The sequence below is a fragment of the Pleurodeles waltl genome, chromosome 11, assembly GCF_031143425.1.
Source record: "Pleurodeles waltl isolate 20211129_DDA chromosome 11, aPleWal1.hap1.20221129, whole genome shotgun sequence".
NCBI classification, from domain to species: Eukaryota; Metazoa; Chordata; class Amphibia; order Caudata; family Salamandridae; genus Pleurodeles; species Pleurodeles waltl.
Window position 1 is genome coordinate 837,737,429 of NC_090450.1, and position 72,089 is coordinate 837,809,517.

Below are 72,089 nucleotides of genomic sequence, written 5' to 3' on the forward strand. Positions count from 1 at the left end.
ACACATACCTAGGCCTACACTCTACACACATACAGGCCATCTTTTGTGTATGAATGGTGTTCTGTGTAAACTGTGGGTACGTACCTCTGAGTTGTTTGACTCTGTGCTCGCTGTTGTCCTTCATAGGCACCGTCCGCTGGGACATGTGAGGAGATGGCGGCATCCTCCGGTGTACCGACCGTTGGTGGACCTGTCGACAATGGAGGAGTGACTTGTGATTCTCACATACAGGCTTGACCGTGCCACAATCCAGGAACTGTGTACACAGTTGGAGCCAGACCTGATGTCAGAAATCCGCCATCGCACAGGAATACCCCCTCAAGAGCAGGTGCTGTCAGTGCTCCATTTCCTTGCAAGTGGGTCTTTTCAAACAACAGTGGCCATAGCATCAGGGATGACCCAGCCTATGTTTTCCAACGCATTGTCAAGAGTGTTGTCTGCCCTTCTGAAACACATGCGGAGCTACATCGTTTTTCCTCAGGTGGAGGATTTGCCTACCGTGAAAGGTGGTTTCTATGCCCTGGGACACATCCCCAACATCATAGGTGCCATTGATGGGACCCATGTGGCTTTGGTCCGCCCCCCACAGGAGTGAACAGGTGTACAGAAACCGGAAGAGTTATCATTCCATGAATGTACAGATGGTATGTTTGGCAGACCAGTACATCTCCCATGTGAATGCCATGTTCCCTGGCTCAGTGCATGACATCTACATCCTGCGGAATAGCAGCATCCCTTATGTGATGGGTCAACTCCAGAGGCACCGTGTGTGGCTATTAGGTGAGCACCTGGAAGCAAGTGAGTGGGAATGGTTGTCTGGGTCTGGGGATATCCCTCCAGGTTAGTGTGTGTCTAACAGTTGTCCCTCGCCATTTGCAGGTGACTCTGGTTACCCCAACCTGTCATGGCTACTGACCCCAGTGAGGAATCCCAGGACAAGGGGCAGAGGAATGCTACAATGAGGCCAATGGGCGAACTAGGAGGGTGATCGAGCGGACCTTCGGCCTCCTCAAGGCCAGGTTCTGGTGCCTCCATATGACAGGTGGATCCCTATTCTACTTACCAAAGAAGGTGTGCCAGATCATCGTGGCCTGCTGTATGCTTCACAACTTGGCTTTGCGACGACAGGTGCCTTTTCTGCAGGAGGATGGTCCAGATGGCGGTGTTGTGGCAGCTGTGGAGCCTGTGGACAGTGAAGACGAGGAAGCAGAGGAAGAAGACATGAACAACAGGGACTCAGTGATCCAGCAATATTTCCAATGAGATACAGGTAAGAGTACAGACCTGCCTACTACATGTACTTTAACATTACTACCTCTCTACTGTCTGTCGTTTTCACTCAGTGTATGGTCACTGAGTTGTCACTTTCCCTTACGATTTTACAGATGTGGGTCCCACTGTGTGACATCTGCTTAGATTCCTCATGGACTAGAGCTGTGTGACATAGGTATGTTGACATTACTATTGAAAGATCATTTTGTCACTGTAATTGTTCATACACTATTTCGAAATCACAGACAGACTCCAGATTGTTTTGTGCTTTGTGTGTTTATTTAAGTGCTCAATATTGAAGGGGGTAGTGAAATGGTGAGGGGTGATGGCGGAGGAATGTCCATGGCAGAGTCCAGTCTATTAGTCTCACAGGTGCATTGCCCATATGGGTATAGGAAGTGGAGCTGGGGCAGTTTAAGTATGGACAGGGTGACAAAGTGGGACAGTAGGATGACAATCAGGGTGGTCTCATTTCTTGGCGGGGGTCTTGGCATCGTGCTCTGTCTTGTTCCTGGATCTCAGGGACCGTTTGCGGGGTGGTTCTCCCTCTGCAGGGGGTGGGGTGCTGGTGTGGTGGTCCTGTGGTGGGGCGTCCTGTCCACTAGCGCCGTCGGAGGTGGTGGGCAGTTCATCATCCATGCTAGTGTCAGGGGCCCCTTGTAGTGCCACAGTGTCCCTCCTGGTGTTGAGTACTTTCTTCAGCACCCCTATGATGGTGCCCAGGGTGGAGCTGATGGTTCTGAGTTCCTCCCTGAAGCCCATATACTGTTCCTCCTGCAGGCGCTGGGTCTCCTGAAACTTGGCCAGTACCGTTGCCATCGTCTCCTGGGAGTGGTGGTAGGCTCCCATGATGGAGGATAGGGCCTCGTGGAGAGTGGGTTCCCATGGCCTGTCCGCCCCCTGTCACACAGCAGGCCTCCCAGTTCCCCTGTGTTCCTGGGCCTCCGTCCCCTGGACCGTGTGCCCCCTGCCACTGCCCTCAGATCCCTGTTGTTGTTTGGGTGGTGGGTTATCCTGGGTTCCCTGTAGTGGTGGACACACAGCTGATTGACGTGTCCTGGGGACAGAGGTATGGGCCCGCTGGGTGGGTGCTGTGCTGGTGTTTCCAGAGGGGAGAAGCTCTGTGGTGGCCTGTGACTGGGTGAGGGGAACCGACTGTCCTGAGGTCCCCGATGGGCCGTGCTGGTCATCTAGATCCAGTTGGACAGAGCTGCTGTCATCACTGTGGGACTCTTCTGTTGGTGGTGTGGATATGTGTGGACCCTCCTGTCCGGTGACGTTGGGTAGGGGTCCTGCAGGGGTATAAAAGGATGGTTATTACATCTGTGTGTGGCATGGTGTGCAATGGGTGGGTGACCGTGTACCCCGGTGCTTGCATTCCTGTGTGGGACCTTGTGTGATGATGGTTTAGGGGGTTGTATGGGTATGTGTAGTGGGCATGCTTTAGTGATGGGTGTCCATGCTTTGTTGTTGCATGCAGGGCTTGGTGTTGGGATGGGTGGTTTGTGATGTTGGGACATATGTGAGGAGTTGGGGTGCTGGGGGTGAGGGTGGGGGTATGTGCTGGCATGCAGGTAGGGTGGGGGATGGAATAATTAAGATTTGTCTTACCAGAGTCCATTCCTCCACCTACTTCTGCGAGGACCTCAGGATGCAGAATCACCAAGACCTGCTCCTCCCATGTTGTTAGTTGTGGGGGAGGAGGTGGGGGTCCGCCGCCAGTCCGCTGAACCACCTGGTGGTGACTTGAGACCACGGAACGCACCTTCCCCTGTAGGTCTTTCCACCTCTTCCTGATGTCCTACCGATTTCTTGGGTGCTGTCCCACTGCATTGACCCTGTCCACTATTATTCACCATAGCTCCATCTTCCTTGCTATTGAGGTGTGCTGCACCTGTGATCCAAATAGCAGTGGCTCTACCCGGACGATTTCCTCCACCATGACCCTGAGCTCCTCCTCCGAGAACCTGGGGTGTCTTTGCCGTGCCATGGGGTGGTGTAGGTGATGTGTGGGTGGAGTGTGTGGTGATAAGTGTGCTGATATGTAGTGGTGTGTTTTGTGAGGTGCGTGGAAGTTCTGTGGGTGATGGTGTTGTGTGCATGTGGATGCTGTTGTTCTTGCTGGTGCTGTCTCTCTCTGGCCTTCTTTCGGAATTTTTGGTAGCAGGGGTTTGTGGGTGATGTGGGTGTGTGTTTTATATTGTATTGGGTGTGTGGGAGTGGTGTGTGTATGTGTATCAGGTGTGTGTATTTCGAATTGTCCAATGTGGCTGTGTTTTGTATGTGTGTGTGTATTTTGAGCGTGGCAGTGTGTATCTCCAATGGAATACTGCGGTTGAAAGACCACTGCGAGAATTCGTATGTCATGATAGTGTGGGCGTATTTCTGTTGGCGTGACGGTGGAGGATTTGTTTTCACCAGTTTATCACTGACCTTTGGTTTGGCGGACTTGTGTGGGTATCTGAATTTTGGCGGATTTCTAAATGTGGGTCATAATAGCTGTGGCGGAATTCCGCAGCCGCGGTGGTGTGTTGGTGGTCTTCTGCACGGCGGTAAGCGGCTTTTACCGCCAATGTTGTAATGAGGGCCATAATGTCCCTGACAAATGAAATAGCAACGTATTTAACATATTTAACATTTAATATTTAATATTTAACATATCGTATTTAACAGCACAGCAAAGCACAACAAGAGGTGTACCAAATTAAGAGATCTGTGCATTGATGTTGTGCAATGTGTCACAATGCAAATGCAGCAAGTACTTCACATGGGCCAGGCCGACTAATCTTTATCATCTGAGTCAACTTCAAGGCACCCAACATCAGTGATATGTAGATGTAATTGTCAGGATGGTATGCAGTTGCTAATCATAAGGGGTCAGTGTTGTTTGGGACACATGCATGCTTGAAAGAGATGACTGTCATCTACACTGTGACCATCACATCTACCTACATATATGTTCTTCCCCTACCCCTGTGCCTCAGGGGGGATGGGCATGCAATACATCATCACAACTGTTAAGGACAACAACAAAGCCATGTCCACTTGTACATGGATTTAGTGAGTGGAACACATGTGAGGAGGGCTGCCACCTAGGAATGAGGTATCCATAGGTCAATCACATCTACATTCATGTTTCCATTTGTGGACAACCATCAACACCTGATCTGCCAACACAATTCTAAAATCACCCAAATTGATGACAGCACAAGTCTGGCCTGGACCTGCATGCATGCCTATTACATACCACATAAGTGTCACGTAAATGGAGTACAACTCATGGGCCTAGATGCTGGGGGACAGTTACACATACAGTTCAACATGTACATTACAATAAAAGGATGTGCAATTTTGTGGGGAAAACTGATGCATAACTGTCTTGTGAAAATGAGGGTATACCTTGGTGACAATATTCTGACACTGGAGCACTTCCAAGTCACATGTGGGGCTACATGTGGCTACTAATCACCTTGTTCACTATTGCGCAGCAGAAGACTCCCAAGATATGACTCTCTGCCTGTGAATGTCGAACCCTTGCATGGAACACTATGTCAACATCCAGTAAAGTAATATATCAGATCACATGCAAGCTCATCATATCTTTCAATGAGTACAGCACACAAGAGTCACTCACACAACAGCTGCAATCACTACACGGGACAGACATTATCACACTTACCTGATACGTCTGGGTCCTCAAATCGAGCCACTTCCCCAATGGTGTAAGGGGCCGGTCCACCTGTAAGACATGGAAAGGAAATATATGCTCAATGTCAGATCACTGTACAAATGTGTGGACAAAATATCACAGTGTGTAACATTTTATGTGAGTGAGCTGTTGATCCTGCATGTAGACACTCCAACAGACATGCCACTGCAAACTCACATTGACACTGACACTTCAGTGAGTGATAGACACACATATGCACACATGTACTGGGCCTAACAATCATGTGGTCCTAAACCTGACTACAAACATTTGTGGCTAGTCCATTTCAGATGGTACTCCATGTCATGATTTGTAATTGGGTGACAATTTCAATGGCACTTCCCTGGTGCACTGCAATACAAGTGACTCAGGTATTGTGGCTTGTGCATCAAGGGACACTGAGTTACGGTGTGATGGACATGTGGCTCAATTTTCAGTCAGCAATCATCGTGCATTCAGTGGTCCATAACAGATGTAGCATAGTTGTATGTAGGTAACAAATGCCCTATTGGCAGTGTCCCATAAGCTGTATGTGCCCACTTTGCCAACATGATGGCAGGGATCATGTGTGTGTAATGATGACAATGTAGCGCTAAACATGGATAACCTACTTTGCTGTCCCAATATAGTGAAATGTGATATGCTGACAGTGTCTTAGCTGATCATCATTGACAGAATGCATGGGCACAGGTGTTGTCATTGCACCTGAAATGTGTTACTCAGGGCCACATGTACCAAGATCAGGTTTTGTGAGTCACACATTGCGAGACTTAGCGAATCTAGGATGATCTGGGGTACAACACTGTCAAATACATTGTTTGCAATTCACAAATGGGGTAGCAAATGACCTACCTCGTGAATTTTGATTAGGTAGGTCTCATTTAGCAAAACCCGTGGGAATGGCAGCACTCACAGGGATGCTGGCCTGCTGGGCTCAGCAGACCACCATGTCTGTGACTGCTTTCAAATAGGGATGTATATTTTCGTTAAAATGCAGCCTTATTTCATCAGAGGTTAACAGAAAGCATTTAAAAAACAATATTATGACTCCAATTTCTTTTTTGGGAAGCAGTCAGTGGTCCGTGGGACATTTTCCTAGTCAGAAAAAACTTTTGGCCATGCATTCTCAAAGGGAAAGGGATCCCATGGGGACACCTCCCATTTTGCTAATTGGTTAGCACCAACTTGAAATGGATGGTAACTGCAATTGTTTGGTGCCAGCATTTGCAGTCAAGAAAGAATCAATCAGCGGACTGCAACTCGATAATGGGAAAGGAACGCCCCTTCCTAAATGCCACTAGCAAGCCCTGTTTTGTAATTGGGCAATGTGATAGCAGAATGGCAAAATTGGGGGTGTGCATTTGAATGAACATTTTTCCTGACGTAAACACAATAAATCTGAAAACTAGGCCATTTGTGAGAATTAAAAATAGCTTAGTACATGTGGCCCTAAGTAATAGTTGGACATGACTCCACAAAGCTCAGGACTGCATTGTTAACATGTATAGACATGTGGAATACATCTCAGTACTGGGACACTATCAGTTTGTTCTACTTGCATTCAACACAGCCACAAACATTGCATGCAGCACGTCAAGACATCCGCTACTGTCACTCAGGAGCATTCTACTGTACACATTTTTCAATGTGATACTCACCAACAGGGCCACCAATCACCACACCCAGGTGGTCCAGCAGGTCCTGTTCTCGGGGCACCAGGTCAGCCCAGCGATGCTTCAGCTGGTGCTCACTCCTTGTTGTGTTGAATACATGTTTGAGGTGGTAGAGCACCTTGCCCCAATGCAGCCGCCTTTCCTCTGTGTGATACTCATGTATCACACGCCCACCCATCTCCAGCATCATCGGCAGAAAGTGGCACACAAAGGCTCCAAGCTCCTCCTCACTCATGTGAGTCAGCCTCGCCCGTCCCGACATGTTAGTGCACATCAATTTAAACAGAAAAAGGGAAAAAGGAAGGAAAATAAATCTGAAAAAAGGAAACTTACTACCCAAAATACGAACCCCAACTAACTTAACTAATGTAACCCCCAACAGACACCCGACAGTACAAATACATTCCAAGAAACACTAAACTACACAAAAGCACTTAAACAGGTACAATATACAAATAGAATACACAAAAAGACAGAAGAGAGACACCACAAGATACAAGAAACAAAATCCAGACACAACAAACACCAAGACACAGCCACACAGTAAAGAAAATCAGACTGTAAAGTGAAAGTACACCCACACTACCATATCTGTAAACAGGATTTCCTATTATATCACTTCCTGTCCCCTTTGCGGCCCGTTTTCCAGCTTGGGTGTATTTTTTTTACGCATACGATGCGTGCAGGGATATTTTTTACGCATAACCTACATGTGCGGCAAAATACCACACATTACCAGGAATCTTCTATATTAATGGATATCTGCATGCATGTGGTGGAATTAAGGCTAAGGGCCCATGTATGTTTAGTTAGCGTTTGCTCTGTTTTTCGATGCATTTGGGTCAAATTTTTTTACTCAAACTGTGTTTGTGTGATTTTCAATTATTCAACATGCATGCACCCAGTATCAAGATGGAGATAGGATGGTATGGCCTGGAGTGTGTGGTATAGTAGTTGCCACATGTGGTAGAACATGCAACTTCGGCCCAGATGTGTACTATCTTTGCGCCGCATTTCCTTCATTTTCTGACACAAAAGCGGCGCAAACATACAAAATACAATTGTGTTTTGTAAGTTTGCGCCACTTTTGCGTCAATAAATGACGGCAATGTGGAGCTACGAAAGTATGAATCGTGGCCTGCGTGTTTTGTGCGTGAATGAACTGTAACAACAATATGTGTGCTTCTGAAGGAACGGCATGCAATACATTTGACGTAATGCTCATGTATGAATGTGTTACAAATGGATATCTACATCAGATGTCAATCGGTGATGTACAACAGTCATGCTATGTGTTTGTAACATGTGTTGACTCTTTTGATGTGTATAGTTTTGTGACTTTAGGGACATTACATTTCACACGACAAACAAAACTCACGGATGATTGAGTATGGCTGATGAGTGCTATGTCGGATATGTTACCCCTCATATGTCATTAATTGTTGGCTACGAATTCATGGTGACTTGTGTGTGAACAACCCATATGTCGGCCATTTGTACATGTTTGGTACGTACAGTGTTTGCAACACTGTGCCTTAATTCCACCCATAAAAATGTTATGTACACGTCAGTTTGACTCATGAAAATGACCTATGATGTTCATGTTGCTGTCGTGGACCTGCTGCCCTGGCTGCATGTGTTCACATATTTTCAGATGTGCATTCCACAGTGGTGTCCTGCTCAAGTCTGTGGGCATGTGGAGCCTGTGTCAGGATTGGGCTCCATGGTGTTACGGTTTCGTGCAGGTCTAGTCAGGAGTCTGTTGGGGCAACCCTTGAGTTCACAGAGTATCTTGCAAGGAAGAAGTGTACCAAAGCAGAAGAGCATCTAAAGGCATGCAAGGGGCTAGGGCAGCTATGGTAAGACAGATAAAACAGAAGAGTGAATACAGAGCAACCTTAGTGTGGACAAATATGGAACGGGTCAGTATTGGACAAACAAGCAGGGCTTATCACTAAGATTGTACACAGGGTAGGGCTCAGAACTTCCCACAGCAACAGGGAACGTCAGTGCCTCTGTGCGAATTAATCTCACAGCTAGTCACCATGCAAGCCCCAAAGAATGGTGACAGCAAAAGTGAATCTGTGTCTGGACCTTTAGGGCACAAACAAGGATTGTACTTACATACACAAGACTAGCCCTTGTTGATCCGGCTGGAGACACAGTAACAATTCCTGGAATACAGCCATAGCACACTGTCACTGTTAGGCTCTCATCACTACATGCAACACTAGAAAAAGGATGGGGGCTTGACTACCCTCCTGGAAAAAAGGTGCCAGAACAAATACAAAGGTAACACTTCCAGACAGTTGAGGACTGATAGGGCACTTACCAGACACAATACCCCAAGAGGAAACAGAAAGCAAGGGAACCAACTAGTAGGCAAAGCCAGGCAAAGGGAACAGGCTCTGGTTGACGCAAAGGCTGGAACAGCTCTGGGTAACAGAAAGCAGGCTCTGGCAGAAACAAACATGAACAAGGCTGAGAAACAGGGAGCAGAGTCTGAGTGGAACAAGCGGGAACAGCACTAGGTAAACAGAGAGCAAGTTCAGGCGTAATCAGGACTGTAACACAATTCAACAAGGGGTCTGGAACACAAGGGACTCTTACTTCAATGCACGACGAGGAGCTTCAGGGAATGGTAGCTTCTAAGCTGTTCCCGACAGCAACTAGGCAAGGGCAGAGTCACATGGCTGGGCTGCACAAGAGAGGTCACAGGTGTGTGCAGCTTCAGTCTCTCACAAGTCCTGGAGGAGAGAATCCAGTTTGAAGGGACAACCAGACTTTTCCCATAGGAACCAATGGACAGAATTACACAGGTCTTACCGACTACCAGGGAGTGCATTATGGGACCTGAAGTCCATGCAGGCTAATGTAGTACTTCTATAGCATGCAATATGGAAAAGGGAAGCAAACAGGAGTCAGAATGGGAGTCTCTGTGAGTGTTAATGATGACTCCCAAGGTACAGATAGTCCATTTACAGAGCCCCCTAGAGATAGGAGGGCAGAGACTTAACACATGGCAGTGGCAGGACTTATTTTCAGGGATGGACTGTGCAGGGCATGTGTTGTTGTGTTATACCTGGGACAATCATGCTATTGATTTTCATAAATGATGCACCTCTTGTCACCCAAGCTCCTTGCAGAGATAGCAAATGTCACACTTATTAATGTCAGGGGTCTGTTCGTACATTCCTGTTACCACTGATATTTCACATCCATTGCCTCATGTATGGTGCACTTATTTATCTTATGAGATGTCGTAGTTGTGTGTCATGTGCTACAATAGACCATGTTGGCAAAGTGGATGTGTGTCATATGCTGTGGTCCTATGATTTTGTCCTTCATATGTGAAATTCAAAAGATGATTTTTTTTATGTGTGTGATGTTTGCTGCTCAATCATACGCATCATATGTGATGTTGTATCAGTAGTAGTCAGATTTGTCTTTGTGACATGCTCCCTGAGGTAATACTCACATTCCTAAAGAACATGTGATGGAGAAATAAGTAACAAGAGCATGATTGTGTGATAAAGTGAGGTGTTTAATTACATATCCTAACAAGGTGTTTATAGTGACTATTGGTGAAATTTTTTGGGAACAATCTTCTGTCTGCTGCACATTCCTGCAGCTGTGTTTTGATGCCCCCCCCTCATTTTCCCTGGCACCATCCTCCTCCTCCTCAGGCAGTTTTTGTTTGTGTTCATATAGGGGGATGTTCCTCCTCACACAAATGTTGCGCAGGATAGCACATATAAGTATTATTTTACACACAATGTGTGAGGGCATATGGGAGGCTGCCTCCTGTGATGTCCAGGCACCTGAATCTGGACTTCAGGATGCCAAAGGTCCTTTCTACAAGGGTGTGTGTCCTCCGATGTGCCTCGTTATAGGTGCTTGGGTTGGGGAATGGGGTCATGATCCATTGCTGGATCTCGTAACCTTGATCAGCTGGAAGAAAAAATGTGTGAGTATTTTGTTAGTGCTTGCAACAGGAATGTCATGTAGCATGACAGTTCATATCTTGTGTCCACTGTGACTCATGTGTTTGTATTATTATGTGAGATCCTGGGCTTCTGTGAGGTTTTTGCTGCAGTGGGTTGTTTGACTTGACAGCTTGTGTTTGGCTCATTGACCTAGTATCTATAATTTTGTTTCCGAACTGATGGTCAGTATGTATGTACAATGCATTGTGTAGTGTCCCACATGTTGTAGTGTGCTTTCACTAGAGTGGACATGATACTTCCACACACACAATAGATTCCGATGTGGTGGTTATATGGTTGCACTCCATGCCCTAGACATCCCATCCAATTAGACATATGTCATTGCATTTGAAATGCATACAGAGAGGCCCTTTGATTTGGCTTGGTGACAATGCACAACACATCTCCATAAGTTGGCAGCACTGAGGTGTTCATTATTGACAATGCAAAATTGTCCCATGTGTGACTTGGTTCTAGACAAACCTTTGTATTTCCCTTTGCCAGTTGCTCATGTGCAAGCGTGCACCTACACTACCAAACTTGCTCCAGGTAACCTGGCTAACTGCCTTGTGGAGGTGGATATATCTGTGCAGGAAGGGCCATCTCCCTGTACATCTGTTATTTTGATGGACATTTGGCTCTTTCAGTGTGTGCAGCAGTGTGCAGTTTGCATTAGTGGCACATCAATGTGTGTTCATAGCACAGTCCACTTCCTTATTGCTACCTGGTAACAGCACCCCGTGAGTGATGTATGATGTTGGGACTGCCTCAGTATTTCCGTGTCACCTACATGTGAGTCTGCATCATTATGCTATGTGTCTCATGGTGTTAGACCTGCAGCAACACACATTGCACACCCCTTCCACGCTACATATTCCTTGGGAGGGTGTGGGATTGACTATGTGGCCTAATGTTATAGTAAATGGTTCATCTTCCAAGTTGTACCTCCAGTGCAGGCCATGTCATTGTCACTGTGTGCTTTGATATTTGTCCCTTGTAGCTCTAAAGTGGCATCTAATGTTATTGGAAGCCGTGATTTGTCCATAGGTGTGTATCCCATTGTGTCAGGGTGTCCAACATAACTACCTGTATCACACCTCAGTGTCTTCCTGCCCACTTGTCAATGTAGTGGTGTATGTGTTGCGGGCCCTACAGGGTTGCTGTGCTGTGTGTATATTGCTAGGTTTATGGACTTATGGACAAGAAGGCCATTGCCATATCATCCGTCCTGGAAGTGCTGATTGATGGTGCTGTGGCGAAAGATGAAGGAATCATGTACACTCCTAGGATACTTGGCCAAAATGTTGGCAAACAATCCCTGGTGGTCAACTATGGCCTGCACATTTATAGAGTGGGGGTGCTTTCTGTTCCGGAATAGATGCCCTGTTGCTGCAGGTGGTACAATCCGGACATGGGTGCAGACTATTGCACCACGCACATGCGGGAAGCCATGTATTTGATAAAACCCCTGTTTGATCTCCTGCTGCTTTTGCTGGGTGTTGGGGAAGCTGATGTGGCGGGGTGTGACTGAGATGATGGCATCTAGGTCCATGGTAAGGAAGGCAGAGAATGAGAGCTGTGATACCCCAGGGACCAGGGCACCCGTTGTTTGGAAGGATCCACTTGCCAACATATGCAGGACAGCTAGCAGCTTGGTCGCCAGTAGTATATTGGGTGGTGTCTGCAGGCTGTCTGTTATATGTGGCTCAATTAGGCGCAGCAGCTGCTGGGTGGTTTGCCAGTTTAGATTATACCCCCGGATGATGTCCTGTTCCCTGAGGCCCTGGAGGGGTGCCCTGGTCCTGAAGACCCTCTCATGCCTTCTGCGTTGCCTTTGGGGGCCAGGTTGGGGTGGTGGTTGCTGCTGTTGGTCCTGTGCTCTGCGTCATCTTGCATGCTGCATCAGTAGCAAGGCCATGTTGTCCTTATTGAGAAATGATGTTGCATGTGTGTGTTTTCCTTAAGTAGTGGTGTGTTTGCCTCATTTTAACGCCTGCCCGGACCCAGGCATTCAAATTTGACGCAAATCAGGCTTAGCAACATTTTTCAGGTCCACCTCCCACCTGTGCATCATATTTGTCCCATTGGATAAATATGGTACTAAGGTGTTTAAGTCATTTTTTCTATGGGAACACCTACCTTGCATCTCATTGATGCAAGGTGGTTTCATGCATCCTTGAAATGACGCAAACTCCAATATTTTGACGCTCGATGGCTCTAGCGTCAAAATATAAATATGAAGTTAAGTTTGCACTGGATTTGCGTAAAAAACATGGCGCAAATCCAGCGCAAACAGAGTATAAATATGGGCCTCAGATGGGGACACCAAGGCACATATCGACTGCTCCAAGATGCACTTTAAGTCTAGTAACTCCTATTTCTCAGACGTCATCAGCCTCAGTGGCCCCAGAAAAGAATAAAAGCCAGGTTATTGTTATGGGATTGTTTAGGCAGGTGGGGCCCTATGACTGCAACCACCTAACTGCCCGTTTGTACAATGGGAAGCTGACTAAAATGTGAGCACTAGACCTCCTCCCTTTTTCTTTTGTGGAAGGGGTTGTAGTTTTAGGTTTTGTGTGGCCATCTGCCTAAAATGGAAGGTTCCAAGTCAGACCTATTTTGTCATAGTTGCTATTCTAGTGCTCCATCACAATGTGCTTAAATTGTTTGGACAAGCTTTATAGCACTTTAGTGCACACTGGATCTCTTTTGCGGGGCGTTGGGCAACAGATACTGGTCTCAGTGCTGAAAATACTTTTAAAAGCATTTGACGGCATGTAACAGGCGCCATGTTCGTTATGGAGAAATTATATGCAGCTGCAAACATCTTGGATGAATTTAATAGCAAGGTGTCTGAATGGCTGCAACCCAGAGGTCTCCACACTGGATTTGTTGCCACGCACAATAGCAATAAAATAGTCAAGCCCATGGCATATGGGGGCTACTTCAGGGTCCTGTGTTTGGTTCACTGCATCAACTTGGTTGTGCAGGACTGTCTAAAAAAAGAAGACATAGTCAGCAACATACTGACCACCTGCAGAAGAACCTCCTCTCATTTCAGCCATTCTTTTAAAGCCCAAAAGCAGTTAGGAATTATTTGGCATGCTAATAGAGTACCAATTAAAGCCCTTACACAGGAGGTGCCAACATGTAACTCGGCCTATTTCATGTTGCAACGTCTATTTGAGCAGTACAGGTAGATCAATGACTGTTATTCAAAGAGGAGAGGATGCAATTGGGAAAGCTATGACCATGGATCTGGACAATAGCAGCCTAGTCAAATGCCTGACACAGTTGCTACTCCCTTTTGAGGTTTTCACACATGAAGATAGCAAGAAGGAAAGTACGACTGGGCAAACTACCCTGTTGTTTTGCCTGCTACAGGACTAGTTACAAAAGATGTCTGAAAGGTTTGCAGTCACAGGTGTGAGTGAAAATGCAAAAGTGCATGCCTTGGTTGAGAGCCTAATCCTTCGCTTGGCTTGTAATACAAGGTTGCAAAATGACATCATGTTGTCCCAAGAGTACATCTGTGCCACAACTGCTTGATACACAGTGCAAAAGAATTCTAGCCACTTTTATTTCCTTTCTGAAGGGGATGTTGCAAAATACAAGAGGTGGACTGTTGAGCAAGCTGGGGACCTGGATGAGGAACAGCTAGAAGAAGTTGTAGGGTGCTTCCTTCAACTCCCAGAGAGGGCAGTCTTGTCTCATAGCAGGCAACACCAGCAACAAGTACACCAGCAAAATTCACAACTATGGAAACAGAAGGCTTGGCCCCATCCTCTGCATTGGTTTGATTTCAACTGCCTTCCACTGATCTTCTATTCTCTGAACAATAGGCCACACTGTCCCCATTTACCCACCCACCCATCATTTGCCACCATAATCATTCAAGCCTTGTGTTGTTTTGTGTAAAAGCTTGACTTTGCCTACTCCACTCCTGACTCTGAGTACACTTCTCCTGACTTGAGAATTTTGTTAGTTTAGTTTTAATGAAATACTAGATACCCATTACTCAGAAGAAGTTGCTATTGCTGGGATTTGTTATTATATCAGTTCTTCTTTGTTGATGCAGCGCTGGAATATGTGGTCTGAGTGGCTGGGGGGCAGCATTGGTCCAACATGGGTAGGCGGCTGTTTGTGGTGCTGCTGATGTTGTTGGCACTGGGAGGCTGGTGGTGCTGACAGATTTCTGGAGGAGCTGGCACCCGCAGGCAAGGCAGCTCTCTTGTCCTCCTACTCCTGCAGAGCCACAAGGCACTGGTTCTCTAAAGGATGGCCTACAGCCTCTGCTGCCACAGCTGGGCTGCTCTCCTGGCATGTAGATGGTCCACTAGGATTAGCAATATCAAGGCAAATTGTAAACAATGCTCTGTGCAAACACTTGTTTAAAATTAGAGCATCACAGTAGCAGTACATTACTGGTCCCCCAGGGGCACTGGAATTTGATGCAGATGATTACAAGTCACAGAGCCATTTTTTTTACTCACACATGCCTCACTGTGGTTGCTAAATGTCAAAAGAGAAATATTTGGCAGGAAAATGGGGCTCATGCCAAAAAGGGATTTTTCAATTTTTTTGGGTGGCTGGGACAGAAGTTAGGAAAAAATAAAGTACTGCAATACTAGGAGATGACTGCGTGGGCACTCAGAGGGAAGGGAAGCACCCTTTTCTTTGGGTTTGCAATGCATTGAAAACTTAGTAAATACTGCATAAACTGAAGCAGGTGTACATTACACAGACAACACAATTGTACTGTTAATTGAATCATGCTGCTGTTAGGTCATGGCATGGGTGACTAAATGCAATGGTCAGGGAGGCGATGAATGATGATGGGTGGGGGGATATATATCTGCCTTGCTTAACATATATAGTAAGTAAAGGGAATAGATAGAAAATTGAATTACCCCCCACTTTGAACCAAAGCTTTGATAACCAAGCAAAGCAAGTAAAATAGGCGAACACGTCCTTCTCCAGAAAAGCTCCCTGAATTCTTCATCCAATCAATTATCCATTCATTCTTTCGTTGTTCTACTCACCCTTTGATACCCACCATTCATGCTTTACATTCTCTCATCCAGTCTTTCATCATTCCAATCCATACATCCTTATATCTAGCCATCCATTATACATACACCTATCCACCCTTCCAGCATCCTTTCACCCATCCATCCATTTACCCATGCATCGTTGCCCATCCATCTATTTACCCATTCATTGTTGCCCATCCACCCTTTATCCATTCAGGCATCCTTTCACCCATATACCCTTTCATCCATCGTTTCACCCACCCATGCATCTCCTATCACCCACCTACACATCCAATCACCCACCCACACATCCTTTCACTCTTATACCATTGCACCAATCCTTTCCTTTAACCGTCTATCCTTCTTCTCCTTTTCCATCAACTCATCATTTTTAGCATCCATTATGAGCTTTTGCCTGCTAATTTGCAGATAGAAGAGGCCTATAAGAACTCAAATCCCAATGTAGGTGCTAAAGTGGGGGGTTCATAACTACAGCCTTACAGTGAGTATCCTAGTAATTGTCAATAAGCAAGCAATATGACTTACCAACGCTCATCCCTGCTGCTGCCAGTTCTCCCCCTCCAACCACTGCTGCATCTTACACATTGGTGCTGACGCTGGCTCCGGTACTGGTGGTCGGTACAGCTGGAAAAAAGATTACACATTTTAGACACCAGATACGCCTTCCCTTGTTATTTTGTAAGAATAATTTCAACAAAATACAACCACAATAGATCACTACAGTTCTATCTTCTTCTATTATCCAATTTAGGAATTGTGTTTGTTAACTATGTTAGAAAGCCAGGTAGTGTCAACACCAGGACAGTGCGCGCTCTACAGGCATCTAGAATGCAAAAACCCAACACTCGCAAGATAATGTAATTTATGCATTGTGAGATATGTTATTGTTTAACCTTTTGCATTGCAGAATTCCATCCAAAAGATTCATTTTTAAGGTGCTTATAAATACTGTACATTTGCAATGTATTGCTGCAGACATTCAGAGTGTGTTAGGGTGTGGTCCCTTTCCAGGGCCTTCTAGAGACTTTCCCTGCAACATGCCTGGGCGTGGTTCTAGGCTAGGCCAAGACACTATAAAAGAGAGTAAGCCCAACTTCCAGTGCTCACTATTCAGAGGTCCCGGTGCAGAGCAGCAGCTTCTTCCTGAGCTCCTGTCCCGGCGGCCTATTTGGATTTTCCAGTCTTCTGCACTCATCTCTCATTGGTGATCACTGTTTCCAGGCGGTAAGACGGTGTTTGGACATTTCCCAACACCGTAATTGAGAATTTTCATATTCTTGATTTTAATTCTTAAATGAATAACAGATTACTTGTGTGCTGCCATTTTTTGACATTTGTATGGTGGTTTGCAAATAGGGAGAACGCGCAATTTATTCCATAAAGATTTGACTTTGCTATGACATTGTTGTTCATTGCGCGCTGATATTTCTTGACATTTACATGATGTTTTACGAGTTTGCAAAACGTGCAACTCGTTTCATGAGCATTTAACTTTGTTGTTCATTGCACACTACCTTTTCTTGACATTTACATGGTGGCATTCGAATCGGCGAAATGCGCGATTCACTTCTCGTGTGTAATTCATGCTGTTCATTGTGCGCTACCATTTTCTGGCGTTTACATGGTGGCATTTGAATCGGCAACACGCGCGATTCTTTCCTTGACTGTTTTTTCATGTTATTCATTGTGCGCTACCATTTCTTGGCATTTGCATGGTGGCATTTGAATCGACAGGACGCGCAATTCTTTCCCTGAGTGCTTTTCATGTTGTTCATTGTGCGCTACCATTTCTTGGCATTTGTATGGTGGCATTTGAATCGGCAAGACGCGCAATTCTTTCCTCGTGTATAAATAATGTAAATTACTGTGCGCTACTATTCTAAGACATTTTCTTGGTAGCATTTCAAGTTGACACGTTACGTGATTTATTCCTTGAATCTACGTTGTGTGATTTCATGGTGCACAATCCTTTATGGTGTTTAATACTTATATAAAAATCTGCTATGTGCGCAATTCACTTCCCAATGTTTTTTCTGAGATGAACACAACAATACCAGAGTTCTAGATGTAATGCTGTGTGTTCCTGATATATATTCTTAAAAGGAGATTCATATGGCTATTTAGAAATTGCTCAGAGTGTTTCCTGATTCTCATGCTAAAGAAAGTACTCGAATCTGAAAGTCCTATTTAACTTTTCCTGTTTCCTCCTCAGGCATTCGGTCATCTAAAGCCTACTCAGTTTTAGGACTATTTTAGGGTTGTTCATGTTTTTTCGGATAAGACAAAGCTTAGCGTTGTAGCATGGTACTGATTTCATGAGATATAATTTTGATGTTGTGTTTTAACCTTTTGCTTCCTACAGGTCTCCTTCCCAGCTGTTCCCGTCCTAATCCCCTTTTCCCCACTTGGACTCTCTTAGACTCTGTGATAAATCTAATTAGAGTATTGGAGCTGTCTTGTGGTGGAAGTGTTGGGAACGTGCACAGACCCCGAGGATCTGGTGACTCTGACAGAATAGTGAGCCCACAAATTATTATCCTCCTGGTTTGTGTATGTTCTCAGCATGGCCACAGTGGACGAACTAGTCAAGGCTATCACCCAGCTCCAGTCAGAAGTGGTATCATCAAAGGATTTGACAAATAGTCTAGCTGAGAGGGTGAGTCAGTTACAGAATAAGGTTGAGAAGAAAGAACAAAGTCCCACAGGTGTGTCTTGGCCAGGTACTTCTTCTCAGACTTCTGGAGGTAATCCGACTAACATTTCCCTCAATGTTCCTTCAGCCATTCCTTTAGCTCCCCTAGAATGCTTCTCAGGTGATCCCTTGAAAGCGCCACCTTTTCTGGTTCAAGTGGAACTTCACTTCACCTGCAGACCACATACTTTCCCCGATGCCCAGTCTAAAGTAGCTTTCTTGTTGTCATATCTGTCTGGAGATGCAGCTACCTGGGCTATTCCTCTTGTGTGTAAAAATAGTCCCCTGTTGTACAACTGGAAAAATTTTGTTCGTGAATTTGAGAGAGTTTTTGATCGTAGAACTGTAACACAGTCAGCAGATCGTGAATTATTAGACTTACGCCAAGGGAATCAGGACTTAGGGGGTTATTACAACTTTGGAGGAGGTGTTAATCCGTCCCAAAAGTGACGGTAAAGTGACGGATATACCACCAGCCGTATTACAAGTCCATTATATCCTATGGAACTCGTAATACGGCTGGTGGTATATCCGTCACTTTTGGGACGAATTAACACCTCCTCCAAAGTTTTAATAACCCACTTAGTGTCATATTTAGCCAACTTTAATCGGCTGGTCGCTGAGACATCCTGGCCTGAAGAAAAACAAGCGGCCTTGTTTTACAGAGGACTCAAAGAGGAGCTAAAAGACATCTTAGCGCAAATCGACCCACAACCTGCAAACTGTCAAGATTTAATAAACCTTGTCTTGAGGCTTGATCATCTTTTAAATGAACGAAAAGGAACGCGTAAAAAGACTGAAAAACATTCTTGGCATGCTCATGATAACAAAGACTCAAGAACTCCGAGAGAAAGAACGCCGGAACCGATGGAAATTGGAACCATCAGGAGACCTTTGACCAAAGATGAAAAGGATCTACGCAGAAAAAACGGGCAATGTCTCTATTGTGGGCGGAAAGGTCATTTGGCCAAAGATTGTCCAATCAAAACAAAGAGCAAGCGAGGCCCAGTTCAGAAAGTTGCAACCAATGCATCAGTCGAGTCGGAAAATCTAAAGCACCCAAGTTGCAGAGAAGGGTTGCTCTTGGGTGTCACCGTGGATCCTTCACAATCCAAACATCTAAAATTGGGAATAAGAGTTCAGGTCAAGAAAAATACTTATTTCAAGAAGGCTCTAGTCGACTCTGGGGCTACCGGAAACTTTGTTGACGCCCAATTGGTTTCGTGCATGGGGGATCCCATGTATTGAAAAGAAGACCCCAGAAACCATCCAGGCAGATGATGGAAAACTCTTGACTGGAGGTCCGATAACTCTTCAGACTGTCCCCTTGACAATAATTTGTGAAGGTAAAAATCAAAGAAAGAAACATAAAGAGGAACTCATCCTTGACGTGATCCATGCTCCCCAGTATGGGATCATCCTTGGCTTGCCATGGTTAACTCATCACAATCCAGAGATTAATTGGGCAGAACGAAAGATCGTGTTCTCATCAGTGCTATGTAAAGAACATTGTCTCCAAAGGACTCAAGAATCGGAAGTTCGCCATTCTTACATAGCTACCGCCGCAGAGAAAGAAGTTCAGTTGCCCAAACAGTACTCGTCTTATGAAGATGTATTTGATGAGAAGGAAGCAGAGAACTTACCTCCTCATAGATCTTATGACTGTCAAATTGATCTAGTCCCAGGGGGGATACTTCCCAACTGTCGTGTGTATGCCCTGTCAGAACATGAAAATCAACATTTACGAAAATACTTGGATCAATTCTTAGAGAATGGTTTCATCCGCCCCTCTAAGTCTCCCACAGCTTCTCCTTTATTTTGTGTTTCAAAAGCGAACGGAGAGCTTCGAACTTGTATCGACTATAGGGGCTTGAATAAAATCACCATCAAGAACAAATATCCTTTGCCTCTAATTCCGGTCTTACTGGAACAAGTAAAGAAAGCAAAAATCTACACGAAGCTTGATCTTCGAGGTGCTTACCATTTGGTCAGAATGATAGAGGGTGACGAATGGAAAACGGCATTCAAAACAAGATATGGCCTTTTTGAATACACCGTCATGCCTTTTGGTCTGTGCAATGCTCAAGCAGCATTTCAATTTTTCCTAAATGACGTTCTTAGAGAGTACCTCGATATCTTTGCCATAGTTTACATTGATGACATTTTGATCTACTCAGACAATGAGAATGAACATGTTCAACATGTCAAGAAAATTTTGGCAGCCCTTTGTAAACACCATTTATATTGCAAGCTAACCAAGTGTGAGTTTCATGTTACCACAGTTGAGTTTTTAGGGGTTATCCTTACCCCTCAAGGTATGGTGATGGCAGAAAGGAAAGTAAAAGCCGTATCTGAATGGCCCATCCCAAAGACTGTTCGTGATGTACAATGTTTCCTGGGCTTTTCAAATTTTTACCGGAGTTTCATCAATCATTTCTCCCAGACAGTGGCTCCAATTACTAAGTTATTAAGAAAGAAAGAAAAATGTGTATGGTCCCCAGAAGCAGACCAAGCCTTTTCAACTTTGAAAGAAGCTTTCTCCACTGCCCCAGTCTTAACTCATCCAGATGCGGATCGACCTTTCATAGTGGAAGCTGATGCTTCAGATGTGGCGATAGGAGCAGTCTTGTCACAACAAAACAAAGACACTGGTCAGCTTCATCCTGTGAAGAGCGCCAAATTATGACCATGGCAGTGATGCCTCCCATAGACAGCCAATGTATCACCCAAACCACCAGTGCGGTCCATCCACTGACCACGGAGGTTACCATCTTCAGGCTGGCGGAACACCACACCCACCCATCATATTATGACATAGCAGACCACCAGGTTTTCCCAGGCGGGACCAGCACCAAAAGCCTGGTGGAAATGAATCATATAAAGGAGACACTTACCTCCAGGAACACAGAGGAGTCTGCGGCCGCCATGGAACCCGAACTGGAAGTCCTGCTGATGCTGTACCATGCAATGGCAGTCCAGAAGCAGCAACTCCGACTACTAAGGTGAGTACAGCACCTAGCACACAAGGGAGGGAGGGAAGAGTGACACACCCACATGCACAAAATACATTGTGCACACAGACCATACACCGAGAACAATCTGCAGAGCAATTCAACAATAACATAACCCAGGAGCAAAGAAAGACAGGACACATACCTCTGGTCCAACCACTGTAATTCTGTGGGAACAACGACCTAAAAAAGAAATATAACAAAAATATATACAGAAAGGGCCATTGGCCAGTCCACTGTCAGTGATATGCCACAGGGCAACGTCCAAGGCCCAACTTGACTCCTGACAGCCCAAGTCACTCCACTGGGCAGGGGCATCATGCTGATGGTAGCCAGGCACATTAGAAGTCGGCGGGAAGAGAGTTGCGGGCAGTGGGGGGCATTCTTGGGAGGGGGGGTCTTTTGACTTTAGTATGGGAGGGGACAGGTCCTTGCTCCATTGCTTAGGGGGCGGAGGTGGTGGCTTGGAGCAGGGGGCTGAAGTGCCACTCTTTTTTCCCTTAGTGGTAGTGGTAGCTGCAGGGGGATGGACATGAGTAGACTGGGAGATGGAGGTACTGAGCTGGGGGAGAGGGAGCTTCCTCTTACGGGCCAGATGGGGGGTAAGGAAGAGGGAAGAGGTCAAGGTGCGAAAGGAAAGGTCCAATGGGGCAGCTTCTAGTAGGAGGTTTGGGAGTGGAGGTAGAGGGAGTGGTTGTAGGAAGAGTAGGTGTGCTGGACTGGGCTGCAGGTGCATGGACAGTGTGCGGTGGTTGTCTGTTGAGAGTCTGAGTGGGAGCGTTTATGTCTTTGAAGGGGGAAGACATAGTGAGAGAGGACAAACAGGACATGTGAATGTATGTTGTGGTGGTGTCTGCAAGTGAGGTGCGTGTGTTTCATGAGGTTGTGATGGTGGTGGAGGTGCTAGTCTGTGTGTCTGCTGCCTTGGTGACTATGAGCAAGGCTATACAGGTGGCAGGATCTGGGAATGATGATGCAGTGCTTCCAGGTATGATTGTTGATGTGACTGTGAGGGAGGAGGAGGAAGGGGAGACAGTGGAGGTAGTGGCTGTTGTTGTATGTGCTACTGTGTGTTGGCTGTGCGTGTGCTTGTGGAGTGAAGTATGGTGCCTGTGGTTGTCTGTGTGAGTCCTGTCTGTTGTCTTGGGTGCATGCTGGTCTGAATGTATGCATGGGATGGGTGGGGTGGAGGGCTTTAGGACTAGGAACAGGTATTAGGAGGGGAGGACGGAAGAACCAGGGACACTGGCTACCATCAGGGAGGAGGCCAGAGCCTGAAACAATGTCTGTTAGGCAGCCAAGCCACCGTGAGTGCCCTCCAGGTAGGCATTGCATTGCTGCATCTGGGATGCCAGTCCCTGGATGGCATTCACTGTGGTTGACTGCCCTACAGAGATGGATCTCAGGAGGTCAATAGCCTCCTCAGTGAGGGCAGCAGGGCTGACTAGGGCAGGGCCTAAGGTGCCTGGGATGAAGGAGAAGCCCACCCTCCTGGGTGAGCAGGCACAGGCAACTGGGTGGGTGGCTACTAGGAAGGTGTTACTGGTACGGGGGTGGCGGAAGATGTTGTAGCTAGGGTGGTCCCAGATGGGTCCGCCACCACCAGGGAGCTTCCATCGGAGGAGGAATCAGAGTCAGATGTCGTAGCTCCTGTCTCCCCCGTGGTGCTCCCCTGGCCCTCCAACCCACTGGTACCCTGGCATCGGTGGACTCTGCCTCCTGGGTCCTGTGGGCTGCAGCTCTCCTTCTTGCCAGTGCCCCTGCTCCTTCGCCAGATGCTAATGCACACAAGGAAAGGATGAAAAAAGAGAGAGGGTGGGGGAGAAAGAAAGGAAGCACAGCGTCAATTACAGCAACAACAGCATGTATGGAATACACATCACAATCACTCACTGGGACTAACACAGTGTAGTATGTACCACAATTTCAAACCATTACCTGGGAACAACAGCAGAAATGAACCCCAACACTACCATCTGCACTCCTACTGGGACCACTAAGCCATGTCTGCCATGGTATGCCAGCTACTTGCCATTACCAAATATACCCACCACCCAACATTGCTAAGCAGGACTCCACTAGATTAGCTAAACAGGCATATTGGGGCATCCACTGACTAGAACCTTGCACCCAAATACCATGGCAGGCAACAAAAAAGAATATCACACAGTGTTTACTCACCCCCTTGTGGCATTGTGCTCCCATCCAACTCAGGATTGGCCACCACCAGTATGCGGCCATTACAGGGGTCATGGTCTGATGGGCACGCCTCCCTCATTGGGAGGCCATCCACTGCTGGGCCCAGTGTCTCAGGTCCTCTCACCATTTCCTGCAGTGGGTGCTCCACCGGCGATGGACCCCGGGGTCGCACGTCCTTGGCGATGGCTCACCACAACCCTTTCTTCTGAAGGGCGCTGACCTGCATAGGTAACACAGATGAATGAGCACCATGGACTCAACAGTCCATTCTGTAACAGAAATGGCTTACATACTGCATTGATCTCACATCAAGCCCATACATGGCCCTTACCTGTGCATACACAATGCATGCACCAAAAATACACTCCCTGAATGACATACTGCCAGCACACATACCTCTTCATACAGCCATGTTGCATCCAACGCACCCATAAGGTACCTCTTGGTCTGGAGGCCCATACAACTGCCTATACAAGGGTAGGACCCCATCCACCAGCTTCTCCAACTCCTCCAATGTGGAGGCTGGGGCCCTTTCCCCGGTAGTACGGGGCATCGCGGGTTCCAGACAACAGGACACAGCAGCACACGCAGTGGAGGTGTTGACCTGTAGAGAGTCAACAGGAATCAAGTGAAGTGGGACAGATAAAATGGCCGTCACATCCGGGGCGGTGAATACCGTCACTGCCGACGTTGATCATCATTGCTTCCTGTGCTCCATAGGGCTCCATGTTAAAAAATGAGGAGTTGAACCTGAGGTGAAGACTGCCTTCTGCCATGACGCCAAACTCCGGCAGAGTGAGGCCACTTCCACCTGTCCTTGCATACAGGACAGGCGGTTGTTAATTCCTTATGCTGGTACTCATGACAGACAATTAAACGCGTGTCATGGGTACAGATGGTATACATGAGGACAATTCCATTCTGCTACATATATACATGCTCCATGTACTGTGATATTGTGTTTCCATACTACCTGTAATCACACACATCTCATGTTTGGTTTACCTAGATACCTACCACTGTGGATGAGGAGGTAAGCACTCATGTACAGACCTTTAGATGACTTGGCTACACTGGAGGAAAGCCACATCATTAAAACCTATCATCTGGAAAGGGCAACAATTACTGAACTGTGTCAACAATTGGAGCCAGATATGATTCCTGCTATCCGTAGCACCACATCAATATCCCCTGAAGTGCAGGTACTGTCAGCGCTCCACTTCCTGGCAAGTGGTTCCTTCCAGGTGACTGTGGGCTTGGCTGTAGGAATGTCATAGCCAATGTTTTCAGATGTGCTTGGAAGAGTTTTGACTGCCTTATTAAAACACATGAGCAGCTACATCTCATTCCCCCAGAGTGAAGATTTGCCCACTGTGACGGGTGGATTCTCCACCATGGGACACATACCACATGTGATTGTGGCCATTGATGGTACCCATATTGCCTTGGTCCCCCTCAGGATAAATGAGCAGGTCTACAGGAATAGGAAGAGTTATCACTTTATAAATGTCAAGATGGTGTGCATTGCTGATCAATTCATCTCCCACATCACTGCCAAGTTTCCTGGATCATTGCATGATGCCTATGTGTTGAGGAATTGCAGCATCCCTCAGGTGATGGCACAACTACAGAGAGTGTGACTCATAGGTGAGCTTGAGTCTTCACCCAATGTAGGTCACTGTATGCCCCCTGAAGTTGTACTATGTGCCATTGTACATGAGTAATGTGTGTCCCTCACTACTTCCAGGTGGCTCCAGCTACCCAAACCTGTCCTGGCTGTTGACCTGAGTGAGGAATCCGAGGACAGGGTCAGAAATCTGGTACAATGAAGCACATGGGTGTACCAGGAGGGTTATTGAAGATACATTTGGGCTACTGAAAGCCAGGTTTGGGAGCCTCCATGTAACTGTTGGATCCCTATTCTACGGCGCTAAGAAGGTCTGCCAGATAGTGGTGGCTTGCTGCATGCTGCACAATTTGGCACCTAGATGCCATGTGCCCTACCTGCAGGACGAGGGGGGAGACAATGCACCTGTGGCAGCAGAGGACACTGAAGACATTGAGGAGGAGGAGGAGGATGTGGACAAAAGGACACATATGATACAGCAGTACTTCCTCTGACACCCAGGTAAGACTGTACTTCTGTTCATACTTCCATTACAGTTGAGTGCTGTGTGGATGCTGTGTTGTGCCAAGCACTACCTTCACTTCTCAATTGACTGTCACTTATGCTTTCCCTTTTTGCAGATGTTTGTGTGGTCATGACTACAGACTGCTCACACTCTTTTGTTGGATGGATTCACACATTTTAGGATATTTGCACAGGATAATGCAGTTTCAGCAATTGCATATAAATGTAAAAAAAATGTAAATTAGCACTTGTATAGCGCACTACTCACCCGTTAGGGTCTCAAGGCGCTGTACTCATACCGCTATGGAACCCCTCCTGGCTTTTCCCTGTGAGGTGCCCACTCCTGAGCACCCCCAGGGTGAAGCCAGGCATCCAAGCGCTGTTGGGGCCGTTGTGGAGATTAAGCAAGCTATTGCCCAGAGTTGGACCCATGAATTAGATTAGGCACTGAGGCGAGAATTATCTGGTCAAGGGGAATTGAGCCCAAGACCTGCCAAAGCGGGACTTGAACCCTGGTCTTGAGCCAGATCTCTGCTTCAGGGTCTGCCGCTCTAACCATTGAGCCACACTTCTCCACATATGGTTGTATGATAAATCACAGAAACTCCAGTTGTGTTCAAGGGTGTTTATTGAAGTGACAAAATGAATGGAATAGTGCAATAGATTGCGGTGATGGTGGATGTTATCTTCAGTGTAGTGTCCCAGTTGGTATGTTGCACAGGTCCAGTATTCATGGGGCCATAGGAAAAGGAGCAATGACAGTGTAAAGTGAACAAGGTGTCTCAGTGACACACAAGGGAGACATTGAGGAGGGGCTCATTTCCTGGGGGTGGCTTGGGTCTTGGCAACAGTCTCTGGTGTCTGTCTGGGTCACAGGGAATGTTTACGATGTGGTTCACCTTCTGCAGTGGGAGGGGTGCTGGTGGGCTGCAAGTGATGTGGCAGGTCCTCCTGTCGACTAACTGCAGCAGATGTTGTTGAATGGTGAGTAGACTAGCTAGTGGAAGTGGCCCGCTGGTGTGCTGTGTACTCAGGTATTGTGTTGGCCATGTCACCCAGCACGTCTGCAATGGTGGACATGTTGTCATTTAAGCACTGCAACTGCTGTATGACCTCCTGGTGGTGTACCCCATGCAGCCGCTGATTCTCCTGCAAGATGGTAATCACCTGGCCCAGCCTGTCCTGGGGTTGTTCGTAGTCCCCCAGGACATGTGTGAGTGCCTCCTGGGCAGTCGATTCCCTGGGTTGGGCGTCCCCCTCGTGCAAAGCTAACCTCCCACTGGGCTTGGCCCCGTGTGCCTGTGTCCCCTGAACGGTGTGCCCACTCCCACTCACACCAGGCCCTTCATTATCTTCCCTGTGTGGTGTCGACTCAGGTCCCTGTACAGGTGGGCACACAAGTGATTGATGTGTCCTGGGGACAGAGGTTTGGGGTATTGGGTGGCTGCTGTGGTGCTGGAGTCAGATGGGGGGGCCCTGTGGTGGACTGGGTGCTGGATGTGGTGGCCGAAAGACCAGTGGTACCAGACGGTCCAGGGAGATCATCCTGATCGGGACATTCAGAGTTGCTGTCATCACTGAGGGCATCTTCTGGTGATAGACTGGGTTGCCATGGCACATGCTCGCCGCTGACATTGGCTGGGGTACCTCTGGACATGTGAAAGTTTTGTTGCAGTCATTCTCTGTCACATATTCAGCATTTCTTGCTTTCCCTATGTGTTGGGTGTTGTCCTCCCCCCCTATGGATAGTGTATGCTGATAGACTGTGAGATTGGTAGTACGACATGCTACCCATGCATTACCGTTGTGTGTGCAAGCAGAGCTGGGAGGGGTGTGCTTGCACTGGGTAGGGTCATGGAGGGATATATAATTGAGGGTGGCTATGGGGTGGTTGATTGTATGGGATGCAGTCGGTGAAGGGTGTCAGGGTGAGGGGTGACATGCCAAGCAGGTATCGGTGGTGGTAGGGTAGTAATGGTGACTTACCAGTGTCCAACCCTCCAGTGACTCCACTGAGGCCCTCAGGATGCAGTATTTCCAAGACTTTCTCCTCCCATGCTGTCAACTGTGGGGGAGGAGGTTGGGGTCCACTACCAATCTTCATGATGGCAAGTTGATGCCTGGAGGCCACTGCATGTACCTTATCCCGTAGGTTGTTCTACCTCTTGTGAATGTCATTCCTTGTCCAGGGATATGTTCCCACAGAGTTCACCTTATCCACGATCCTCTGCCATAATTCCATCTTCCTGGCAATGGATATCTGCTGGACCTGTGCACTGAACAGTTCCCTATTTCAATTGTGCAGTCCGTAATAACTCACAACTGACACTACAAAACATAGCAGGTAAATAATAACACAATATTTCCTCACCTATCCCAGGATCGTGGGGTATAACTAGCACAATAAAAATTTCAACTGCTCAACATTGAGCACTTCTACAACAACTAAAGTGCTATCACGCCGCTCTGCACAATCTTAATAAAATACTGCAAATTTTACATACATAACTGTAATGCATTACCCTATTATTTCTTACTCTTCTTCACTGCTACAACTCTTTTCTGAACCGCTGGACCACAGCTGATCCTCCCAACTGGACCGTGGCTTTAAAGACTGAGACTGGACTTGGGAAACTCTAGATGTCATACAAGGTGATCTTGCTCCCTTCATTTCAGTAACTAACCATCCTCTCCTACCATCTGATGGTACACTGGTATGTGCACCTTAATCTTTTCATAAAAACACCAAAGACATTTCTCCATTCGTCTTATGGACCTTTGTTAGCTAGTGTGAAGTCCTGTAAGGTAGAAAACATCAGAAATACTTTTCCAACTTGAGAAACCAATGCGACTCCACAATAAGGACAAAGAATCAATAATTTAGACGTAATGGGTTTATTTTGGTAATGAATCCATCAAATTTGTAAACAAATTAAAAATACATACCCAAGATACAACTACGTAGTCTGGAGGCTAAAATGTGCCTATAAATTGATCTATAAGAATAAGAGATACAGAAAAGTAACAGTCAGAATGAGAATAAAGCTAATTGTTGCCAATTGTTGTTCCATTAAGAACCTTCCCTTTTCTATGATAAGCAATACTTGGGCACAGAATTATCTCGCAATGACTTTTATCAAGGGAGCAGAGAAGTTTAGCATGAAGCTTAACACTCAGGAAAAAGCCCAGCAAGAAAGAGATCTGTCCCCTCTCAGAGTTGGGGAAAAGTTTGTCAAACAAGTTATGTAAACACCAATTAAACATAACAGTAGCCTGAAAAAACATCCATATCGCTCTTCTCACCGCCAAGAACCAACCAAATTGCTGAATGGAGGAGAAGTCGACATATTCCCTTCAGTTCATATCTTTTCAAAACCATGCTTGCAACTGGCAACCTTGGGCACCTCATCCTCCTGGTATGCGGTAAACAAAAGGCCTCCTTTGACCACTATTTTTCCGTGTTTGCTGTCAGCATACTCCCTGCAGGCCTTGCTAGCAGTTGTTGAATACAAAAAAACAAGTGTTTCTTTAGCTAATGAGAAATATGACAACGCACCTGCAAAAGTAAAAAAAAAAGCCTACTGGCAAAGGTAAAACATATTACAATTAGGGCCTAAGGTAAGGCTAAATTAACTCAAGAATCCAAACGAACTTTGGATATGTGATTATGCATACATATATAAAATAAAAATAATTGTTAAACACAAATGTGCAACAAACGTGGATACAGTGATCAACTAGCCTAACACACTTGTGTGGCTTCTTAATGACTATGATGTTTACACCTTATTAATTGATGTAAATGCATCACACGTTAATAAAGTTGTCATGTTGAATCTAAAATTCATATATAAGTATATAAATGTATATTTGTGAGGTATAAAGGTAAAGTACAAACAAAGACATGTTATAATGTAGCGTGTAATGTTTTAGATTACATTCATGATAAATCTACTTGTCATATTTACTCCTTTATTGTTGACACCCTGTCCGGCCATAACAATTGCAAAATTACAGATTAAAACATGGTAATTTAAAATTAGTGATAGGATATACAATATATCAAATAACATCCAGGGTTAATGGTAGTTCACTTATGTTCAGGCAGTCCTTGGGACACCATCAACAAACAAAGCTATTGCATAATATTGCCACTAATACTCATAACCTTCCCTTATCACTCATAAGACTATTAAGCTAGTGCCTCTAATTATCCTAAAGCTTACGTTCTGCAAATACTTTATCTTCTAATCTACATAGGCCCAGTCTGCAAGAGTCACTTCATTGATAGTGAACAGAAGTGACCCGATCCATCACTTCGCTATAGTCTGCCTACCCAACAGTTTTAATAATCAGTGATCTTAATAAACTTAAAGTTATAAAAAACTATACAAAATTTAAGGCTCTTATTTTCCATGCTTCATAAATATATGCTGAGACAGACAACACAATATTGTTGTCATCACTGCGCATACACAGGGCTTCAGTTTCCTTGTAAGTCCTGACGCCATACTTTCTAAAAAGTGGACGTAAAAACAGACGGCGCAAACATATTGTAAAGTGGCATAGTAAAAGAAAGTGGACAAGTGTTTCTTGGCCCTGCGAGTGGCAGGGGCAGCGGGCCAACCTCCCTGTCTCAGCAATGTGCCATTTGTTAGTCATTGAGGTCACTGGTAACGTGCCCATGCGAAATTTGAGGTAGAGCGATCTTTTGTTCACCGGATACATTGTGTCAATAAAAGTAGCCGATTTGCATTCTGGGTTAAAGGATAGGTAACGCCTTAACAAGGGTCCAGATGAATTGAAGAGCCTCTGTATTTTGTGGACCAAAAGGCCCTTATTACTGCAGGAAGACTGTCTGTCCTAAGTTTGTCTGGATGTACCCAAAAATCTTCTAGGACCAGGGCCGCCAATGTTGTTGTGATGTGATTAAACCAAGGTAAAATGCCTTGTAGAAACTTTGGGCCATTCGGCCATTGTCCCATAGTTCTTTGGCAGCTTCGTTGCCTCATTAATGCTGGTTCTACTTACTGCCAGCCTTTGTTTATGCCCTATTGGGTCCATAATAAATTCTGATCGTAAATTATTGTCTCCTTGATGTTGGCCTGTGGAGCGATCTTTTGAATTCATAAAGGCTTCCATTGATACTATGTTGTCGCCTTGATACAAACCTGTAAAGTGGTCAGCCCATTGCTTTGGGTTGATATTCAGTTCCAAGTTTTTTGGCAGCTCGTCACATCCCGTTCTGATTATTTCCCAAAAAGTTCTTGAGTTTCCCGCCGAGATTGCATCTAAAAGTTCTCGCCAGAGCCTATGAGGGAAGATCTTCTTTTTATATTTTAATTGTTTTTTGTATTGAGACCTATAGGCTAAGAATTGTTGCTAATATCTCTTCCTCGTGTGCCGATTCTGCAAAGCCTGTGAAAGGGACTTTTTTAATTTTAGGCATTCGCCATGGAACCACCCTTGATTTGGCAGTGGGATGTTTCTGTCTATCTTAACTCTTCATTGATGTTTGTTCCTGGAGATCATTGAATTTTTGCAGCCAAAGAGGCGCATCGTCACCTGGCATTTCTAAGAGTGTAGTGTATAATACGTACCAGGTTTCACTTGGAGGGAAGTTGTGGAGGTCACCTCAACTAGTGATTGAATATTTTTCCTGTTAGACCTCAAGGCGATTGTTCGGCGATTTCTGTAGTGCGCTGAAACGGGTTTCAGGTGATCTGTACCTGGGTGAATCATCTCCAATAGTAATGGATCATGGTCACGTTCAATCCTGGCCTCAACTTTCATGTCCCTGTTGTAATGCCAGGCTTCAATATTAATTGCTATGTAATCAATGGTACCTCGCCTCCTACCAACTTGAAACGTGGAATTCAGGGCTTTGTCTGAGTTAGTTCTTCCGTTTAGAATACTCATTCCCCATTCAATTAAGGCCTCAAAAATTAGCTCTCCCTTTTTTGAGCTGCAGCAGCACTCTATGGGTGGATGTGGAATATTCCAAGCATTATCTTCTTCAACAGTCAACTCATCCCCTATTATAAGATGTGGATTGGTGTTAAGGCCACCACATATTAACAGAATGTTACTGCAAGCCTGAGATGAGTGCCCTCCTCTAGCTCCAAAGGGTCATTCTACCTGGGCTTCTGCTCTTCTCCTTAAGATATACTCTTTTAACAGTTGCACTCTTGGCTTAACTTGAGCCCAGATGGGGAGAGAAAAGTAAACATTCACTAGTTCGAGTGACCATGACTTGTTTGCCATTGATAGAGCATGCATGTTGTTACGTAAAACGGTATGGGTTACTGCGAAGTTTTCAAGTAATGATGTTTTAACCCAGATTGTCAGGCCCCCTACTGGCCTGCCTTTGCAAAATTTCAAAGCTGGTATATGGTAAGAGCAATAGCCATACAAATCAATGACATTTACAGACCAAGTTTCCTGGAAACAACTGACATCTTGTTGTTTAATGAATTCTGACCAGTACTTTTCCTCCGTTTGAGATTTTAGACCCCATTATTCCAAGTTAGAATTTTTAATGGCTGTCTTATATTTCCTTTCGTTATCACATGGTCCATTATTTGCTATGCACTACGCTGCTGTTGTTCAACCAGTAAGATTTGGGCTTGCGACTCGGCTGTTTGGCGAGCACTCTTTATTGGCGTAGTTACTATAGGCAAAACCTTATCTTGCTCAAGTCTGGCCGTTGAGGGGGTGGACAGAAAGAGCTGATTGCCCTTGCAAAACTGAGCCAGGTGGTTCCTTGATCTCATTATTACTGTACAAGTTTTGAAATTGTCTTCTTTTGAGGAATATGGGAGGGTACATTTTGTTTTGCAGGGTACATATTGTTATTCCCCATGTCTTCATCTACTATCCTTGCAGAGCACCAAACTGTTTCAGTAGATTCTCCATAGATCGACCCTATCCTTTGTATGAATCTAGCTGAGAGTAGATCACTGGTTGATATGTTATGCAGACCCGGCAATGAGTTTACGAGGTGTATGATGTTACTCCTGTTTAGTATGTCGTGGCTCCCTCTTGAAGAGTACTCCGGGCAGAACATGATCGTTGCTTCCTGTTCGTTGCCTTTCTTGAGACTGACTTTTTGGGGGCCAAGGTTCGACTTGAAGTTTGTTTTGTTATCTGCCTGCTGGGGGGATGTTACCTGGCTGATATGTTCATTGTGCAAGTCCTTGTGATGATGGTTTATTAAGGCAGGAGCCATGAATGTAAAATTGTTTTGGTCGTTGCCCCCATGAACAGTTGTGTTTACACTTGTCTCTCTATTCACAGGTTCGATGTGCTTTGGTTTTAGTTCCCCCAAGTTAGTTTTAGAATTGCAAAACGATGTACACTTGAGGCTTGTGAGCACTTTTTGCTGTTGCAATTCGCTGCCCTTCCACCTTTCACAGGCTTCATGTACTTGGGCTAACTGGTCTGTTTTAGTGTCGATCTCATCTTCTGGGGCTATAGCTCTTGAATTGTATAACGTCTGATTTGGTATCTCTGATTCCTGTGTTGTGTTCCCTATTCCGTTAATCGGTTCCTCACTTACCCTGTTTACTACTGTTTTCGTTTTCTGGCTAATTTCGATCCTCTTCCTTGTTAAGTTCTCATTGTTGGGTTCTAGGCCTCTCCTATATCCAGTAGGAACATGGTTAATATGGGACTGGAGGGTGCAACCTTGGTCACACAATAGACCTGGGTTTTTTGTTAAAAAAATCATTGTTCTTGTCAGGCGTTGGTCCTGGAGATTCTACCAGTATACAATGCCCCTCGTTCATTTGGTAGGTGACATTTTTCTTTTGGGGTTGTGTTGTTTTTTGGTTTCACACTTTTAACTGCCCAGTTGCAGATTTTTGATCTTTTACAATCTTCCTTGTTTTGTACCACTTGACGTTTTTCCCCTTGTTTTTGGCCCTCCCCTTTGGTTGCCACATTATTCCCTGGGACTTCCTCCTTGCGACAATAGGAGTATCAGTTACCGCAGTAGGTATTCCACTCGGTTCTTCTGCAATACCATCTGCTTGACTGGGTGTTAGTCTACTTGGTGATTTTATGAGTTTGGGGCCTGCGATGGGAAAGTTTTTAAGGCTATTTCTGCAGTCCTCAATGATGTTGTTGATGACCTTTGGGACTTCCATTAATTTATCTATCAATGGACTGCATAATTGCTTTTCTCCCAATTCGGCCGTAGTCTGTTGTCTTAAATTTGACCTTTCGGCACCTTCTACCAAGACCATTCTGTTTCTATGGCCTTTACAGAGGCTGTAAATTGCCTTTCAGTTCAAGTTGCATGTTGAGTTTTTCGGAATGGTACATGAGTGCTACTGCTATTAATTCTAGTGTTACACACATGGTCTTCATTATACTAAGTATTGGTTGGTCCAGTGGGAGATCTTTTCTGTACTCCATTGAGCTTCGAGCCTGGGCCATCAGGAATTGCGTGTCTTGACCTTCAGATTCTCTCCCGCCCTTAGCCTTGTTGCCCCTTAGTGTGTTTTTATCCAGGAAGTTCAGATCATCAGATGTTATGCTATCCAATTGGGGGTCGATAATACAAATCGAGTTACCAAAGGCGAAATTTTCGAGTGAGGAGAAATCCTGGCTGGGTGACCCTGGGTCCAGTCTGACCAGCCTGTCCTGTCTATCCAGAACAAAATTATCCATTCCACTCCTAGATGAAGGAGAAGAATGGGTCTGGGTTGGTCTTATAATCTGAGTAAATAGTGAGTGAGCTGACTTGGATCCCTTCCCAGCTACATTATGGAATGTTGCCATCTCTAGATGGATACTTTCTGGTTTTGTTTGAGTCATTTGGACTGTCTGAGGTAAAGTCTCAGGTCCATGAGGACCTTGTAGATCTTGTGGCCCTGTGTATTCATGAAGGGGCTCTCGGGTCTGCCCCCGGCTCTTCTTTCCTTCTCCAGATGCACTCCCCTCAAAGGGTTGTTCACCCTGTAATGGCGAGGAGAGACATTCCCTGTCAGGGAGATGGCCCTTACTTAGGTAACTGTGCTGTAGTTTAAGTGATGGGGCTAAATCTGTCTGCCAGACTACTGTTTCGGCCTTCTCCATTTTGGCAACTCCACTATCACGCAGCACTTGCTCCGAGTCGACATGTGGCATGGATTGCAATGTCTGTTTCTGTTCAGCCATCTTGCTCAAGTCATTGTAGTAATTAGTTATGGTATTTGCCAGGGGTATCTGTTTATCAGTTAGGGAAGAAAAGGCCCTTGGGCCCTGATTGAGAACTGCCTGATTATGGTTCCTGAGGCTCTTGATTCTCTCTTGTTCCGGTCGTACCTTTGTTCCCCATACATGTCTCCTTGTTGCACTTATGGTGTTGCGGGGTTGCGTCTCTTCCGTCTGTATCACTCCTCAGTGCTTTTATGCTCCTATTGCTGTCTGTTTTGCCTTGATCTTCTTCAGTGAACAGGGTGTTGCCATTGCCCCAGTGGCCGGTGGTAGGAACACCTAGGGGGCTGAAAGTTGGACCAGTTTCCCAGGTCTCACCCTTGTCCATTTTACACTGGCTTCTGGGTATGAGGCCCCACATATTGGGGTATATTCGCTCTGCAAGTACTGGGGTTGTTATCGTGTTTCCACCGTCCACCTCCAGCCCCTCCACCTCGTCAAGACCTCGAAATCTTGTCAATTTGCAGCTGTCCTGTAACGTGTTCCTGTTCCTGTTCTTGTGCTTGCGCCTCCTTGTCTCTCCTTGATCTCTCCCTGGTTCCATACATCCTGGGAGGTCGACTTTATTACTTTAGCTGAGTAGCCCTGAGTAGCCCCTAGGTATGTCTCTGATGCGGGTTGGCAGTTGGCAAACCAACGAGAAACAGCAAGCCGCACCAACCTAACTCCGGTCTCTTCTGCCGCGAACCACAGCCTGAAGCTCTGAGTCTGCCTGCCAGCCATCAACCCTTGGCCCTGACCAGCTCCATGTTAAACTCTCAATGATCTCACCAGCAGCCAGTGGTCTCTCAGCATTCAGTTAACTGGTTGATTATCAAAGGCAACCACGCTTTGACCCGCACCTCTGGTGCGTTCTCCCCTGGGAGTCTAGTCCTTGTGACCCCCCCAGGACAGATGCCAGCCCCACGCTAATAAGGGGTCCATAGAAACTACAGAGGGGGTAGAGAGGGTACGCAGCACTATGAGGGGGGAAGTGGGGCAAGGCGGACAAGGCGGGACCCAGAGCAGAGCATCTTACCTGCTCTTAGCTTTCCTCCTCAGGTGACGTCAGCTGGCTGGCTCACTTGCTGGTAATTGCACGGCCTCCTCCTCCTCCAGTAGTCAAGTCTGTTTGGGTTAGATATGGATCGCAGGTCGCAGCCGCACTTGGTCATGCACTTGGTCGTGCCAAAGCACCAGCATGCCGGGTGCTAGCAGCAGTACAAGCCGGCACCAATGAGGCAGAGTGCCGTTACTGGTGAGGTATCGCAGCCCTGTGCCTTGCTTCTTCCTCTCGCCCTCTTGCTCCTCCTGCAGCAGCATTATGTCGCTGCGTCACGTCAGAGTTACACCCAAAAATGAAACATGGTTTACTCGCCGGGGTAATCTGCAGCCGTGTTTTCTCCTGCCGTCTCTGTGGCTATCTTGTCTGTAAGTAGACATTGATAACATCTAATGACACCGTCAATTATTACCCAATAAACAATCAGTTTAAAAAAAAAAATCTGTAAGTTTAGTAAGCCAGGTTCGCTTTAGAGATGGGGAGGCCTCCTTGTCCATGACTTGGCTGCTGCCAACATAAAGGCGTAACACAGATGCTTATACAGTTCTTTGATGAACGCCTTAGACACTCCTTATGGGTGGATATTATGAGGTGTGGCAGGATATATCAAATGAATTTCGAGGCCAGGAAATAGGGAAATGTTACATTGATGAAACCAGACTAAATTTGAGGACCAGACACTATTGTTTAACCTTCTTTTCAGAATTGCACAATTCAAGCCAGTCAATGAGAATGCATTTTTTATGATGAAAACGTGCATTCTCATTACACCACTGTCATGTAGGCCTCTGAACAACGTGCACACAGACTACTCTTAATATATCAAAGACAAAACAATTATTGTGGATGCCTACCACCTCATAACACTTTGGCCCATATTTATATTTTATTTGTGCCGCATTTGATCATTTTTTTATGCAAAAGTGGCACAAACTTACAAATCACACTTATATTTGATAAGTTTGCACCGCTTTTTTGGTAAAAAAACAACGCAAATGCGGGGCAAAAAAAGTATACATATGGGTCTGTTTTTTCCAATACATGAATAAATAATTAATGAATAAGTGCATAAACAAAGGAATAATACTTTGGGAATATCAGCATCAATAATGTAGCCATTGCATTTTCAACCTAGTCTTGCTTATGTGTTGATACTAGAAAGTCTTTCATTTTGTTGTGGACTAACTTGCTCAATTAATCTTCATGCTCTTCGGGACCAGTTATGGAAAAGAACTTTCAACGCCCTTCCGAAGTAGGATAACTGTTTTTTCGAATTAAACCTCTTTTCTGTGCAGAATAATTATTGCTATCTCTCTCTTTACTGTCCAAAAATAGCAGCCAATCAAATAACAGTTAACAAAAAACTACACATCCTATTATACTTCAGTACAATATCACATGCCCCAATCAGCAACCATGACCTCTGTCCATAAATACTATGACCCTTAGAAGTCACTTCCTCTTTCTTTGCTGCTCCGCAGCAGATAAGTACTATTTTGTTTTTCCTTCGCTATTTGTTACTTACTAATGAACATTATGTTTGTTTCTTATGGTATTGTTTTAGCGATGGGATTCCGCTCGATTGATTGCTATTTTTAGCGCTTGGGGCGCTAACGTGGTTTTTGGCTTTGTGCCAATTTTGTGTGACCTTTTGTGGAGCGGGAGCAAGCTACGCACGTTGCATGTAGTCTTTCTTTTGTGTTTTTTATTTCCTCGTAACTTTGCACGCTGACTCGTGTGCCGATCTCTTCAGTTTTATTTCTCTGAGGGATCGGCTCATGTCTGCTGCTCGAGCTGCACGAGAGGCCCATTTTGTGCATTTCCCCTTTGCTCTTTGAAGCCCAGTTTGTGATCCAAACAACTGTGTTGTAAAATTTGAGAGGCTTTGCTTAGAGTGCTAGACAGGCTGCTCCCTCCACTCTTTATTGGGCCTTTTTTCTTCCTGTAAGGGGATTTTTGCACTCCTCATTTGTATATTAATATTTAATATTATACATGTTCTTGATCCACATGAATATTATGGCTCAATGGAGTGAGCATGAATCAGGGTACTACCCTGAAGAGATTGGTAACCAGCATGAGGTTAACCTTGTGGAAGTCCTTGATACTAGGGTTCAACAGTCTGTTAATGATGCTCTAGTGAGAGCTTTAGGACCATTTTCGGGCAACTTTTTGACTACACCTGCTCCCAAGGTTGGCTTCAAAGGCAGAAACCGCAATCTGAAGGAGCTAAATTAAAGTCCAAGTCTAAATCAAACAATTTGGAGGGAGCTGATATGGCTTATGGAGACTTTCATGCCGACGTATTTGAAAAACTGCGTAAAAAACGAGCTACCGAACATAACTATAGCTCTAACAAGGATTCTACCTTTTCTCCATACTCTTCGGATAAAGATTCCTCTTCTAATGACTCTGATGACTCAGAGGCTGTGGCTCCCAGTAAGCCAAAGAAACAGGCGTCTCCCCTTCGGGTTCCGTAATTCGACCCCACTGAGATTGTGCACCCCAGAGCTTCCAATTGGGTCCCTTCCCCTGAAGTGGCACAATATGTCCACTCCAATTTTAGACGGAGTTTTGATGAGGAGGTAAGGTCCCGCCTTTGGGTGAAATGCCCTAGACCGGATTTAGACAGAAAAGTACCCGGCACTCCAGAAATTGACCCCACCATGGTCACTTTCATAAAAAAATATGCAAAAGATCAAAAGAAAGGTTTGGATAGGTCTTGGCCTCTCTGCCAAGATAAACTTCATGACTTAACAGGTCCATTAATTAGGATTCTGGATATGGCCTTTCCTGCCAAAAAGTCAGAAACTCCTGGGGACACTGATGTGCTGAATGGTTGGACCCAGAGAGCCATTTTTCAACTGGGCAATACTAATTGTGCAATCTCTTCGAAACATAGGAAAACTATTCTAATGTGAATTGACCCTAAACTAACTGATTAAGCCTCTTCTGAGGCAGGTCCGTCTGCGGATGGCCTTCTTTTTGGATCCTCTTTTCTTAAAGAGCTGTCCAAGTTTTGTTCTACTTTTTCCTCACTTGACAAGGCGCAAATGTCCCTTAAAAAGGTGTTTAAATGTGGCCTTTTTGTCAGGGCCGGTCTTTATGGAGGAAGTGTGCCCGGCATGGGAGCTTCCACAAGTCCTCAGAACTACTATCCCAGAGGGAGAGGAGGTTAGTATGGAGACCAATCTGAATCTACCTTCTACCCCACTTGCTCCAGAGGAGGTTGTTCCAGGTTTCGCAGAGGACCTCGTAGGGGACAACAAGGAACAATCCAAGAAGCTGGTTACTCAGGTGAGCATTAAACCTTAATCTCAGGTGCTTCTTGGGGGCAGAGTGGGATTGCTTCTAGAAAACTGGAAATATATTTCTGGGGACCCTTGGATTCTTCAGACAGTTTTGGGTTTTCATCTAGAGTTCGTCGGTACTCTGAAAGAACTAACCCCACCGCTTCAAATGTCTTTTTCCCTCGCAGATCAGACCTTTATAGACCTAGAAGTTCAAGCCTTGTTAGACAAAGGGGCAAAAGGTTTTTCATCACCTCACCCATCCGGATTTTTCAGTCCCATCTTTGTAGTAGACAAGAAAGGCGGGGTCATCGTCTACTATTGAATCTAAGGGATTTCAACTATTGGATCTTGTACAGACATTTCAAAATGGAAGGGATTCACATGTTAAAGGATATTCTATTAGAAGGAGACTGGATGGTCCGCCTGGACCTAAAGGATGCTTACCTTTCGATTCCCATTTTTCCCCCATACAGGAGGTTTCTGCAATTCCTTTGGAAGGGCCACTGTCTGGAATTCAATGCACTTCCGTTTGGCCTTTCGTCAGCCCCCTGGTGCTTCACGAAACTGTTAAGACCAGTGCTGGAATGGCTGAGGACCAAGGGAGTTCGATTGATCATCTACCTGGACGACACCTCACTGATGGCTCAGGATCTTCAATCCCTTCTGACTCATTTACACTGGACTATCAGTCGTTTACAGGATTTGGGTTTCCTTATTAATGTGCAGAAGTCGTTATTGAAACCGACTCAGGTGATAGACTTTTTGGGGTTCAAGATAGACTCAGTCCTATCTCAGCTAATTCTCCCTTCTCAAAAGGTTTGCAAAATCAAGAGGGAATTGAGGTCTGCATTGACCAGTCCGACTATATCTTTGAGGAACATTGCCAGAATAGTGGGTCTTCTGGCCTCATCTATTCAGGCAATCTTCCCAGCCCCCCTTCACTACCGTGCTCTGCAGAGACTCAAAATCAGACATCTGCAACAGGGTCTGAGTTATTTGGAACTGATTCCTTTAACCGATGAAGTGAAATCAGAGATTCATCGGTGGCTCCAGCATATGGAAGCCTGGAATGGCAGGGCCGTTTTCGGTTCTTACCCAGAGGTGGTGCGCAAATCAGATGCCAGTTGTTGGGGATGGGGAGCCCATTGCGGTTCCTTAGTGACCGGAGGACGATAGTTAAAATTGGAGCAGACTCTTCATATCAATTGTCTGGAGCTCCAAGCGGGCTCTTTTGCCATAAAGATTCTTTCCCCTCAGAAAATGGACTGTTGAGGATGGACAATATCTCAGCAGTGAGATATGTCAACAAGTTAGGAGGGACGGAGCCCAGGATCCTGGCAGAGATTGCCAAGGACTTCTGGCATTACTGTCTCAATCATCATCTGATTGACCTCACAGAATATCTCCCGGGAGCTCAGAACACAATAGCATATTGGAATTCCAGGGTCCTGTCTCAGGTTCAGAGACAGAAAGCAGAGATTATATTGGTGACTCCATTTTGGAGAGCTCAACCTTGGTTCCCAATTGCTCTGCAGTTAGCGTATGCTCCCCTGCTTCTCATTCTTCCTCGTCAGGATCTTCTCGTGAGTCCGGTGGGCCTTCAACATCCACTGATCATACCAGGGTAACTGACATTGATGGCTTGGATGGTTTCAGGTCTAGATGGAATTCCCCAGGCCTTTCGCAACAAGCTGCAGATTTCATCAAGCAGGCTTAGGCCTCAGGCAAACCTTAAAAGATATTTATCAGCATGGCGCGGATGGAATGATTGGTGTGATGGAAGGGGCATTAATCCTGTGGAGTCAGGCGTTGAGCTGATTGTAAAGTTTCTAGCAGAACTGGCAGGTTCAGGTTTGGCTTTTAGAGCTATTAATAATTTGTGATCAGCCATCTCAGATGGTCATGTTCATATAGATGGTAAGCTTGTCGGTGAACACCCTCTGGTCTGTAAATTGTTGAAGGGTATACGTTTATCAAATCCTCCTCAAGTCAGATATTCTGTTTTGTGGGATGTGAACATTATATTGAGTTTTTTAGACTCTTGGAGTGCCAATAGGTATCTGTCTCGTAAACACATATAGCAAAACTGACTATGTTATTATGTCAGATTTTCTGTAAGAGGACATCAGATGTCAAGGCTTTGGACTTGGCTGGTAGGGTGTATTCCCGTGAAGGTGTTACTTTTACTATTAACAGAAGGACAAAAACTAATTGCAGGTCAGTAACTTATCCAATGTATCAAAAGTATGTTTAGTTCAAAGTTTGAAGGATTATGAGGTGGTTACAGACTAATTTAGGCAGGATGCGAATGGCCAGTTACTAATTTCCTTGCAAAAGCCTTTTAAAGTTACGTCAGCCACTTTATCAAGATGGATGAGTTGGTTAATGAATGAAGCAGGTATAGATACCACTCAATTTGGAGCTCATTCTCTTAGCGAGGCTATTACTTCCAAGACATATGCTTTAGGTTCTCATTTGGAGGACATCGTGAAGGCAGCTGACTGGTCTTCTAAATCGACTTTTCGTAAATGTTATCATAATCCTGTGGTAGATGTTGCTAGTGTGGTATTTGGACAGCTTTAAACGAGCATAATCAGCGCCTCTGGTCCTGAAATAGAATACAAATATTTCTAGCTTACGTGTCAAGATTTTTCAATTCTATTAAGGACACGGAGGCGAGGATTTTCCCTCCCTTAAAAAAAATTGTTATGTAATTTATTAAAAAAATATTTATATATTACATTGATCTTGTATTGGTACTATATTTTTGCCCTCCCTTGTTATCTATTAGATGGTTCAAAGCAATATTGATTATTTTAGCTTTGCGAGATATTACCTTCTATTGTTTTATATTTCTAGGGTCTGATCAGAAGACTTCCTGAAGCTCTTCATTTTGCATGTTGATGAAGAAATCATTATGCAGATTATCTTCCTTGGAGGTTTCTGCAACATATGGCTCCTGTTGAGCTCTGTTGGTGTTTCCAGATCTGGTTTTCAGGATCGACGGAACAGCGCTTATGTAAGAAGTTTTGTTTCGGAAGTTTGAGGATTATCTGACTTTGACAAAGAAAGAGGAAGTGACTTCTGGGGTCATAGTATTTATGGACAGAGGTCGTGGTTGCTGATTGGGGCATGTGACACTGCACTGAAGCATCATGGCATGTGTAGTTTTTTGTTAACTGTTGTTTGGTTGGCTGCTATTTTTGGACAGTAAAGAGAGGGATAGCATAATCCTCGGCTCTGGGTCCTTAATAGAACTGAAAATTCTTGACGCGTAAGCTAGAAATGTTTTACTTCTCAATAAAAGTTTATAATATTTGTAGACGCTTCAAGAGAATTCTGTCCATTCAGGTTTTCCTGCCTAGCCCTAGATATTAACACAGCATCATCATCCTAGTTCATGTTTCGAACACTGATTCGCCATGCTTGCAGACATACTTGCACGATTCTCCTTGTTACCAGATTGTGTGTGAAATGTTGCCATTGGCATCAGCACTCAGCTATTACAACTTCTCTGTGACAATTCATCTGTAACATGACATGCATGTCAGCAGTTGTTTTCATTAATATCGTAAGCACATTTGCTGGTTTGGAATCCCAGATGTCAATTGCCATTACTTTCTGTGACTATGCAACTTGCCTGCAGCTTAGAATGATATTTTTAGAATAGTAATTTAATACATAATGTTAGATCAACTTATGTGGTTAGCTACCTGATGTCAGTTCCTATTTAGTATGCAACAGTTACTGTTTTTGAAGGGTTAATTCTACTCTCTTCAACAAATCACTATTTTTAGTGCTTATTGTGCACACCCAATAACAACTACAATGCTTCTCATATTTTCTTCAACTAGATTTTTATTTCATTTGTAGGTGTATTAGTATCTTAAACTAAAGTGGTATTGACTATGGTTATGGATGCACTGCCTCAGCCTTGGCTTGTGCTGGTGTATATCTCCCCACATATACCCAACTCAGACTCTGGCTATTACACAAGACAACAACGGGTGGGTGGAGTGTGCGGAATCGTGCTGCTCGGAGCTCAGCAAAGTTGCAAAACAACTCAGCCGCGCTACGAGTGGTTCCCCGAGCAGGTGGAGTTCTTTGTGGTGTCTGTTCGCATTGCATTTGATGCCAAAAGCAATGCGTCCCACTTAATTGCACTGAAAATCGTGCACAAATGGGACCCTGCGGTTCGCAAGGGTGGGCCATATTGTTTTTCTTTCTGTTCATGGCTCTGGGCCTGTTTTCTCCATCCCTTTTTATCCTTGTGATCCTCCATCCTTCTATTTTAACTACCTCTCATTTTTATTTATTTTATTAGCATCTCTTGCACTGAATCTATATTTTTACTTGTATAATTTTATTCCTGTTTTTTGTATTTTTTGTTTATTTTTCTATTTTTTCCTTCCTTCATTCTCTTTTTTTTCTCTTCTTCACCCCACCCCACCCAGCACCATGGCAGTTCAAGGTAGCAGCATCCACCTACCTTGTGAGCAGTGGTGCCGGCAAGGAATGCAGCCTCACCCCATGTCTCATTGAGGAGGAAGTGGCAACACTAGTTTCCTTTGTGCAGCCCTACCACCCCTCCATGCTGACAGCAGGCAGCAGACCCAGTTCTGATTACATCCTTTACGAGTGTTGACTGCTGTGGGGACAGGTGAATCGGGTGGTTCTTCTGGACACTGGGAGTCTGCACATCCAGCAGGAGTTGGTGCACTGTTGGCCTGACATCATCATCTGGGAACAGGACCTGCTCAACCTGCTTGGTGTCTTGGTGTTAGGGCTTGGTGAGTAATGGTTACTTATTTATTTATTATTGTGTGTGTTGTTGTTCCACAACACAAGTTGCTGCATTGACTTACCTGCAACAGGGAGGCCTGCCGTGGGTGATGTGGTGGAAAACTCCTCTTGCATTTGTTTTTTTTGCAGGAAGGTGTCTCTTCCTGGACAAAAACAATCATCCCCTCAATGCAAGCACCCTTGCAGCATGCTGCTGGGTGCCTGCATTGGCTCATGCTAGCCCATTGTGCGCCAACGCAGGGGAAAAGGAGGACACAAATGTGCCATATCTATTGTAGATACAGCACATTTCTGCCCTCTCCTTTTGATGCAGGGAAACAATGCAAGAAGGCTTACACCACTGCCCTGCATCAAAAGTTTGTTAATAATGTGGCATGTAGTTTAGGAAACTTAGAGTAGGGCTTAGGTGTAGGAATTAGGAAAGTAAAAGGAATAGGCCAACTCGAGTTGAGTCCATCATACTAGGAAATCTGATATAGAAAAGTAGAACGTTTCTGTATTTTACCTCTGCTTGTCAACAATTATTTTTGAGAGATTAACTGTACCACTAATCTTTAGTTTCATCTTCTTCTTTATTTCTTATCTCATCACACAAGAGGAAAAAGAGGGCAACAGCGTCAGCAAGCCCGGGAGAAGAGGGTGCCAGTCCTTCTAGTGCCACCACCAGTGCAGATGCTGGCAGAACTGCTGGCCCCAGTAAGTCTTCCTGTTATATTATTTTTATGTCCCTACTTTACTTTTTATTTTTCACCTCTCCTCATTTGAAATATTTTTTTCTTTTAGTTTTACTTTGCCTGTCTACTTTTCTGTACTTATTTTCATTCTAAAAAAGCTTTGTTACATTATTGTTATCCCTGCATTTATCTATTTAGTTACATGTTTCTTCTATACCTGACTTCCTCCTGTCTGCAGTCTATATTAGCTTTCTTGTGCTTTGTTAATATTTACTAAGATTGGTTTTCTCTTCTCCTCCTCATATATATCTTGCAGACTGGTATTTAATACTAAAAGGGCACATTTTTAGGACAGGTACCCCACAGACAAAATTGCATGCCCACCTCAGCTTTTCTACAAGTTTGTGAAGGTTTTCTTTGCCTTGCTCATCCCCATTACATTTGCCAACCAAGACACCATCATATGTTCCCCTGGACTGACCAAAGTATTACACCCTGTTATTGTGCTTCAGTGACTTAGGTGAGCTCTGCCCCTCCATTACAAAATGTTTGTGGTTGATTTTTCTACCTTCCTTTTCCAACAACCAACAAAATTCCTATTGTGAATGATAGAAGAAAATAGAACTGTAGTGAACTATTGTGGTTACATTTATTTTGTTGAAACTAAATTGTATAATGCTTTTTCCAGCCGCACTGACCTTTAGAGCCAGAGCTAGCTGCAGTACCAGCGTGCCAGATGCAGCAGTGGTTGGAGGGGGAGAACCAGCAGCAGCAGGGATGGGCGCTAGTAAGTCATATTGCTCTTGATCATTGACAATTACTAATATACTCACTACAAAAGCACTGTTTGTGAAGCACCTGGTTTAGCAGCTGCAGTGAGGATTGAGTTCTTAATCTTAATGACCTCTTCTCTCTGCAAATCAGCAGACAAAAGCTCATCATAATGATTTAATGGTGGCTAAAAGTGATGGCTTAATGGAAAAGCAAAGAATGGACTGCTAAAATAAAGAATGGATGAAATGGTATATGAGTGAAAGGATGTGTGGGTAAAAGGAAAAGAAAGATGTGTAGGTGAATGTATAGTGATGCATACATGGGTGACGATAGATGAAAGGGGCGAAAGGGGTGACAGGATGCCTCAGTGGGTGAAGGAGGAGTGAATGAGTATGGTGGGCTTAGGAATGGGTGGATGGTACTGAATGATATATGGGTAAATTGGTGGATAAGTTAAAGCATGGTTTTTGAAAGGGTGGATACTGGATAGGGGAGTCTATGGATGGATGAGACGGGTGAATAAATATGGATTGCTGGATTAGTGAAAGGCTGGATGAGAGAGTGTAAGCTTAAATCAAATGGTGGGTATCAAAGTCTGAATATAATAGATGAATGCAAAGATGCATAATTGCTTGGATCAAGAAAAAATAAGGGAGCTGTTGTGGAGTGGGACGTGCTTGCTCTTTGCCTAATTTACTTGATTGGTTTGCATGGCTATCAAAGCTTTGGTTTAAAGTGGGGGTAATTTTAATTTTCTGTCTTCTTTTTTAACTCCCTGTAGTTGAAGCAAGGCAGACATGCATCCTCCCACCCATCTTGGTCATACCCCCTATCTCATTAGTCACCAGCTCTAATATAAAATAACTGTAGTGTGGCAGTGTGCAATAGTGTTTTCCGTGCAATGTGTGCATCTGTTTCAGTTAATACAGCATTTACAAAGTTGTCAATGCATTCAAACTTAAAAAGGTGTCTCTCTTCCACCCCAGTGCCCACTCTGTCACCTCCTACTACTTCAGTCCTTTATTTTTTCCAAAGTTCTGTCCCGGCCACGCAAATAAAATTAAAATCCCTTTTGCCATGCACCACATTTATGTATACGTTAATATTTCATAGCTTCCATAATGGATTCATGCCAGTTCAAATTTTACCCTTTTCACATTTGGACGTCATCTCAACTACAGTGGGGCATGCATAGGTAAAAAAAGGGGCCTGTGACTCCTCATAAATAATCAGGCACATCGAATTCCAATGGTCCTAAGGAACCAGCAATTTACTACTACTGTGCCACTGTACTTTTTTAAAAACAGTTTGAACAGTGCACGGTTTATAATTTGTCATTTTCTTTTTTCTTTCCCACTATAGCTACTCCTGGTGGACACCATCCAACTCGCCAGGCGATAGCAGCCCAGCTCCAGCAGCAAAGGCTGGTGGGCCTCCAAAATGAATATCGGTGGCTGATAGTTCTCCAGGAGGTGGAGGAGGAGGCCAAGGCAGAACTCATAGCTGCTGGCCCAGGTCCTCCAGCCAGCAGCCAGTGCCTCCAGCCTCCTAGAGGCAACACCATTGCAGTTGGCAGCCATCAAACCGGCCCAGTTCCACCACTGCTGCCCCCATCCTCATGCCAGGACATGCATAGTTCAACATCGTGTCCTACAACACCTTGCGGAACTGGACTGCCGCATGGCACGCATTGTGGCAGCCTTCAATTATATCTAGACCCTACTCTGAACTTGGACGTTCCTGCTTCGGACACTTTTTAACATTTTTAGTTGTGGTGGGAGGGACACGTGTGTGGAGAGGGTGGGGAGGGAGTTATGACAGGGTTTGACTTCAACTTGGACTTTTCATTGGACTGTTTAGGCGACGGGGCTACATGTTTGGATAGAGGGGTTGGGTCTGTTGTGGGTGGCAAGAGCGGGTGTATTTTGTACAATAATAAAGAGGATAATTTATGCCTCAGTCAAATGTTTATTTTGTTGTTTTAGTTTGCACAGCTGTCTTTTAGTGTAGCCTGTTTTTTAAATCTGCTAAAAAAGCATATGTCATTCATATATACTCTTACCCTTGCTCTCTTGCCATCTGCAACTGTACTATGTTGACCACTAGTGGATGATTGTAATTGGCAATTTGCCTAAAAAACCTAGATTCACATAGACTAGTAAGGCATCATCATCTTCTTTAGTAGGAGTTATAATTACTAACTAAACAAGTTAACTACTTCATACCTTAGTTATTTTCTTACCTGAATGGAGGAAACCAAGGAGTCGTCTTCTTACTGCTGGGTTTTTCCCTAGATGGCATCTTAACACTTAAGGGGGTGGTAGGTGGTAGTAGTCGCAGGCTAGCGCACTAAGGGGGAAGACAAAACTTCACAGAAGGTGCCACTCCAACTACAGAATTAATCAAAGGGTTATGCATCACTGTCAACTCAATTGAAAGAAAAGTAAAACAGGTTTAGTGGATCATCATATTATCATAACATTTGGAAGACTGAGACCAGACCAGACTACCACAATGTCAGTATTTGACACACAGCAAAGAAGACCTTATGTGATAATAAAATCTAGCAATATGAATTTCTTCTGAGCAATGGTGGGGAGCTATTAAACTAAACTTAGGAAATTAAATCATGGAGTAAGGTGAAGTGGGCTGAACAAGGTTGAGCGTTTATGGAACACACATACAAAGCATGAATGATGATTTGATTGGTCCGATGTGGAATATTGCTCAGGTAGAAGAAGGCAGGTGGTCATGCAGTGAGTTGGTGTTGCTTTTACCACATTCGCCCCAGCGAGTGTGTGATTAATTTATGGTGAAAAATTAAGTCACACCTCAATAAATCACATGGTCTGGGGGAAGAATGGATGGGAAAGGGGCTTTGGGGAAAGGCATCACAAAGGCAAATGCTACACAAAAGAAAAACGCAGCAGTATTCATTGGGGCACTGAGCAGCACACCATCATCAATCTGTTGTAGAAGAAAAGGGATAATTATGACAAAGTTCAGTTCAATGCATGAGAACAGCCCTTCTGCTCCGGAGAGGCCCCAGAAAGTATATCTTAAATGTTATGTCTTCTATTTTCAAAAAATAGACATTATGGAAGATTGAAGATAACCCACACAGCTCAACAAATTATGATTGTTAAAAAGGAAAATGATACTGTATTGTGAAATTGATCGATACATCTGCATTCTTCTCAAATTGTCTGTCACTCTTGGGTACCTGTCTGAAGTCTAAACATGTCTAGTAGGTAACTTAGAATCTTGGGCTTTCCCCAAGTTTTGTCTATACAGGAGGGGACAAAGAGAAGGCCTGTATTTGAGAAAAAAAGAGTAGCTGTATTAGAGCGTAAAGGAGAAGGACAAAAGGAAGCAAGGTAAGCTTCATGAGGAGTCAGGAGTGTACCAAGAAGACTCAAAGGCAGAGCAAGAAGAAAAGGAGTTTCATATTTGAGCCAGCAATGCAGCAAACACATACTCAGCCACATTTCCAAATACACACACTGTTTCTCAGTTCACAGAGCTCAGTGAGAACTAGTTCTCGGATCCTTCACCATCATTTTGAAGTTGATAACTTAGTTGTCTAACTGTTGAGGTAGTCCAGCCCTAAGTCCTTCCATCCACCTCTTCCAGATTCTGAGTAACCCATCCCCGTCCCAAACCGAGCAAGGTAAACCTGTGAAGTGCACTGCAGTTGTTGCAAATCCTAAGAAACATGTTTACAAGTTTCTTGAGCTTTATCCCTCACTGTCAACCACCACATACATCAGTCATTGCTCACAGATTCACAAACACTCAATTTATCACCACTTATTGGCACAAAAAGAGGTACTTTAGTACTAGCAGTAGTTACCTCTTCCAATCCAAGCACAGTGGTTGAACAAAATATCTCCTCTTTGATGGTATCAACTCAACACATTGGAATTTGAAATTGGCACTTTTGTTTCAATCAATGATCTTTTGGGGCAGCCTTGCTAGGAGATGTAAAAAAATAGGATAGGCAGTGGAATTTGAGAGCGGCAGGCATTGTCTCCAATGTCCTGAGGGGCATATGGGGGCTTCTTCACTGCACACGTGTCCAACTCCAATCTGGGCTTATATGTGTCTATAAAATGGTGAGGTGGCATCAATCAGACACAGACATAGGCCCTCATTACAACCCTGGCGGTCGGTGTTAAAGCTGCAGTAATACCGGCAACAGGCCGATGGCAAAAAAATGGGATTACGACCGTGGCAGAAACCGCCAACATAGACAGCCACTTTAACACTCCGACCGCCACGGTGGTACAAACAAACAGCGCGGCGGTAACCGCCAACAGACAGGCGGAAGACAATGTACCGCCCAAGATGCCAATCCGCCCAAGATGCCAATCCGCCACCTTTTCCGGGGCGGAACCAACGTGATCAAAAACACAGTGGAAACAGTACACAGAAGGGGATATCACTCACCTCTCCACACCCCACATGGAGCCAGAACTTCACATCCTGCTGGCGATGGTCTTCCTGCTCCTCTATCAGGAGCACCAGAGACGGCGGCGATGTCCACGGTGAGTACTGCACCTACAACATAGAGGAGGGGGAGGGAAAAGAGAGTGACACACACACGCAACATGCAACACCCCCACCCACAACACCATACTCACAAATACACACTGCAACATTACATATGCACCCCTCCAACCCCTCTTCAACAACGCAAGGACAAAATGAATTGATTTGAACCAATGTAATCAATAAAAATCCAGTACTCAAAACTCTAAATATAGTATATACAATTATGTACACCATTTACACAAGTCCGGATAGTGCACCAATCATCGTCCGTGGACCACTGGGCTAAAAATGCATGGGCAAAGCCCACACTCGATACCTGACTCCAAACGGGGAGAACACTGGAGGGGCATCAGATGGAAAATAAACAGGCACCTCAGCGGGAGGTGGAGGGGGGGCACCTCAGCCTGATGAACACACAGCACCACTTCTCCACAAGGGGGCTCCATGCCCACTGCTGTATCCTGGGGTGTGCAAAGCCACAGTCTCTCAAGTCTTTCCAGTGGGTGGTTTGCCCACTGCTTTATCCTGGGGAGTGCAAAATCACAGTCTCTCAAGTATTTCCAGTGGGTGGGTTGCCTGGGGAGTGCAAAGCCACAGTCTCTCAAGTCTTTCCAGTGGGTGGGTTGCCCACTGCTTTATCCTGGGGAGTGCAAAGCAACAGTCTCTCAAGTCCTTCCAGTGGGTAGTTTGCCCACTGCTTTATCCTGGGGAGTGCAAAGCCACAGTCTCTCAAGTCTTTCCAGTGGGTGATTTGCCCACTGCTTTATCCTGGGGAGTGCAAAACCACAGTCTCTCAAGTATTTCCAGTGGGTGGGTTGCCTGGGGAGTGCAAAGCCACAGTCTCTCAAGTCTTTCGAGTGGGTGGGTTGCCCACTGCTTTATCCTGGGGAGTGCAAAGCAACAGTCTCTCAAGTCTTTCCAGTGGGTAGTTTGCCCACTGCTTTATCCTGGAGAGTGCAAAGCAACAGTCTTTCAAGTGGATAACAGTCTCCACTGGTTCTGGAGGGGGCTTTGTGCCCAGAGTGCTTCATCCTGCCACGGACAGAGGTAGTGGATGTCTTTCTCCACTGGTTCTGGAGGGGGCTTTGTGCCCAGAGTGCTTCATCCTGCCAAGGACAGAGGTAGTGGCTGTATCTCTCCACTGAAAGTGATGCATCATTGAAGCTGCCCAGGCTCCTGGAACTCACCACCAGCCTTGGACGAATGACCACTGAGGATGGCAGCCATGTCTGCGATGGTGCCACTGGCTCAGGATGTCGCGGGCTGCTGGCGGTGCTTGCAGCTGTGTCAGTTGCGGCGGTGCTTGCGGCGGACTCTGGCAGCGGTGCTTGCGGTGGGCTCAGTGGCAGCGGTGCTGGCGGCGGTCTCAGTGGCAGCAGTGCTGGCGGCAGGCTCAGTGAAAGCGGTGCTGGCGGCGGGCTCTGTTGCGGTGGTGCTGGTGGCGGGCTCAGTGACTGCGGTGCTGGTGGCAGCCTCAATGACAGCGGTGCTGGTGGCGGGCTCTTTTAAGTTTTGCAGGTGGAGGAATATCCTTGCCCTCGCTCCCAGGCACACTGGCAGTCCTGGTGGTTGGCACACTCCAATAGCCCTCAGTTGCTGCCACCACTGTGCCTGGTGATATGGTGGCTGAGGTGCTGGGTTTGGAAGAGGTCAATATCAGCCAGGAAAGGTTTTTTAGACACACTGGGATGGGTAGATGGAGGGGGTTTGGGAGTGGAGGAAGAGGTAGTGGTTGTGGGAGGTGCACATCTGCTGAATTTGGGTGCATGGGCTGGAGGCTGTTGTGAGGTGGATGGCTGTTGGGTGTGTGTGTGCCTGCATTTGTGTACTTTGGGAGGAGGGCTCACAGACACACTGGGAGAGGACACAGGTGATATGTGAATGGTAGTGGGGGTGGTGAGTGCACGTGAGCGGTGTGTGGTGATGGGCATGCTGGTGATGGAGGTAGTGGCTGAAGATGTAGTGCATGCAGGTGTGAGTGGAGACAAGACTGGGAGGGAGGAGGGAGACGTGGAGGAGGTAGATGTTGGTATGTTTGCATGGGTATGATGCTTGTGTGAGTGCCTGTGGGATGTGTGGTGCTTATGTTTGCCTGAGCCACTTTTGTGTGTTGATGTGTGTGCATGCTGGTCTGATGGTGTGCTTGGCACAGGCTGAGGTACAGGGGATGGGTCTGGGTGGAGGAGGTTGGAGGGGGGAGGCTGGACACAGGGACAATGGCTGCCATCAGTGCTGAGGCCAGAGCCTGAAATGCTCTCTGTTGGGCTGCCTGGCCAGAATGAATGCCCTCCAGGTATGCATTTGTTTGTTGCAAATGCCTCTCAACACCCTTGATGGCAGTCAGAATGATAGACAGCCCAAACAGTGAGGGATCTCAGGAGGTCAATAGCCTCCTCACTGAGGGCAGCAGGGCTGACTGGGGCAGGGCCTGAGGTGCCTGGGGCGAAGGAGATGCCCACCCTCCTGGGTTAGCGGACATGGGACACACACTGAGGGGCTGCTGGGAGGGCGGTGCTAGTAGGGGGGGTGGCGGCTGTACCTGTGGATGCGGGGGCACAGAGGGGCCCGCCACTGCAAGGGAGCTCCTATCAGAGGAGGAGTCGCTGTTGTCACCTCCTGTCCCTGCCGCAGAGCTCCCCTCGCCCTCCGTCCCACTGGTGGCTTCAGACTCCGTTGTCTCGCCCTCTAGGGCCAAGTGGGGTGCAGCTCCCTCCTGCTATGGTGCCACTGCTCCTCCGCCAGATGATGCTATTGCACACAAGAACAGGGAGACCACAAAAAGGGGGGGGGGGAGACAGAAGAAAGACATGTTCAGTTCATGCAATACCACTACCTTCGGCGGACACTACAGGCACTGCAGACCCCAGCACTACGCTATGCACTAACAGTTCCTAGATTATTCACAAGGCCATGGGGTACAAGGACTATGCCCGATTGCTGCATACATGCAAGTCACAGGAGCCTGACTAGGTATAGATGGCTCTTACCACTGGTGGGGTTGTGGTGCCACATAGCCTGCCTCACAAGGGACCTTGCCTAAAAACTTCGCCCTGGCCTAGGGGAACCCACTGACCACCTCCCCCACCCAGACACCTCGCAATGCGCGCAGAGTCAGATGAATGTGTCTGTACTAACCCTCTTGTGGCTGCTGTGATGCCCTCAAGAGCCCATCCAACTCCGGATACGCCACTGCCAGGATCCGGAACATCAGGGGGGTCATGGTGCGACGGGCACCCCTCCCACGTTGGGAGGCCATCCCCAGCTGGGCCTCCGCCGTCTCCTTGCTCCAGCGGCGAATGTCCTCCCACCTTTTCCGGCAGTGGGTGCTCCGTCTGTGGTGGACCCCCAGGGTCCGGACTTCCTTGGCGATGGCACACCAAATACCCTTCTTCTGGTGGGTGCTGACCTAGAGGAATAGTACAGGGGAAAAGGTCAATCTTTCACCGTCCACACCATCATAGTCATTGGCCCATGTTCCCACCCTTGCCCTGACGCACATACACTCACCGTCCGCACATGCAGGCCTCAGTTCCCCCCCCTGTATCTTCCATCCACACCACTCCAAACAGCCATTGCCCATGCAGCATGCTCACAGTGTACTCACCTGTTTGTCTGGAGGACCGTAGAGTAGCGTGTACTGGGGAGGACCCCATCCACTAACTTCTCCAACTCCTCCAAAGACACATGAGCCATTGTCGCTTCCAGACTGAGGCCACAACAGCACTTGCAGTGTAGGTCCTCTCCTGTTGAAGGTCAGGCATCAAGTGAGTGAACAGAGAGAAAATGGTGGTCACGTCTGCGGCGGTGCGTACCTTCACCGGCGGTGTACATCGTCATTGGCTCCTCGGACACATAGGGTCCAATGTTAACCAATGCAGGATTGCGTCGCGGTCTTCGACCGCCTACCGCGATGGTGTAGAACTCCAGCGCAGTTACATCATATCCCCTTGTCCCACCTTACACGTCAGGCAGCCGCCATTTCAGGGGCCACATGACAAGAATAATAACTGCGTCACACATATGTAGGCCTTGCATACACACAGTAACAGGCACATTGCGGATTAATAAACATGTGCTAATGACAATTTGTGATACCTCAGTGTTGGCTGACTCTCTGCTCGCTGTTCTCGTCCATAGGGCACGTCTGCTGGGGCAGGTGATGAGATGGAGGCATCCTCCGGTGTACAGACCGCCGGTGGACCTGTCGACAATGGAAGAGAGACAACTAATAGTCACCTACAGACTTGATCGTGCAACAGTCCATGAACTGTGTGCCCAGTTGGAGCCAGACCTGATGTCAGCTATCCGTCATCCCACAGGGATCCCCCCTCTAGTGCAGGTCCTGTCAGTACTCCATTTCCTGCCAAGTGGGTCTTTTCAAACAACAGTGGCCATTGCATCAGGGATGTCCCAGCCAATGTTCTCCAACGTGTTGTCCAGAGTGTATTCTGCCCTGCTAAAACACATGCGCAGCTACATCATTTTCCCTCAGGTGGAGGATTTGCCTACAGTGAAAGGTGACTTCTATGCCCTGGGACACATCTCCAACATCATAGGTTCCATTGATGGGACACATGTGGCCTTGGTAACCCCCCGCAGGAATGTACAGGTGTACAGAAACAGGAAGAGCTACCATTCAATGAATGTGCAGATGGTGTGTTTGGCCGACCAGTACATCTCCCATGTGAATGCTAAGTTTCCTGGCTCTGTGCATGACGCTTACATTCTGAGGAATAGCAGCATCCCTTATGTTATGGGGCAACTCCAGAGGCACCGTGTGTGGCTAATAGGTGAGGACAAGGAGCCTATACCCTGTGAATAGTTGTCTGGGTCTGGGGTTGTCCCTACGGGTTAGTGTGTGTCTAACAGTTGTCCCTCGACATTTGCAGGTGACTCTGGTTACCCCAACCTGTCATGGCTCCTGACCCCATGAGAAATCCCAGGAAAAGGGCAGAGGAACGCTACAATGAGTCACATGGGTGAACTAGGAGGATTACAGAAAGAACCTTCGACCTCCTGAAGGCCAGGTTCCGGTGCTTCCATATGACAGGTGGTTCTCTCTACTACTCACCAAAGAAGGTGTGCCAGATCATCGTGGCCTGCTGTATGCTGCACAACCTGGCTTTGTGACGACAGGCTTTGTGATTTGAAAAATCATAACCTAAAAACTACCTATCCAATTTTGATGAACTTGGACTTAAAAAAATGTATACAAATTAGAAGTATTTTTGTAAATTGGTCTTGAGTTTTTCTTTTGAGTGTGTGCCCACATTTATTGATACTGTGAGTAGAGCAAATGCTTAGAACTTCTCCAAGATTGGCCTAACTACTCAACCAAACTACCATAAAGAGTAGAGCAAAAGGTGGTCTAGTTTTTAGCTATGTAAACCAAGTTGGGATGCTTGGACTCTCTGCACAGTGCACATTATTTTCGTACACTATCTAGAGAGCCTCCTACACATCTTAAGTGGAATGGATATGCCAAGATGTGGATACTATGCACACTGAGTCACTGGAGTCACTAGAGCCAAGCTATACCTGGCTGATGAACCCTAACTTGGTTGTTTGTGTTTCGGTTAAGGGAGGACCTGGTATGCTAGTTCAGAATGGACTATTCCCATTGTAGCAGGGTCAACACTGATTTGCATATGTCTGGGTCCAAACTAAGTGGTATGGTGTGCACAATAATGATGTGTTGAGGCTGGGATTAATTCATGCATTTCTTCCATCACTTTTTTATGTACTTTAGTATGGTGTACAGTTTGCATGAATTCTAAGAATGAATGATTTGGAATTTGAAGGATACGGAGGTGAGCTGCCAGAGAGATTCTAGTGATATAGAGGTGAGGCACAGGAAAGACAATAGGGCTACCAGGAGAATGTAGTATGCAATGAGTAGCAGCCTGTGATGAGTTGAGGTGATATTGGTGTACAAGGGAGGCTTTCTACACTGGGTAGAGCAGGGTTGGCGGCGATGGTTACGTCTTCATATTTTGTTAGAAATCTGAATATGACAAGTCTAAGAGGTCAGTAGGAGCCAAGGTGTGTTATGGACTGAGCTGGTGACGGCAGGTATTGGACTCAACAGGTGGGTATACTGCTGGGCATTAGGGGAAGGATAGTGGATCTTGTGGAAGGGTCCATCGTGGGAGAACAAGCCCTGCTTTCCATGTTGATGAGGCTGTATTACATATGGGTAATGAAGGCAGCTTTTTTGGCTGCCGATGGTTTGGGTGTATTCAACATGGCATTGGAGGGTGAAGTAGCGGATCTTGAGGGAGGTGACTGCAGGCATGGGGAGCAATTAATATCAGAGCAATGGGAGATAAGTTGAGTGATGAGTGTGAGTGCCAGCTCTGTGGGAGTAAGTGGCTCTGGACAGGAGCCTAACAATGTGCTTTGTGGGCTCGGGAGGGATTGTCTTCTTATTCATTACTGTGAGGGGTTAGTTTGTCCGATTTGGTGGGTCTGGGTCAAGGGACGAGGGGCAACATTGTCAATAAAATATATGTATGGATATCAGCTGTCAGGAGTAATAAATGTGGAAAGATCTCAGGCCTTACCCTTGGAGTTGGTAAGTTTCAGGGCTCCTCTTTGTTGCCTCTTGTGATTACTGTAGTACTTACATTTGGTAGCAACACTGCCATATTTGATAGCAAACCAATGTGGGATGGATTATGGAGAAATATATTTTTTTTAAATATATATATTTTTTAAATGTCTTTATTGCCATTTTGTCTACAATAATACTTCAACATATGCATAGGAGCTATGTAAAGGCACAGTACATCATCAAGGGTGTTCACATACAAGGGAATGTGTGATCTTTGTATAGCCAATAAAACTCAACACGAAACAAAATATTATTACATAGCTTCAACATTACTATGATATAAAACATAAGAAACCATCTGGGCAGTGCGGTATAACACCTATAAAATAAATGTAGTAGGATTCAGAGCAAGAGAACAAAGTGAGGGAGAGAGGGGGATTCTACTTGCTGAGAAGGGGCCTCAGGGTTAGGGAAGTATTCCCAGATAAAGAATTGCTCCTATCAGGGGGTTGTGCATACTTATGTTAATGGTCATTCTAAAAACATTCAGAGGAAAACATACATAATCATCCAAATGTGAGCAGTGTCAATTGTGTTGGAATGTGAAAATGTCAGGCACCAGCTGGTGGGTGCGACATAATATACAGATGGATAGTGTAAAGATCCCATGTCATGATGGCTGTGACACCACCATGTTGCCGACAGCCAGTAGCCATGGCTTTAGCTTCAGCTAAAACCCATTTATGAGTAACTCGCAGCCAGGAATCTATTTTAGGGGGCTGAGGTGTCTTCCAGTGCATGGCAATTATGCGCTTATAGAGCACTGTCGCAAGATCAGTGAATTTGAAGTAATATTTATTGTGTTTTGTTCAAGGTAATATTTGGAGAAGACAAGTAAGTGGAGTCAGTGGGATATGGACTTCTACAATCTCAGATATCTGTGTCATGACCTCCATCCAAGCCTGCAACAGTGGTAGACATTCCCATACCATGTGTATAAAAGTGGCAAGTTCAAGGTTATATCTAGGGTATCTAGGAGACGTCCCTGGAGACATTTTATTGAGCCACTAGGGTGGAAGGTATGCCTGGTGAACATAATTAAAATGTTTATGTTTCAGACAAGCATTCCAAGAAACCTGCTTAACCTGCATGAGGGCCATATCCCATTGTGCGGTGGTGAGCTCTGTTTATAGGGAGTCCTCCCAACGTACTTTGCTCTGAGATGGTGGACTACCTTTCCCATAAAAAAGTGCCTTATATAGGGCCGATATAGCTCTACGGTCTAAGCGATGTGTAAGGATACACAGTAGCCCTGCATGTACCTGAGACTCAGATGTTGCAAGGGACCATGTGTGAACAAGTCTCGCCCTAACAGCTGAGTAAGCAAGAAATAGGCCTGCACCCAAGCAATGTTGCTCTTGAAAGTCCAGGAAGGAGAGTAGGGCACCGTCCTGATACAAATCGCCTAAGTGCGTTAGTACAGCCTCCCTCCATGGGACAGAGTTATGCTTGCCTAATAAATCCTGCATGACCGGTAAAGCCCATAGAGGTAACTCTGGTGCATAAGGAAGTGGTGCCATTTTTGGACTCTGCAGAGTAACTGTTTTTTTAATTCCCCCAAGGTTTGAACTAGGTCCCAGGTTCAGAAGACAAGAGACACCAGTTAGATACAAATGACATGTGAATACAAACAATCTCCCAAATGCTGTGAGACACATGACTCATCCCTAATTGTCATTGAAAGTAGTCAGTACCCCACTGTAGGAAAGTCCTCCTTTTTTGCCTGATCACCCCCACTCTTTTTGGATAGGTACTGGTGGTTACTGACTCTTGGCTGTGCCCTGGGTACTGCTAACCAGTCCCAGGGCCTGTGCTCTGTGTAAAATGGATATGCAAATTAGGCTAATTATAATTGGCTAAGTTAACCTACCTATAAGTCCCTAGTATATGGTAGGGCATGTAGGTTTAGGGACCACAGCATAGGTGGTGCACACCTAGGTGCACTGCTGAGGTGCCCAGTGTCATTTTAAAAGCAAGCCTGCCTTGCTGGCTGCTTTTAAATTAAAGTTATATGCAAATTTGACTTTGGAATAAGGTACTTCCAAAGTCTTAAACTACCTTATTTTTACATATAAGTCACCCCTAAGGTGTGCCCTATGTGCCCCTAGGGCTGGGTGCCATGTAACTATAAGCAGGGACTTTATAAAAATAGATTTATAAGCCCTGGTGAGGTAAAAACAGCCAAATTCGTTTTTCCCTCATTGAAGTAAATGGCCTTCATAGGCTAGAATGGGCAGACTTTATTTTAAATTTTAAAGTCTCCTTAAATGTTACATACCAAGAATTTGGTATCAAATTAATTGTTGTAATAAATCCCACAACTTCCAGTTGTTGGATTTAATATAACTTGTTCAGGTAAAAAGTTTAGACTTTACCTAAAAAGTTGACAATTTCAGCTCTTCATTGTTTTTGCTGCTGTGCTCTGATTGGCCAGCCTGCAGCAGCTTCTGCCAGGCTACTTTGATGAGGTGTGAAGTGGCCTGGCTTCACACAAAGGAATGTGCTTGGGGGAGAGAATCTCCCCTCAGCAGATGGTGAGGCAGGAAGGGGGAGGGCTGCCAAACTGGTCTTCAAAGGCAGAGAAGGACATCTGGAGCACCCAGCAACACCCCCACATCCTGCAACCCCAGACAGCTAGGTGCCCCCTTGATTAGATTAGGAGAGGGCAGGAGAGGGGTGTGTTTATGATTTTTAGCCACACCAGTGGGTGGGCTCAGCCAGATGTAACCTCCAAAAATCAGATTCAGCCATGTTGGATTTTTAGAGACTGTTGCCTTGTGGGATGGATTTTTGCCACACTTCCAAGGAAGTGGTCATCACAGGGGGACCACCCTGTACCTGATTGGGGAACCAGGGCCCCCCTGCTTTTCACCCAGGAGCAAGAATAAAACTGGCAGACCTGCCCCCACACCTCAGATCCCCGCCAACTTTCAAGAAGAAGGAACTTAAGGAGAAGAAGGACTGCCCTGCTGGACCCCTGGCCTGCACCTGGACCCTGCACTCAGAAGGACTGCACCAGCTGCACACTTGGGCTTCACCACAAGAAGGACTTTGCCTGGCTTCAACTGGTTCAAGGAGGGACTCCCTGTTTGCTACAGGTGAAAAATTGCTATCCAGAGTCCCCTGCACCAACTCCTAAAAAAAGAGACCAGTTGACCACTGCCCAGTGGCCCAAAAGGAGTTTGCGCCAGGTGCATTCTGGGATTTGAAGTCCGCACCCCCCAAGGACCATCACAGAACTTCTGGACCCTTGGGGTGACCTGTGGACCCCAAAAGAGCCTTAAAAGAACATCTGGGTGAAGCCCCAGAAGTTTGGAGAAGATTTGACAAATTTTGTAAAAAAGCTCCAGAGAGGGAACGACCCGCCGCGGAAATTCTAGCCGGCTTGCCTCAACCGCGACCCGGCCTGACTTCGTGGTTCGTCCCGGTAAAGAAAAACATCCGAAAAAGAGACTAAGTCCGAACGTAAAAAGTTGACCGGGACCTCCCAGCCATCGTATCCGAGAAGGGCTCCACGGACGTCGGATCAAGATCCAGGTTTACCCCGGTCGAAGGATTTTCATCTCGAAAAAACGACTAAGTCCGAAGGTAGAAATCACCACCGAGGAAACCCACATCGCGTATCCGGACAAGGGCTCCAGGAGGTCGGATTCAACTGGCAGGTTCGTCCCGGTGAAGAAAAAACTTCAAAATAAAGACTAAGGGGCTCATTACGACCCTGGCGGATTTCCTCCGCCAGGGCCGCGGGACGCGGTGGCACCGCCGCGGGGCATTCTGACCGCGGCGGCTTAGACGCGGTCAGTAAAGGGAAACCGGCGGTCTCCCGCCGGTTTCCCGCTGCCCCCAGGAATCCTCCAAGCCGGCGCAGCTTGCTGCGCCGGCTTGGGGATTCCGACTCCCCCTCCCGCCATTCAGTTCCTGGCGGTTCTCCCGCCGGGAACCGGATGGCGGGAGGGTGAGTCGCGGGGCCCCTGGGGGCCCCTGCAGTGCCCATGCCAATGGCATGGGCACTGCAGGGGCCCCCGTAAGAGGGCCCCTACAAGTATTTCACTGTCTGCTTGGCAGACAGTGAAATACGCGACGGGTGCAAATGCACCCGTCGCACCTTCCCACTCCGCCGGCTCGATTACGAGCCGGCATCCTCGTGGGAAGGGAGTTTTTCCCTGGGCTGGCGGGCGGTCTTTTGGAGACCGCCCGCCAGCCCAGGGAAAAACTCATAATACCCTCCGCGGTCTTCTCACCGCGGAGCGGTATTATGGAGGGCGGCATCCTGGCGGGCGGCCTCCGCCGCCCGCCAGGGTCGTATTGAGGCCCTAAGTCAGAAGGTAACTTTTCAACCGAGGCCTCCCGCGACTTGTAGCCGAGCAGGGCTCCATCGCGGTCGGCCTGAAACTTTGACTTTGTCCCGGTCCTGGTGCAACAAGATGACCCGATTGGCGCTTTTTGTTTCTAAGCGCTAGAAAAATAATAATAGTTTAAAAATTCATATCTCCGGTTCCCCTGAACCGATTTTAATCGTTTTTGTGTCATTTTAAAGATAAAAATATAAACTATTTTTATAAATTGGTTTTGGATTTTTAAACTGTTTCCTGTGTTTTATTTAATTACTGTTTTGTGATATTTGAATGCTTTACACACTGTCTCCTAAGTTAAGCCTTGACGCTCGTTGCCAAGCTACCAAGGGTTGAGCTGGGATTAATTTACTGAGACCTAACTGTACCTAGGTGGAGGTTAGTGGCTTGTTGCTAGGTGTAGGTACCTACCTGCCCTTACCAATAACCCATTTTCCAACATTTTTGGTGGCAGCGGTGGGATCCTGTACTTGTGTTCAGTATCACGTTACAGTTTAAGTAAAACAAATAAAAAAACCTTTAAATTGTCTTAGTGCAAAAAAAAAAATTTGTTAATTTTTAATTTTTAATTTTTAATTTTTTTATTAATTATTAATTTGGATTAATTTCAATTATTGAATTTTTGTAATTTTTCTAAATTCTTGTTTCCAATTTTTGCAAAAAGTTTTTGTTGACACAAAACTAGGGAACCATGGAGCTTGATCTGGCTAGCCTACCCACACTGACAATAGTCCATCTTAGGGGGTTGTGTATTGAGAGAGGGTTGCCTGCAACCACTGATCTCAGGAAGCAAATCCTGATTAAATCCCTGACAGCATGGGCTGAGGCCCAAGAGGTAGAGACAGAGGAAGCTCCAGAGGAGGAAGAAAAAGGGGAAGATGCTAACTCTAACCACTCAGGGGAGGGAAGGCATCCGAGCCTAAGTGAGGAAGAGGAAGAACGGTCCTCAGTAGATACAGTCACTAGGGGCAGGCCCAAAGCTAGTGGTAGGAAGGGGGTCCCTTCAGGAGGAGAGAACCCATCCATCAGAGAAAGAGAGCTGGAGGCCCAGCTGGCATACATAGCTTTGGAAGCAGAGAAGCTGGCCCTAGAAAAGAAAAAGTGGGCAAGCAAAGAGAAAAGAGATGGTGGCAGCGATAAAGAGGCTGAGGTGTCCCAGGGTGGGGCTTTTGCCCCCAGATTACCCAAAGGGGTGGTTCCTGCCTATGTAGAGGGGGATGACATAGATAAGTGGCTGGGGGCCTTTGAGAGGGCCCTCCAGATGAGGAAAGTCAAGCCTCAGTACTGGGGTTCACTTCTTTGGGAGTTAGTTCCCAACTCTGGGAGGGATAGGCTCCTAACCATGAGTGGGGAGGATGCAGACTCATACCCCAGTATGAAGAGTTGCTTGACTAAAAAGTTTGGTCTGACCCCAGAGCAGTATAGGCTCAAGTTTAGGGACACCCAAAAGACAAGCACCCAGTCCTGGGTGGACTTTGTGGACATTTCAGTAAAGGCACTGGAGGGCTGGATACAGGGCAACAGGGTAAGTACCTTTGAGGGGCTGTACAATTTGATTATGAGGGAGCACCTTCTAACTAATTGTGTCCAAGAGAGGCTCCGCCAGTATCCAGTAGACTCTAGGTTGACCAACCCCAGAGAGCTGGGGGAGGCAGCAGATGACTGGTTAAGAACTAGGGTTAACCAGAAACCCCCAGGGGGTGATCAGAAAAAGGGAGGACATGGTTCTTCTCAGGGGAAGAACCAGGGGAAAGATGATAAAAAACCCAAAGAGTCCTCACAAGAGTCCCCAAAAACTTCTCAGGGAGGGGGAGCCCCGAGCCAATTCACTTTTAAAGGGAAAGGGTATCAGGGAAAGAATTTTGATCCTGCTAAAGCAGGAAGGTTTCAGGAGCTTGCTAAGGCCGGCAAGTGTTTTGATTGTCCTCAACCTGGACATAAAAGAGGAGATGCTATCTGCTCCAAGAAGCCCCCCACTGGTGGGCAATCCCAGGGGATTGCTAGTGTAGGGTTGGGGGTGGAAGTTGGCCCAGGGGTAGAATCAGGGTACACTGAAGTCACCTTAGTATCCGTGGGTGGGGTGGACATTGCAACTATGGCCACCTTACCTCCCATCATGGAGAGGTATAGGCAGAGGCCTAAAGTCAATGGGACTGAAGTGGAAGATCTGAGAGATACAGGAGCCAGTGTGACAATGGTCACAGAAAAGCTGGTTTCTCCAGAGCAGGTCTTACCTGGTGTCTTCCACCAGGTGACTTATGCAGATACCAGAACCAAACTCCATCCCATGGCTATGGTGAGTCTGGAATGGGGAGGTGTGACTGGCCCTAAAAAGGTAGCTGTAGCTCCTGCCCTCCCAGTAGAGTGTCTGCTGGGAAATGATCTTGAAGCATCTGAATGGTCAGAAGTGGAGAGAAGGGTCCATGCACAGATGCTGGACCTCCCTGAATGGGTGTGTGCTGTGATCAGGTCACAGGCAGCACAACAGGGAAATGCTGGACACTTGGACCCTGGAACAATGGGCCAAGCCTCCAAGAAAAAGAGAAAGGGCACTGGGTCTGGATTGCCAGCCCCAACAAGTACAGAGGGTCAGGAAGAATCCAACCCTGAGGGGGAGGATCTGAACTCTGAGGGAGGGACACTTTCCCTGCAAACTATGCCTGACTTGGCAGAACTGCAAGGGGCAGGTGGGCCCACCAGAGAAGATTTGTGCCAGGGACAAAGAGAGTGTCCCACTCTTGAGGGCCTGAGGCAGACTGCTGCCAGGCAAGAACAAGGGGATACCAGTGGGTCCCACAAGGTTTACTGGGAGGATGGAGTTCTCTACACTGAGGCAAGGGCCCTCAAACCAGGGGCTACTAGGAGAGTAGTGGTCCCCCAGAAGTATAGAGAATTCCTCCTTACCTTAAGCCATGATATCCCCTTAGCTGGTCATTTGGGACAGACCAAGACCTGGAACAGGCTGGTCAACCATTTTTATTGGCCCCAAATGTCAGAAAAAGTCAGGGAGTTTTGCAGCTCCTGTGTCACCTGTCAAGCCAGTGGCAAGACAGGAGGCAAACCAAAGGCTCCCCTGATACCACTGCCAGTGGTTGGGACTCCCTTTGAGCGGGTGGGGATTGACATTGTTGGTCCCCTAGACCCACCAACTGCTTCAGGTAACAGGTACATTGTGGTGGTAGTGGACCATGCCACCAGGTACCCTGAGGCAATACCCCTCCGGACAGTCACTGCTCCCACAGTGGCTAGGGCCCTACTTGGTGTGTTCACCAGAGTGGGATTCCCAAAGGAGGTGGTCTCAGATAGGGGCACAAACTTTATGTCAGCCTATCTGAAAGCCATGTGGGATGAGTGTGGTGTTACTTATAAGTTCACCACCCCCTACCACCCACAGACCAATGGTCTCGTGGAAAGATTTAATAAGACCCTGAAGGGCATGATCATGGGTTTGTCTGACAAACTCAGGAGGAGATGGGATGTCCTCCTCCCATGCCTGCTGTTTGCCTACAGAGAGGTGCCACAGAAGGGGGTTGGATTCAGCCCCTTTGAGTTACTGTTTGGGCACCCTGTAAGAGGCCCATTGTGCTTGGTGAGAGAGTCTTGGGAAAAGCCTCTCAAAGAATCCAAGGAGAATGTGCTAGATTATGTACTGGGCCTGCGGTCACGCATGGCTGAGTATATGAAGAAGGCAAGCAGAAACCTGGCAGCCAGCCAGGAGCTCATGAAGCTCTGGGATGATCAAAAGGCTACCCTGCCTGAGTATCACCCAGGACAGCTGGTGTGGGTTTTGGAGCCCATGGCTCCTAGGGCACTACAGGCCAAGTGGACTGGGCCCTATCCAATTCTGGAGAAAAAAGGTGAGGTCACATACTTGGTGGACCTTGGCACCCCCAGGAATCCTCACAGGATCCTGCATGTTAACAGGATGAAACCCCACCAGGACAGGGCAGACATGACCATGCTAATGGTCACTGATGAAGGGAAGGAGGAGGAGGGTGAACCTCTACCAGACCTCCTGTCCTCAAAGGCAAAAGATGGGTCAGTGGAGGGAGTGGTACTCTCTCCCAAATTGACAGACCAGCAACAAAAAGACTGTAAGCAAGTTTTGGGACAGTTTGCTAGTCTGTTCTCCCTGACCCCAGGACTCACCAATTGGTGTGTCCATGATGTTGACACTGGTGACAGCTTGCCTGTCAAGAACAAGCTGTACAGGCTGTCTGACCAGGTCAAGGCCAACATCAAAGCTGAAGTGGCTAAGATGTTGGACCTCAAGGTAATTGAGCCCTCTGATAGTCCTTGGTCCAGTCCAGTGGTACTGGTGCCCAAAGCTAATCCCCAAGGTGGGAAGAAAGAATTGAGATTCTGTGTGGACTACAGAGGTCTAAACGCAGTCACTAGGACTGATGCTCACCCCATACCTAGAGCTGATGAGCTCATTGACAGGCTGGGGGCTGCCAAATTCCTGAGCACATTTGATCTGACCTCAGGATAATGGCAGATTGCCTTAAGTCCAAGAGCTAAGGAGAGGTCAGCATTTTCCACACCAGAGGGCCACTTTCAGTTCAAGGTGATGCCCTTTGGCATGAAAAATGCTCCTGCCACCTTCCAACGGTTGGTGAACAGAGTCCTATCTGGGTTGGAATCTTTCAGTGCAGCTTATCTGGATGATATAGCTGTATTTAGTTCCACCTGGAAGGACCACCTGGTCCACCTAACGGAAGTGCTTCTGGCCCTGCTTCAAGCAGGCCTGACTATCAAGGCAAGCAAGTGCCAGATAGGGCAAAGCTCTGTTGTGTACCTGGGCCACCTTGTTGGTGGAGGCCATGTACAACCTCTCCAGCCCAAGATCCAGACTATCCTGGATTGGGAGGCTCCAAAAACCCAGACTCAGGTCAGGGCCTTTCTTGGCCTGACTGGGTACTACAGGAGGTTTGTTCAGAATTTTGGGACCATAGTGGCCCCTCTGACTGAGCTTACCCCCAAGAAACAGCCCAAGAAGGTCATTTGGACCCCAGAGTGTCAGAAAGCTTTTGACACCCTAAAGCAGGCTATGTGTTCAGCACCAGTGTTACTGGCCCCTGACTATAGCAAGGAGTTTGTAGTACAAACAGATGCTTCAGAGGAAGGGATTGGGGCAGTGTTAGCACAAGTTAATGAAGAGGGCCATGATCACCCAGTTGCCTTCATCAGCAGGCGACTACTCCCCAGAGAGAAAAAATGGAGTGCCATTGAGAGGGAGGCCTTTGCTGTGGTCTGGTCCCTGAAGAAGTTGAGGCCTTACTTGTTTGGCACTCACTTCCGTGTACAAACTGACCACAGACCTCTCAGATGGTTGATGCAGATGAGGGGGGAAAACCCAAAACTGTTAAGGTGGTCCATTTCCCTACAGGGGATGGACTTCACAGTGGAGCACAGACCTGGGACTGCCCATGCCAATGCAGATGGCCTTTCCAGGTTTTTCCACTTAGCTGATGAGGACTACCAGGGTGTAGGTTAGTACCCATCACCTTTCATCTGGGGGGGGGGCAGTGTGGGAAAGTCCTCCTTTTTTGCCTGATCAGCCCCACTCTTTTTGGATAGGTACTGGTGGTTACTGACTCTTGGCTGTGCCCTGGGTACTGCTAACCAGTCCCAGGGCCTGTGCTCTGTGTAAAATGGATATGCAAATTAGGCTAATTATAATTGGCTAAGTTAACCTACCTATAAGTCCCTAGTATATGGTAGGGCATGTAGGTTTAGGGACCACAGCATAGGTGGTGCACACCTAGGTGCACTGCTGAGGTGCCCAGTGTCATTTTAAAAGCAAGCCTGCCTTGCTGGCTGCTTTTAAATTAAAGTTATAAGCAAATTCGACTTTGGAATTAAAGGTACTTCCAAAGTCTTAAACTACCTTATTTTTACATATAAGTCACCCCTAAGGTGTGCCCTATGTGCCCCTAGGGCTGGGTGCCATTTAACTATAAGCAGGGACTTTATAAAAATAGATTTATAAGCCCTGGTGAGGTAAAAACAGCCAAATTTGTTTTTCCCTCATTGAAGTAAATGGCCTTCATAGGCTAGAATGGGCAGACTTTATTTTAAATTTTAAAGTCTCCTTAAATGTTACATACCAAGAATTTGGTATCAAATTAATTGTTGTAATAAATCCCACAACTTCCAGTTGTTGGATTTAATATAACTTGTTCAGGTAAAAAGTTTAGACTTTACCTAAAAAGTTGCCAATTTCAGCTCTGCATTGTTTTTGCTGCTGTGCTCTGATTGGCCAGCCTGCAGCAGCTTCTGCCAGGCTACTTTGATGAGGTGTGAAGTGGCCTGGCTTCACACAAAGGAATGTGCTTGGGGGAGAGAATCTCCCCTCAGCAGATGGTGAGGCAGGAAGGGGGAGGGCTGCCAAACTGGTCTTCAAAGGCAGAGAAGGACATCTGGAGCACCCAGCAACACCCCCGCATCCTGCAACCCCAGACAGCTAGGTGCCCCCTTGATTAGATTAGGAGAGGGCAGGAGAGGGGTGTGTTTATGATTTTTAGCCACACCAGTGGGTGGGCTCAGCCAGATGTAACCTCCAAAAATCAGATTCAGCCATGTTGGATTTTTAGAGACTGTTGTCTTTTGGGATGGATTTTTGCCACACTTCCCAGGAAGTGGTCATCACAGGGGGACCACCCTGTACCTGATTGGAGAACCAGGGCCCCCCTGCTTTTCACCCAGGAGCAAGAATAAAACTGGCAGACCTGCCCCCCACCTCAGATCCCCGCCAACTTTCAAGAAGAAGGAACTTAAGGAGAAGAAGGACTGCCCTGCTGGACCCCTGGCCTGCACCTGGACCCTGCACTCAGAAGGACTGCACCAGCTGCACACTTGGGCTTCACCACAAGAAGGACTTTGCCTGGCTTCAACTGGTTCAAGGAGGGACTCCCTGTTTGCTACAGGTGAAAAATTGCTATCCAGAGTCCCCTGCACCAACTCCTAAAAAAAGAGACCAGTTGACCACTGCCCAGTGGCCCAAAAGGAGTTTGCGCCAGGTGCATTCTGGGAGTTGAAGTCCGCACCCCCCAAGGACCATCACAGAACTTCTGGACCCTTGGGGTGAGCTGTGGACCCCAAAAGAACCTTAAAAGAACATCTGGGTGAAGCCCCAGAAGTTTGGAGATTTGACAAATTTTGTAAAAAAGCTCCAGAGAGGGAACGACCCGCCGCGGAAATTCTAGCCGGCTTGCCTCAACCGTGACCCGGCCTGACTTCGTGGTTCGTCCCGGTAAAGAAAAACATCTGAAAAAGAGACTAAGTCCGAACGTAAAAAGTTGACCGGGACGTCCCAGCCATCGTATCCGAGAAGGGCTCCACGGACGTCGGATCAAGATCCAGGTTTACCCCGGTCGAAGGATTTTCATCTCGAAAAAACGACTAAGTCCGAAGGTAGAAATCACCACCGAGGAAACCCACATCGCGTATCCGGACAAGGGCTCCAGGAGGTCGGATTCAACTGGCAGGTTCGTCCCGGTGAAGAAAAAACTTCAAAATAAAGACTAAGTCAGAAGGTAACTTTTCAACCGAGGACTCCCGCGACTTGTAGCCGAGCAGGGCTCCATCGCGGTCGGCCTGAAACTTTGACTTTGTCCCGGTCCTGGTGCAACAAGATGACCCGATTGGCGCTTTTTGTTTCTAAGCGCTAGAAAAATAATAATACTTTAAAAATTCATATCTCCGGTTCCCCTGAACCGATTTTAATCGTTTTTGTGTCATGTTAAAGATAAAAATATAAACTATTTTTATAAATTGGTTTTGGATTTTTAAACTGTTTCCTGTGTTTTATTTAATTACTGTTTTGTGATATTTGAATGCTTTACACACTGTCTCCTAAGTTAAGCCTTGACGCTCGTTGCCAAGCTACCAAGGGTTGAGCTGGGATTAATTTACTGAGACCTAACTGTACCTAGGTGGAGGTTAGTGGCTTGTTGCTAGGTGTAGGTACCTACCTGCCCTTACCAATAACCCATTTTCCAACACCCACATAATTCCCTGGCAATGGGACAAGCAGGAATTCTCTGTGTACTCACCCTGTTGTGGCTACTCTGCTGCCCTCAGATGCCCATCCAGCTCTGAGAAGGCCACCACCAGAATGCAGCACATTAGGGGGGTCATTGTCCAATGGGAGGACAGCCCCAGAGGGTCCTCCATGATCTTTCGGGCCAGGATCTCAGGTCCTCCCACCTCTTTCTGCAGTGGGTGCTCTGCCGGCTGTGGACCCCTAAGATCCGCACTCTCTTGGCAATTGCTCTCCAAATCCCTTTCTGTTGATGGATGTTGACCTGCATGGATGCACAAACACAAGCCAGGAAGTTATGTCCAAATATCACATTCTTAATGGCAGAGTCACATACATGTCAGTCCACATAGCATTGAGCACACAGTTTAGACCAAAATGCCCCAGTGGGGCACATACCAGTCACTGAGTACATGGACGAGACTACAAACATTTCTCAATCAGCAGACCAAACCATCATTCTGCTCACGTCCTCCACCAAGTAGGTTGGCCAACTGACATCTTGTGGGAGATGCCCTGGTATTCTGACAGAGATTTCAAAAAGTATCAGACACAACACAACTCTGTGCCTTTCTAAGCGACAGCGACTGCAGCTCCATGGCCTTTACTACAAATTTCGGCACAGATGGGCACAATTTAGCCTCTGAGGAAGGAATATGTGGTAAATTACAGGGAAAAATAGTGGACATGTGGCACCTACCTGCTCCTCAGGTGCATCATAGAGCTGTCGATACGGGGTAGGACCTCCTCCACCAGCTTCTCAAACTCCTCTGAGGAGAAGGTAGGTAACCGATCACCTGTTGGACTTGGCGTGATTGCTCCCAGAGGTGGTACACAGCAGCTCGGGTCATGGAGGTCTTGGTGACAGCACTGTCAGTTAATCAATCAATCAGAATATTTGTAAAGCGCACTACTCACCTGTGAGGGTCTCAAGGCGCTGAGGGGAGGGAGCTGCTACTGCTCGAACAGCCATGTCTTGAGATGTCTCCTGAAGGTAAGTAGGTCCTGTGTCTGACGCAGGTGGGTGGGAAGAGTGTTCCATGTCTTAGCAGCGAGGTGGGAGATCGATCTGTCACCGGCAGTCGTTCTGTGGATGCGTGGGACGGTGGGGAGGGCAAGGTCGGCGAAGCAAAGCTTTTGGGTCGGGATGTAGAAGGAGAGCTGACTGTTGAGATATTCTGGTCTGGTGTTCTGAAGTGCCTTGTGAGAGTGGGTGAGGAATTTGAACATGATTCTCTTGTTGACGGGGAGCCAGTGTAGGTCTCTCAGGTTGGCTGTGAAGTGGCAGTGGCGGGGGATGTCCAGGATGAGGTCTGGGGAGGTGTTCTGTATGCATTGCAGTCTGTTCTAGAGCTTGGCTGTGGTTCCTGCGTAGAGGGCATTGCCGTAGTCCAATTTGCTGTTTGCAAGGGCTTGGGCGACCGTCCTTCTGGTTTCAGTGGGGATCCATTTGTAGATCTTCTGAAGCATGTGGAGGGTGTTGATGCAGGAGGAGGAGATGGCGTTGACTTGCTGGGTCATTGATAGTGATGAGTCCAGGGTGAATACCAGGTTGGATGTGTGGTCGCTGGGTGTCAGTGCAGTTCCCAGTGTGGCAGGCCACAGGAGTCATCCCATGCAGAGGGGGAGGAGCTGAAGATGAGGGCCTCAGTCTTGTAGGAATTCAGTTTCAGGCAGCTGTTCTTCATCCATTCGCTGATGGTCTTCATTCCTTTGTGAAGGTTGGTCTTGGGGATGGCGGGGTCCTTGGTGAGGGAGAGGATCAGCTGGGCGTCATCGGCATATGAGGCGATGTTGAGAGATTGGGTGATGTTAGCGAGCGGAGCCATGTAGCCATTAAAGAGGGTCGGGCTGAGGGACTTCAGAGCGGAATGGAGGGAGGTGGACTCTCTGAGTTCTGCCAGTGAGGAAGGAGGTGATCCAGTCCAGGGCTCTGTCGCGGATTCCTGTGTCAAGGCATGTGTGTGGTGGCAGACGGTGTCGAACGCAGCTGAGAGATACAGGAGGATGAGGGCAGCCGCTTTGCTGTTGTCAAGTATGGTCCTGATATCGTCTTTGCTTGAGATGAGGGCGGTTTCGTTCTGTGGTTGCTGCGGAATCCGGATTGGGATGGGTCCAGAGTGTTGTTCTCCTCGAGGAACGGGTCAGATGTTTGTTGTCAATTTTCTTTCTGACTTTTGCCAGGAAGGGGATCAGGGAGATGGGCCAGAAGTTCTTGAGGTTCTTTGGGTCCGCCTTGGGTTTCTTGAGGAGGGTGTTGATCTCAGCGTGTTTCCAGCTCTCTGGGAAGGAGGCGGTCTCAAAGGAATTGTTTCTGATCTTCCGGAGTTGGGGTGCGAAGACAGAGTTTTCTTTGTTAAAGATGTGGTAAGGGCAGGGGTCGGATGGTGAGTCATAGTGGTTGGTGTTCATGATTTAAATGGTGTCATTGTCATTGACGTGGGCTCAGTGGAGCAGGAGGCTGGTGGGTGGTGAGTCTGTGGTGTTGCCGGTTGACAGGGGGTCTGAGTACTGAAGCTGTCATGGATGTCTGTGGTAGAAGAAGGTTGCGAGGAGTCGCAGAGGTCTAGTGATGGCGGGATGTTCTTGATGTTGGAGCTGGGGTTGTCAAGCTCCTTCACAATGTTGAAAAGCTCCTTGTAGCTGTGTGCGTTGTTGTCGATGCGTTTTTTGAAGGCGGTTCTCTTGGCTGTTCGGATGAGTTCGTGGTGTCTGCGGATGGCGTTCTTGAAGGCTGTATGGTTGTCCGTTGTCTGATCTTGGCGCCACTTCTTTTTGAGTCTTCGGCATGTTTGCTTGGATTCTTGGAGGTCGGCGGCGATCCAGAAGGCCTTTCTGTCGGTACGTCTGTTAGAAGGTTTCTTGATCGGGGCAAGAATGTTGGCACAGTAGTCCATCCATTGCCTGAGGTTGTGAGCTGTTGTGTCAGTGTCGGTGGTGTTGATAGGTGGGTTCCAGGAGAGGGTAGTGATCAGTTGGTCTTCAGTGACCTTGTTCCATCTGCGGTGGGGA